General features: G+C 46.0%; 4 protein-coding genes across 6 annotated transcripts in view; 2 read left to right on the top strand and 2 right to left on the bottom strand.

The window, feature by feature from the left end:
* Positions 1-2477: 2477 nt before the first annotated feature.
* LOC108924738 (putative olfactory receptor 52P1) lies at positions 2478-4444 on the top strand. The gene is made up of 3 exons (XM_029250095.1): positions 2478-3434; positions 4006-4219; positions 4422-4444. Exons 1-3 carry the CDS (start codon positions 2478-2480, stop codon positions 4442-4444), a joined length of 1194 nt encoding a protein of 397 aa, XP_029105928.1.
* A 2336-nt stretch (positions 4445-6780) lies between these two features.
* LOC108924737 (olfactory receptor 52E4-like) lies at positions 6781-7749 on the top strand. Its single transcript, XM_018736284.2, has one exon. It carries the CDS (start codon positions 6781-6783, stop codon positions 7747-7749), a length of 969 nt encoding a protein of 322 aa, XP_018591800.2.
* A 4622-nt stretch (positions 7750-12371) lies between these two features.
* Positions 12372-43515, bottom strand: LOC108924736 (beta-arrestin-1). Of its 3 annotated transcripts, none has more exons than XM_029250475.1 (16): positions 43096-43515; positions 24946-24976; positions 23932-23992; positions 23311-23355; positions 21963-22159; positions 21805-21864; positions 21062-21129; positions 19647-19782; positions 18282-18366; positions 18081-18153; positions 17724-17861; positions 17524-17607; positions 16506-16529; positions 16027-16097; positions 15698-15749; positions 12372-15356 (listed from the first exon to the last, which is right to left on the bottom strand). In XM_029250475.1, the coding sequence occupies exons 1-16, from the start codon at positions 43113-43115 to the stop codon at positions 15245-15247; spliced, it is 1257 nt and encodes a 418-aa protein (XP_029106308.1). In that variant the 5' UTR covers positions 43116-43515; the 3' UTR covers positions 12372-15244. The 3 variants fall into 3 exon arrangements, with proteins under 3 accessions (XP_029106308.1, XP_029106309.1, XP_029106310.1); XM_029250477.1 differs by having other exon boundaries at positions 15289-15356; positions 15678-15749; XM_029250476.1 differs by lacking the exon at positions 21805-21864.
* Positions 43516-62646: 19131 nt separating this feature from the next.
* Positions 62647-71355, bottom strand: part of ppp5c (protein phosphatase 5, catalytic subunit) — a 9566-nt gene continuing 857 nt past the window's right edge. Inside the window, exons 2-13 of the mRNA XM_018736231.2 lie at positions 68000-68241; positions 67054-67201; positions 66823-66944; positions 66649-66714; positions 66450-66548; positions 66185-66290; positions 65945-66087; positions 65767-65854; positions 64686-64726; positions 64340-64518; positions 64168-64249; positions 62647-63598 (exon numbers count right to left, since the gene is read on the bottom strand). Coding sequence (XP_018591747.2) covers positions 63536-63598; positions 64168-64249; positions 64340-64518; positions 64686-64726; positions 65767-65854; positions 65945-66087; positions 66185-66290; positions 66450-66548; positions 66649-66714; positions 66823-66944; positions 67054-67201; positions 68000-68241 — 1379 coding nt within the window. The 3' untranslated portion in view covers positions 62647-63535. The remainder of the gene's footprint in view (positions 63599-64167; positions 64250-64339; positions 64519-64685; positions 64727-65766; positions 65855-65944; positions 66088-66184; positions 66291-66449; positions 66549-66648; positions 66715-66822; positions 66945-67053; positions 67202-67999; positions 68242-71355) is intronic.

Here is a 71355-nt window from a genome sequence, read left to right on the forward strand (position 1 = left end):
CATGGTTGACAAATGGCTGAAACACTGAGGACGCATTCATGAGCCCGAATGGTATAACCAAGTACTCATAGTGCCCCAAGGTTGTGCTAAATGTAGTCTTCCACTTGTCCCCTTCCACAATGCAAACCTGGTTATAGGAGCTTCGCAGGTCCAACTTCATGAAAACCTTGGCCCCATAAACCTGTTTCAGTGCTGCAGTATTGAGGGGCAAGGGATGTGTATCTGTGATCTCACTGAGACCGCAGTAATCAATGCATGAATGCAACCCCTTGTCATTTTTCCCTATAAGAAATAACCCTGCCAAAGCCGAAAAGGTGGAAGGCCTGATAATGCCAGGGGCCAATACTTCGGCCACGTATTTCCTATATGGCATTCAGCTCAGGGAGGGACAAGGGATACACTCTGCCCCTTTGGGGAGAGATCCCTGACAAGCGGTTGATTGCACAATCCCAAGGTCAATGTTGGGGCAAGGCAGATGCCCTAGTCCAAAAAAAATCCCAGGCACATCAAGGGGTTAGACTGTGTCTGGGCTTTCGATGAAGGTAGCTCTACATGGGAGCGATAGACAGGTGATGGCGCATTGTGAACCTCACGACATGAACTTCCCGGTGCTCCAGGAGAAGACCAGATTGTGTGCCAGCCAGGTGTACCCCAGATGATGGGGTTGTCAGGGAACCTAAAGAGGAAGAAAGAGAGTCTGGATTCAAAGTTGGTCACTCCATGCAGACGGCGCTCCTGGCAGTATCTGATGTTCTCCAGTCGGCTAGAGTGGCCTCCCTCTCCTCGGTCCTCAACCTCCTCGACCTGTCTAGAGTATTTGAAACTGTCAACCATCAAATTCTACTCTCTTCACTTAGTCAGCTTAGGATCAAAGGAACGGCAATAGATGGTTTGAGTCCTATCTATCTGACAGATCTTATCATGTAGGGTGGCGGGAACTTACCCTAAATTGCTAAAGTATTTACCCTAAATTGCTCCATTAAAATTACCCAGCTGGATAAATGGATAAATATTTGTAACCTTAACACTGTAAGTCGCTTTGGAGAAAAGCATCAGCTAAATGAATAAATGTGAAATGTGAATATCTGCCTACCTCCTTAGCTAAGCATCTGGGAGGGATCGACTCAAGTCTGTCTTTTTCTCAGCACATCGAAGCCACAACCTGGACCTGCAGATTCATCCTGCATAATATCTGCAGGATACTTCCTTTCCTCAAAACAGACTCTGGACAAGTAGTAGGGTATCTGACTCAGGGCCAATATACACCTGGTTGTCCACTGAACTTGGATGTGACTGATTCTGTCATTTAGCCTTGAGTGGATGCCTCTCATGGTCATCTATGGTTTTGCACCCTGAGGTCATGACTCATTATTTGTAATGTGATGATGACAGAGATGGGAGGTGGGAGATAACATTTCATTTTTGATGGATGAGAGGGTCTTGGTCCTGGACTCCAATAATTTGTCATGGGAGCTGCAGCTGGAGACAGAGGGACAGTCTAACCCTAACCCTGTGCTTCCTCACCCCACTGCCCCAGCAGAATAATGGCTTCTTCTATTTTCTTCCTATTCTTGTTATAATAAAAATAATTATTATTTTTGACTGCTACCTTGCTATGATTCTGCAGTTAGTATTTTACACTGGAATAATTTAACATTTTGAACCAAAGAATGCCCTGTTTAAGGTCAAAGTTCAAGTTGACTGATGTAACATAGTTTCAGCATTTCATATTTGGTTGTTTAAAGGGTTACTGAAAAGTGGGTCCTTGTTTACCAATTAAGACGGAAGAACAGATAGAGGCCTCAGCAGAATGAACAGTGTTTAGGGAGAAGGACAGACCACGTAGGAGTGTATATAAGAGCAGGAGAAGAAAACATGTTCTAGAGACTAAAAGATACAGCCTTTAGAGATATGAAATAGTTTATAATGTAATGTGTCTGGTTTCCACTGTCGCTTCAGAGAAATCATCAGCTGATAGTTTCTGTGATTTTTAACAGGCCTTGCTTAGCATTTATTTATAAGAAACAGAAATAAATGAGAACTGAAGTAAATGTTATTTCAGTGAATTTATGTAAACAAAATAAAGGCATTTTTAGTTGCCCAGGCTTTTTAAAATGTGTTAAAAAATATAACTTTGGGTGAGTGCAATTAATTTCAATTAATTTCACAAAGATGATGATGATGATGATGATAATGATTATTATCATTATTATTATTATAACAATAACATTTTCAGTCCGAACATTTAAGTTTAGCTTTTCAATGATGGTACATATTAAAAATATGAACTATACAGTTGTCTGCATATATCGTTTCCTCTTGGTTTAAGGTACATTTTCATTGTTTATGCTATACAAGAAACTACAGCTTATACAACGTCAGATAATTTTTTTATTTTTTTTTAAATCTAACTTTCTTTTCTAACTAACTTTGCTTTCTCACAGAGTTTCCTTGCTCAGTACATCGTTGGAACCCATATGGAGGAGCCACAGTGGAACTTCTCCCACACCGAATTCTTTCTGATTGGGTTCTCTTCTCTTGGAGAGCATCGGCGATACCTCTTCCTCCCTTTTTGTGTGATGTTCATCTTCTCCACAGTTTGCAACACAAGTCTTCTTTACGTGATCATCAGACAGAGGAGTCTACACGCACCCATGTACGTTCTCATCGGCTCCATTGCCTGTGTAGATATAGTTGCCCCACTGCTGGTTGCACCCAGAATGCTCTTTAGTTTTCTTTCTGACCGGAATGAGATTTCTCGAGCAGGATGTCTGCTGCAGATGTTTTTTGTTCATTTTGTATGTAGTTTCCAGTCCACCATCCTCTTGGGCATGGCTGTAGATCGCTACTTTGCTATTATTCTACCGTTGCGTTACAATGATGTTGTTAACAGTGAAAACATACTCAGATTCGCCCTTGTCTATGTGCTCCGAAACACAATCATCATTTCAAGCATGGTCATCCTTGTTGGAAGACTCACCTTCTGTGCTTCAAATGTCCTTTACCACTGTTTCTGTGAGCACCAGTTAGTGGTGAACTTGGCTTGTGGAGACACAACCAAGAACTACATCGCAGGTTTCGTCAACTTCTGCATACCCACGGTGGACTTCCTTGGCCTTGCCTATTCCTACGTTGCAATTTTTGTGGTTATTTTTCGGTCGGCAGCTGGGGAATCTCGGCAAAAAGCCATCCACACTTGTGGCACTCACTTAATTGTTATTTTCATCACTTACTTTTCCTCTATGACTGCGTTTCTTGCATACAGGGTGAAGCATGCGATTCCAGCAGACTATCGAGTTCTTATTAGCTGCATGTATTTTCTTGTCCCCGGCTGCTGCAATCCAGTCATTTATGGCATCAGGACGAAAGAAATAAGGGAACAACTAATAAAACTGTTTCACTGTACAAAAATTGCACCTCAATATGCAAAGACTGTACCTTTATAATATTGTAGCATCGAGGGGGTTTGATTCTTTTCATCATTCCTTGCCATGTGGCATATATGCACCTGCTATTTGAATTATGTTTCAGTAAACTTCTGGTGTATTGTGCAAATTGTTAATTTTGTGTTTATAGTTGTTTTGTTTCTGGGGTGAGTTATTGTACATGTGTCCTGAATATTTGCTTGGTTACCACCAGTATGTTTTATGATGCATTTTTTGGCCTGTCTGGTTCTGTGTGTGCTTTTCACCGAGAAGTAAGGATTTGTGTCTGTGTTCCACTTTGTAGTTCATCAATAAAAGAGCAAAGTGTGCAAATCTTGGTTGTCTGTTGTCACATTGGTGGTAGAAGTGGGATAAAGGCAGATCTGATGGTGGGCAACTTGGAAATATGAAGACGGAAGAGACACTGGAATGCTGAGTAGGACTTTCCAGCTTGGAGGGGCACCAGAGACCTATTACACACTGTTTGTGTGTGACTCCATCGCTCTTGCAGCAATGCAAGCCTGCTGCACCCCAGGTACACTGGTGAGTTACCTTCTGGACAGCCTGTGCTTTTCCACAGCCGAATTTCAAAGATGGTGCCACCAGTCATGACACAGCCACCCACAGTCAGACTCCACTGTGCCGAAACAACCCCCTACAGTGGTCTCGCACCACCCTGCCATGGAAGTCCTGCCTGTGGAGTCCCAGTCTGCACAATTATGGAATGAATGGAGGCGAGGAGATAGAGCGGGAGGATGTGTCTGTCGAGCCGTGCCAGACATCGGATCCAAAGAGTAGAGGAGCCACTAGTTCCTGGTCACCACCCTGCAAAAAAAGGTTGTGGTTCCATGTCTTCTGTGAGGGACATGAAAGAGAATGGCACAGAGGAACTGTGGGCACCAGACTCTGGTCACATACCTAGGGTGTGACGGGTAGCTTGGTTGTCTTCCTCCAGCCTCTGCTCTTCAGGGACCATTGCTTGGTGCTGTCTTACAGGCCTTAACCCTGAGGACCACTGACTGTCGGTCTGCTCAGCAGAACTGGTTTCAGCAGGACAGATGTTGCCTTAGAGTTGGTCAAGGAGGACTGACCCCTTGGCTGAAGGCAGTGGTGTTGTGGTGGGGTAGTAGAACCCTTCCCATCATTGCTTACTGCATAGTGTACCTGTGTTTTGTTTCAATTATGTTTTTAGCTAGCATTTGGTGCATTGTGTTAATTCCCTTTTGTGTTGGTGATTTAGTTATTGGGGTGAGTTCCTATTTTACATGTATACTGAATATTTGGTTTCTCACCATCAGTATGTTTTATATTGCATTCCATGTCATGCATGGTTTTGTGTGTGCATTTGGAGGGAGAACTAAGGGTCTGAGCCTGTGTATGTTCAATATGTACAATGTTTCTGAACTTATGGAAAGGATTAAGGCAAAAATATCTCGATAAGCAGATAGAAAAAAAACAGTTCACGAAGAATATTTCATTTTCCACCCATTGTTTTGTTGTATTAAGATTTATATTATATTAAAAGTTTCATAAATCATGAAACAAATGTGTGTAGAATTCCTGGTAATGTCTTCAACTTAGAATTAATCTAAAGCCCCCTCTGTGAAGACTGCCAGCAGAATAAAAAGAAAAAAAGTTTTTTGAGTTTTATTTAAATACGATGAACATATAAGGCATTTTAACAATATTACATATTTGCATTTCCCCACTCATGTAAAGGTATTGCATTATGTTGTTTAGGTGTGGTTACAACCAGTTGTTAAAAATGTTTAGGGTTAGGGTTAGGGATTAGGTAAAACTTCACATTTGGACACTCATGTCTTACAGTTTCCGTGTTACTGGCGTTAAGGCAGAACCTTAGTAACAGAAAAATAAGCATAATGGAGTTATAAAGTGTTGGAATATATTAAATGATGTAACTCCCATTTTATCGGTAAACTGTGCCTCGGAATCAGGACGTGCAAATAATACGAAAGAGCAAAATGCCTGCAGACGGCGCCAGTGAATTAATTTCCTCCAGGTCTCAAGTTGCACTACCTTCACTGGGGCTCTGGTGTCTCTGGGATTTCAGCATCCTTGATTCCTCAAAGTAATTCAGTGGCTGCAAAGTAAAACCAACACATGTATGTAGTCTGAGTGTGAAAAACTGCAGGATCTGTGAGCCTGGGCACAATAATGTTGCTGCTGCCTATAGGAAATTTTGTTACTTGATGAATATCTAGAAGGAGCTTGATTTGCACAATAAACTTTGAAATAATGACATTTTTTTTTAAGTTAACTTCTTGCTACTTACCCTGCTGGCTTATGATATCTCTCACTTTGAATCCTTTTGTACGTCGTTCAGTGTTACGTATAAATATAGTTTCTTTTAAACTACACTTGAAAAAATCAAAGAGAAATGTAAATGGGATCATATCTAATACTCTACTAGTAACTTCTTATTTTAAGTTAAAAAACTGCACATTCATATAATTATTATTGACCTCCTTGGAATGTTTATGTAGTTTCATTATGTTTTTTTTTACCCTGGAATAATTAACCACTTTTCACCAAAAAATCCCCCACCTAAAGGAGAAAGTTCACGTAAAAAATGACTAAGAAATTTTTCATATTTGGTTGTTTAAAGGGTTACTGAAAAGTGGGTCCTTGTTTACCAATTAAGACGGAAGAACAGATAGAGGCCTCAGCAGAATGAACAGTGTTTAGGGAGAAGGACAGACCACGTAGGAGTGTATATAAGAGCAGGAGAAGAAAACATGTTCTAGAGACTAAAAGATACAGCCTTTAGAGATATGAAATAGTTTATAATGTAATGTGTCTGGTTTCCACTGTCGCTTCAGAGAAATCATCAGCTGATAGTTTCTGTGATTTTTAACAGGCCTTGCTTAGCATTTATTTATAAGAAAGAGAAATAAATGAGAACTGAAGTAAATGTTATTTCAGTGAATTTATGTAAACAAAATAAAGGCATTTTTAGTTGCCCAGGCTTTTTAAAATGTGTTAAAAAATATAACTTTGGGTGAGTGCAATTAATTTCAATTAATTTCACAAAGATGATGATGATGATGATAATGATTATTATCATTATTATTATTATAACAATAACATTTTCAGTCCGAACATTTAAATTTAGCTTTTCAATGATGGTACATATTAAAAATATGAACTATACAGTTGTCTGCATATATCGTTTCCTCTTGGTTTAAGGTACATTTTCATTGTTTATGCTATACAAGAAACTACAGCTTATACAACGTCAGATAATTTTTTTATTTTTTTTTAAATCTAACTTTCTTTTCTAACTAACTTTGCTTTCTCACAGAGTTTCCTTGCTCAGTACATCGTTGGAACCCATATGGAGGAGCCACAGTGGAACTTCTCCCACACCGAATTCTTTCTGATTGGGTTCTCTTCTCTTGGAGAGCATCGGCGATACCTCTTCCTCCCTTTTTGTGTGATGTTCATCTTCTCCACAGTTTGCAACACAAGTCTTCTTTACGTGATCATCAGACAGAGGAGTCTACACGCACCCATGTACGTTCTCATCGGCTCCATTGCCTGTGTAGATATAGTTGCCCCACTGCTGGTTGCACCCAGAATGCTCTTTAGTTTTCTTTCTGACCGGAATGAGATTTCTCGAGCAGGATGTCTGCTGCAGATGTTTCTTGTTCATTTTACAGGTAGTTTCCAGTCCACCATCCTCTTGGGCATGGCGGTAGATCGCTACTTTGCTATTATTCTACCGTTGCGTTACAATGATGTTGTTAACAGTGAAAACATACTCAGATTCACCTTTGTCTATGTGCTCCGAAACACAATCATCGTTTCAAGCATGGTCATCCTTGTTGGAAGACTCACCTTCTGTGCTTCAAATGTCCTTTACCACTGTTTCTGTGAGCACCAGTTAGTGGTGAACTTGGCTTGTGGAGACACAACCAAGAACTACATCGCAGGTTTCGTCAACTTCTGCATACCCACGGTGGACTTCCTTGGCCTTGCCTATTCCTACGTTGCAATTTTTGTGGTTATTTTTCGGTCGGCAGCTGGGGAATCTCGGCAAAAAGCCATCCACACTTGTGGCACTCACTTAATTGTTATTTTCATCACTTACTTTTCCTCTATGACTGCGTTTCTTGCATACAGGGTGAAGCATGCGATTCCAGCAGACTATCGAGTTCTTATTAGCTGCATGTATTTTCTTGTCCCCGGCTGCTGCAATCCAGTCATTTATGGCATCAGGACGAAAGAAATAAGGGAACAACTAATAAAACTGTTTCACTGTACAAAAATTGCACCTCAATATGCAAAGACTGTACCTTTATAATATGATGTGGAATATTGTGTAAAATATGTAGAATGTTTCCTGAAATTATTCAAAAGAAATAATACAGTCACGAACACATATCTAAATAAGCAGACAGAAAACAGTAGAATTAACTCCTTATTTTTAGGTACAATAACTTATAGTCAATAAAAGTTTCATGAGTCAAACAAATTTGTGTGTAATGTTCTTTGTAATGTCTAATTTACAATTCATCTGAATCCATTCTCTGCAAAAACTCTGGTTTCTCTTTAGTGGAATAAAGAGAAAAATCAGTCATTCTCTATTTTGTCTTTCATCCAAGTACATGGAACATACAAGGCTAAGTTTACATTTCAACAACATATCAAATTTGCATTTTCACACTAAAATATAGATATTGATAGATATAGAAATAATGCTTAAGTATTGTTAGAGCCAAATATTAACATTTATCATTCTAAATTTAAGCCTGCAGAAGACTGCATAGTATCTTGATTATATCTAAAAATAGCACTCTTTCATAATTTACTATTTATTTACTGCAGCCTCACTTGTGGATATTGAAATGAATTAACTTCCTCAAAACTATAACCTTGGAGAACCCTACTTCTATTAGTGCATAATTCCAATATCTTGTCTCAATCCATCCGATTTAACTGCAGCTGAAACCAGTGGCCAATAAAAGACATAATCCCTCCTTTTGGTGGAACATGAAATATAATTCAGTTTGATTCCAGCAAGTTCAGATCTTCCTAGATGCTCAGTCAATGATTTTGTACAGTTTGTACAGTAAGTGTTTTGTGCCCCATCTCTCACAGCTTTTAACAGATGCTGTTGTGGGCTATTGAACATCCTTTATATTTATTGATCGCTGGTGTCTTTGCTCATATTAAGATGTGCATTGACTGGCGTAACAAATCTTCGAAACTTTTTTGCATGAGCTTTTAATATAATGGAATATATTAACGATTTCCAAAGTCATTTTGCTAAGTGTGCTGGGAACAAAAGGTGGACAGGAATTCTCTCGTTTTGCTCTTGATGCTGCAGGCCCGGCACATGAAATGACAGATTTGCTCATTGCTGCTTTTACGCGAGTTTCCGCACTTTGTAAAATAGGAACGATGTCACTATAACGCGAAACTTGCGCAGGCTTCTGTGCAATGTCATCGGCAATATTTGTGCGACAATACACACAATGCACGAGTAAGTAAGGTGACAAAACTGTTCCTAAGAAACATGCTGGTGACAAACTTTTAGGTGGAGAGCATAACAAACGTCGTAAGGGAAGCTTCACATTACAACACTCTTTGAACGGAATGCAGGCACATGTGATACTGCGTTTGCGAACCGGTCAAGTTACCCTCACCTTTTTCAAGTTAAAACAGCGTATTTACTGTAGTATTTGGTTATTATGAAATGAACTTTTTAAAACTTTGCTAGCGTTTTTATTACAATTGTTATTAAATCCCTAACGCTTCGGTTAATTTATTTAGGTTTTCAGCGGTTTGTGTTTTCCCCATTAGTCCCATTTGTTTACTGTGCGATTTTCCAAAACATAAGGTTTTCCAGGTTGTTGCAATATAGCAGAAACGACTCTATATATCTAACTGCTCTTTATATTTCAATTTAATTCGATTTGTTTTTATACAACACTCTTCTCACACTGTGACACAGGGCGCTAAACTAAGGATCAAGACTCATAGAAGTTACACAGAGAAAAATGTAGCTATTCATTGTTACTACAAGAATTATACGAGGCAGTAAAGCTATAAAGTGAGGAAACGGGAGACGGAGGAAAGGAAAACAAAAACTCCCAACCCAAAATGCAATGGAGGGAAAGAAAAACCTCTGGGTGACAAGTGCCAGTGGCAGTCCACCCCTCCTAGGCAATCTAGAGAGAAAAAGAGAGGCAGACATACCAGCTACCAAGAGACACAAAACTACGCAGCTGTTCTGGCATTACTACAGTCACTAAAAGCAAAAAAATTCTTGTCCGGGTGCAGGTATGCTGATCTTCTCGACCGCTGGAATGCAGCCATCAGTTCTCGTCACTATGGAGTACAAGTGTCACAGCCAGTCTCATTAGGGAAAGAAACAAAACAGAAATATTTGTGCTAGAGAAATGTGCCATAGAACGTAAACCAACTACCTTGCTCAAGGGTACAAGAAGAGGATCTAGGATTCAAACCTGGAACGTTTGCGTCCCGAGACAGCAGCTCTAAACACTATGCCACCTGCTGCCCGCGCAAGGAACCCCGACTCATGGCATTTTCATGAGATAGGAGGGAGTGGAAGTTATGGACCATCACCTTCTTCCATGCCTGTGTGTGGGGTGCAGACATCCGGGGGACAAGCAAGTTCCACGCACCCTGAGCTGGAGTCGAACCCACCCCCGGTAAGCAGCTCCGGCTTTACCTGCTGTGCCACGGTGGAACCCATCAGGTACACTTCAGAGGACGCTATATGAATTTTGCAAACGTGTGATTTCTCATGCAGAGTATACCATGTTGTATTGAGTGCTGAGGAAAGCAGTTGTGAAAGGTCCTGTAAGGGCAGATGCTGAAAGAGACTGAACACCTAGTGACCCCTGGTTGCATCAATACTGACTCCATTGCTCTTTCCAGCCAGAGAGCAGTGCTCTGTGCATTTATTACTATTTCTCTCCATCTAATACATGGAAACACGTAAAGTAGCGGCCTCTTGTGCTGGCGGTTCAATAAGTCTCAGCTAAGATCCGAGAGAAACATCCGTCTCGGTGACGGCTCCCGCCGATGTCGGCGTTGTGGGGAAACAACAGACGAGCAGCTGATGGCCACACAAACCCTCATTCTAATGGTCTTCAAGTAGCCACGGGAGAGCCAATTACTGTGGTGCAAGGCTATTACCGCGGCGCTTGTGTTTTCGCAAACTGGCGTGGAGTTTCTTTCCGGAGGGGCCGTGTACCAGAGTAATGGGAAAGGAAGAAACCACACGAAACGCTTGCGTCAGATGTTTCCTCTTCCCGATCCACGAGCTTCATCTCGGCTTATTGGAAATGAAGCCCGTGTTCATCGAAAGGTTTCCTCGAGGACACTGCAGTAAGGTAGCTGTGTTCGGTGATGCTACTGTGATAGCTGGGGAAAGAGTGAATCTTACGGTTCAGAACTTTAAGAGAATTAAATTATCCTGGGATACTTCAGTCGTTACTTTACAGCATTACGATTGCTACTGTTACAGACACCCCTCGACTTACGCAAACAGACCGTTCTGCAACCGCTTACGTACGTCGGAATTTACATATGTCGGATTCCCCCTCCTCCCCCACCATTCAACATAATAAATTCTTGTAATTTTTTGTAATAAATCAGAAATGAATAATTTTTCATCTCAGTTATTGCCACTTGACGTTTCTTCGTTATTACTGTAGTTTTCATGCTAGCTGTTCCTTTCACGTGCTCCTTTATACTGCGGCATCCTTCACCATCGTATTTAAAGTCGATACGGCTAAACCTGGTTCCCGTGCTGTAGACCATAATCTCTGTCCACCTTCGTACTTCCTTTTTATTTTCAATTTCATCTCCGAATCGATTGCTGTACCCTTGCGAGACGCTTCTCATTTTTCTTCAGGTGCACGTTTACCACCAGGCATTGCGAATAGTGAAAAGGGGAAAAAATATGGGGAAAAAATAGGACGCTAACGCGAGGAGATATGTTCACGGTTTAAAATACACAAGAACCGGAAGGATGCGGCTTCCTGCCTTGTTTGGCTACGCCGACTTGTGCTTAAAGCATTTCAGATGTTTTGCGTTAGCTCTATCCGTAAACAACACGCATGCCGAGAATTTTTTACGTAAATCCGGATTTACGTAAGTAGAGGGGCGTCTGTATTACATTACAGTATTCTTGTTGCAATTAAGGTGGATTTAATTTAAATAAATTCATAACTGTGATATAACTTGCTTTTTTAAATCAACGAGATATGGCTCGGAAAAACAGAGCACGTATTTCTGAAGTCTTAATAAATGTGAAAGCAGCTTTGGCCTGTGAGGAAAGTGGTGGCACTAACAAGCTCATTAGGCGGCTATGGTTGCATCAGGCGAAAAGTGGCAATAAATGAGCGACGATTACAACTTGTTTCCCACAACATCCCAAAGACCAGAGACACCGCTGGGTTCCTGGGTTCTGACTTCAGGCTAATGGGACCACTGTACCACAGTAAAAGTGGCCAGAGATAATTGGTCACTCAAAGTGGCTCCGATGAGGCAATAAGAGAGAAGCAATTAAAAATGTTCATAAAAACAAGCATTATGTGGACCTACAGAGAACGCATTAATTCGCAAAGGAGAGTTATACACGTGAGGAACTTTACAGTACTGTTCATGAAAGAATTAATGGGATTTATTATGTAACATTACAGCTAAACCAGTTGGTCAGACTAAACAAATGTAACAGATAATCGTGTACTTTTGCTGTTATCACTATTATTATTATTATTATTATTTTGTGTAAATCACGGCACTGTGCAGGTGACATGTTTTGAGCCATCATGACAAAAGACTGTAATTCCATGTACGTGTTTTGTTTGATGAACAGTATTGCAACAAGCTGTTTGGAACCATAAAGAAGCTTCTACAAAAACAGTGACTTTTTTTTATTAAGACTCGACATCATAGATAAACTACAACAAATACAACTGAGGAATAACAGGGAACAGAGCAAGATTTTAGACATACAGCAACTGCTTTAGAAGGAAAGAAGATAAAAATCGCATCTAAATAAGGTCTATAGTATTCTTCCGTTGAGCACATAGGTGTAAACAACACGTCTAACAATGTTATAAATAAAAACAAACCTGACGGTTTATACACTCTAATTCTAAATTTGTCGGGAGTTTACGGCTGACAGTTGTGCCGCGTACTACGAAGAGACATTGTATATTCGGTTTTGGAAATATTTCTAACAAAGTTATGTAAATACTGCAAGGACTCGACTGTTGTATGAAATCCGTGAAAACGGTTGATTCTCCACCAAACAGTTCCGATACATTTTTATTCACGTAATGTTTTATTTTGTTGGAGAAATCCGAATAATGAATTTCGTGTTTCTGAATAAGGCCTTCCGAGAACTTTTCTTCTGGAAAAGAGGACTTTGAAATCCTTCACTGATATTCTGAAGAATTTGGAAGAACACTCTGTGTGTGTGTGTGTGTGTGTGTGGTCAACACAGCTGGTTTTCTTACTACACAAACATGAACACATGCAGTTAACGCAGACTCACACACACTTTGGCAAAATATGAACATATTTCAGAAGCATGGTACTGGGGGCATCCGAGCAGGTGAAGAAGTGGTAAATTTTGTGTAACGAGACACAGTGATGGAATTCATTCAGCTTCATTTTTGAAATTGCAACATACAAGGAAGAAATTTGTAAAATGTACTTGGTGTTTGCAGTCATAGTTCATAGTGATCTAAAATTAAAACAAAGTACATACTCAACATTTTAGTTATTATCAAGAGGTCCACATGTCCAAATAAAACAACATTGTGCTGGGAAACACATTCTTACAGCTTCTGAAACCATCTGATATAATTTGTGAAATTGTAATTAATTAAGTGGAGTTAAAAAAACGGCAAAACAAAAGTGCAAAGTAAAATATACAGAATATCATATGCAAACTGCTCAACATGTAAGTCCTTAAAGATGACTGAGAAGCGCCGGTTGACCTTACAGTCGTGGAAATAGTTATTTATACACCTTATTTATGAAGGGGGCCTGGAGTTTCACCCATTCATTTGTTCTACGTTTTCCAGCAATTTTTCTTTGTTTAAATGAGTGAAAGGAAATTATTTTGTAGCAAACTATTTCTGTACAAAACAACTTTTGAAGTATCACACTAAATATCTACTAATGTCTTACATATTATATTGTAAAAAAATTCATACCGATTATCATGACACTGTCACTAAAAATGCAAAAAAAGAAAAACTACTGATGCTCTGTTATTGGGGAAAAGACAGATACTGATTTATTCACTACCATGGCAATAACCATATTGTTTTGCCTTTGAACATGTTGCAAAGTAACAAGAAAACACTTAATTAAATTTAATCCGTTACCTGAAGCGATATGCTGAGCCCAGGCTGCAAACACTGGAAAAGTGTAATTAGCCGACTGAAAATGACAGACAGGGGCTGTTTTTACACTTTATCATTATCTCTCTTTCAATATTAATAAATACATATGCAGATGCCAGTGATGTGTAAATTAAAAACATGACTTATGCAATTAAAAGTAGACAGCACAACCGATTGGGACATTACAGCGAAATCTGGAAGTATATCGTCTCAATCAGGTATAACAGGTCAGGTCTGCTCATTACTACATGCATATAATGAAAAAATCTAAGTAATTGCATCCAGAGTAAAAAATAACTGTTGCGAAAGATTACGAAAATGTTTTCATCTCATCTATCTTAGTGTACAGGTGTTCCACCTCACAAAAAGGCCACCCATATAAATGATAACTTGTTTCACACGGACTATTAAGAGTCATAATTCTCTGCTTATCAAACATCAGCTCGCGCCAAATATCCGACACGCAGATATGTTTACAAGCGCTCGCACAACTATGCAATAATGGCCATTTCAACTGAAAACAGCACATTGGGTGGCATAAATATTCTGGTGAATGCCTGCCTCCTCTACGGTGAAAGGGAACGTACTTATGTATAAATACTGCGGACTGTGTGTTTGTCTCTGTCAATCGGCACCCAGTCGAAGGCAACACCTTCCAGAGCTGCAAGTCCTTGTATTTTACTGGAATAATAAATAAAAGTCCACAAACGGAGTTTTTTACGTTTGTGTAACTGCAATAATAGGACCCAAAGGTTTATGGCTGAAAGTAATAATAATAATAATAATAATAATAATAATAATGTTTATGGCTGAAAGTGTGTCATACGAACGCTAATTGTAAACATATCTGAGTAAACAGCAACAGAACATCAGAAATGCACGTATGCCCCTTCACCCCCTCCTGTCCGTAACATTCATATGTATTTACAAAAAGACATGAGAGAATCTAATTTGGCAGTATTTTGTATCCCCGGCTACTTTCTTTAAAAAAACCTACAAAAAGATATAATACAGAATTCTCTGTTGTATTGTGCATTAAGTTGAATTCCACAAAGACATGCTATAAAGGAATAAAGGTTTATTTCTCAGCCTGTTTTTGCCCAAATTTAGCATCTACCGTTCTCTACATTTAGTGGACAACGAGCCGGAGCCCTAAAGCCCTAAAGCCCTAAAGCCCTAAAGGCCTACAAACTCCGGCAGCTCACCGAAATCCCAGAATCACCTCCCTACCGTTGACATGTCCATGTGAGAAAGGAAGAGGGAAGAGCAGAGCAGAAGAGAATCAGCGGTGATTTGCGGAGGGTCTCCACCGTGCCGCCGTCTCATCCCTCCGGCCGCACACACACCGCACGCCTGTACGTACCGCAGCCTCCCGGCGCGAGGCTCACGTGCCTCACGTGTCTATCTGTCTTTGAGCTTGGGCGAATTGGCACCTTCCTCGTCCTCGTCCTTGTCATCCTTGGCCCCTTTCAGTCTCTGCCGTGCAAAGTCTTCGAAAATGATGTCGTCGTCGCTAAGAGAGGAGCGGCGGGACGAGACGACATGCGGCTTTCAGTCAGTCAGCATGCGACACAAGACGTGCTATGAGATGTAATGCGTTACTTTGTGCTCTCACAAGCTCGAAGCCACGGGGCCTCAGAGATGCTGGAAAATCCGATCCTCTCAACCAGATGCGGTACGGTAAAATGAAAGGCCTACTTTGTACCGAAAGGAAGGGGGTAAATTATTCATTGCTGCATCAATCATTTTTTATGCTCATGCAAGGAAGGGAGTGGAAGTGACGGGACGGGACGCTAATGGAGGCGCGGGGAGGCCGGCGCAAACTCAAACTCACGCTATAAGCGGACAGCTTACTTTGTGTCAAATTCTATCAGATTTGTGTCCAGAGGCGCTTCGTTTTCTGGGACTGAGACAGAAAAAAGAGCAACACGTGAGCATCCCAAAAAACAACTGCGATACCGACAAAAAAGTTAATTATAACGAAATAATTTGGTCATTCGTATGTGCATAGCCTCATATTCAACGATTATAATATCGTATTTGACCAAACACGCTGGACTTTTATGGTACTCGCCAATAATCCATAAGCAATAAAATTAAACATTTTCTATCCATGATATCGTACTGTGCCTTAGGCTCACGTAAAAAGCATTTAACAAATAAAATGGAAAAATGAAACATACCATCTCTGTATAATGACTCTTCCACTGGTTTAGGGTGCATTAATGTGAAAGGAAGCTCAACAGCGACATCACTAAAAAAGAAAAAGGAGACAATAGGGCCAGCCTGCGAAAGCTGCTTCGCAACATTTGAGAACGTTGCATCGTTGTTCAGTCGCTGTATCGTTGTTCACGTATCGTTGTTAGCGTTGTATTCTTAACATTTTATCGTTGTTAAGTCGCTGTATCGTCGCTATTAATGATACAACCCTAACGATACGTTAACAACGATACAACTCTAACGATACAACGTTAACAGCGATACAACGTTAACAAGGATACAATGTTAACATGTGTTGGTTCGATTCTGCGACACAAAATGAACGTTTGCATGCACGTCTGTAATTAATAGTCACCAAACAGACATGTTTGTAAAAGGATTGTGAATCTTGCTGTTGATGTCAGCAATGACAGAATATCGCAAGAAAGAACACGTAGATCACCTGGAAGCGAGGTCCCCCAGGAGCCTGAAAGAGGTTCACAACGTTAGACTCTAGAGCAACTGAAAGATGTCAAACATAACTATTTTTAACATTCAAAGTGCAGAGTAGAGAATTAAGCATTTTGCATTTCGTTTTTGTTACGTGTTATGTTACCTGCAACTATTTGCCTGTTTATACAGCTGGGTCATATATTGGTCATACAGCAATGTAAACGATGTCGCCATGCAATATTGTTGCATAATATTTATCGCAGTAACAATTTTGCTGCCATAATGGACAAGTAATTGCAATACAATCAATGTACCTGGAGAAACTGAAAGTATGAAAATATCACCTTAGGCTACATTTTTATGTCTTATTGTCTTAAATGATCCGTGCTAAATTAAAATTACAATAATAACACGATAAATATACATTGGTTCCCTGTGTCTTGAACACTTGAGTTACAATTTTTTGAAGATTCAAGCATTTATCAGTTTATATATTTTTACTGTGTTTTCTTTACAACTTTGTGTTACATTTTGAAAAAGTTGTCTGAGTTCTAAATAAAGCTGAAAGTGTCCACACACACAAATGTGAACAGCCAAGAGTGAGGACTGAATAGTAGGTTGTAGAGATGAGAATTTAATTTTTTATTTAAGTTTTAATTTTGATGCGTTTTGAAGCGAGTAAAAAAAGATAAAAAGTGTTACACTGTGATGCGTGGGCCTCCTGACCCACCTGTGTTCCGATTCATTTCCTACACTTCTGGGACAGAGTCTCAACCACCCTGATTTGGACAAGTAGTTGTTGATCATGGATGTGTTCATTTATTACAGCTTTATGTGGAGTTTTTGCAGAACCTAACTGGTGAATAAGTGGAGGGGCGTCTATTGAACAGTGTTAATTGAGCACGACCAGGTGGTAAACTGACGGAGTTACGAACAAACGGAGTTACGAACAAACGGAGTTATGAACAGACGTCCAGGCCCAGCTGTGTACGTAAATGGAGGAGCGAGCGAGGGATAAAATCGCATACCCGCCACGGGACACCACCAGCTTCACTTTCACTTTGTAAGAGACGATGATGCCCAGGATTTCTTTATTGGCGCCTTCTCTCAACCTGCGGAACACGGAAGGTGATGAGCACGTCTTCAACGGCCATTAAGTGTCGCACGTTGGGATTCGCTGAGGTCAAAGGGTCAGGAGCGACGGGTCCCTCTGGGTTTATACACTCACAGTGTACTGGAGGCCAGATTTGTGTCCTCGTGCTTTAACTTCCCATCGAGGGCCAAACCCCTCTTCTCTCGGTTGTTGGCGAGAAACGGCGTAAGCGTGTACACTTTACAAAACGTAGCACTGGGCGCAACGATGTCACTAAAAAATAAAAACCAAGTAAAATCCAAATGTGAACAAAGACTGTGAGAAGAGAAACTGATCCACATTAATATTATGACTTTTAAAGAGAATCTAAAGTCACGTTGGCATTAACTGTGTGACGATACGTGTGTTACTGTGTTACATTCGTGTGTGTTACTGACCGCTGGGAGACGAACATGCGCAAGCGGCTTTGTGGTAAATCCCGGTAGAACTTACTCTGACTCCTCAGTGGCCACGGGGCACTTGTACTGTGCCGTGTTGAAGAGGCAGATGTCTGCATACTGACGCACTGTGGGCGCACACACACACACACACACACACACACACACACACACACACACACAATGGAGTTAAAACCAGTCCTCGAAAGGCATTTCAAAATGTACGCAATGAATGTTGTTTGTTGCAGTTTCTCACCTGATATTTTGATCTTCTTCACTGTTTTATTTGTGTTGTTTGTGACATGAACGTTGACGCTGATCGGTTCTCCATGGTAGTAAATCTAGAAGGGAGCAGCACGTCTTAGAGAGAAACGGAAGCTTTACAGTAATTTTTCAAAAAAAAATTTGCATTGTTACCCTGCTAAATGGGTAAAAAGCATTTTATGACGCCTGCTTCATTATGTGCTTAATGATAATGTATCATTATAATTATTATATTGTAGACATATCTTATACAGTGAATATGAACTGTAATAATCTTAAGAGCAGCACGATGACGCTGCAAGTAGTACTGCCCCCCTTACAGGACCTGGGGGGTGCAAGAGAAAGTGGATTTGATCTCTGCTCAGTCGGTGTGGAGTTTAAATGTCCCCCCGTGTCTGTGTCGGTTTCCTCTGGGTGCTCTGGTTTCCTCACACAGTTAAAAGACATGCAGTTCAGGTGAATCGGTGATTCCAAATTACACTTTCTGTGTGTGTGTGTGTGTGTGTGTGTGTTTGCACCGGATCCGCCCTGTCGGTTCCCTTCTCTGGAAAGCAAAACTGCAGTTTCTTGATGAATTTCGCCGGAATTCATACGCTCTCACTTTGTCCACCCTGTTGACTGGCATCCAGGAACATTTTGTGGAATTTGTGGTTATTTTGCTTGTATTGAAACTGTTGTGCAAGGTCACCGTGACCAGCGTATGTTCCTGTGCGATTATGGAATTGCGTCAAACTAAGTGTGTGTTCATGCTTATGCCTCTGCTTAAAGATTATATGTATGTGCAAGGAAGGAAGAAGACAGGTCAGAGTGATATAGGAAGATTCCCTAAGACTTATAGCTGTATTGTGAAACTGTCCTCACCGGGAGGGCTGCTTCCTGCTCTCCTTGAGAAGAGGGGAGAAGCGGATTTGGTTGTTTTGCCTAAAGGGAGGGGGCCCTGCCTGCCGTGCGTGACACGAGCTGTATAAATATCTGCTTGCTTAGATGCTAATGCGTGACTCTATTAGAGAGGCTCACCCGTGCGCATGCATTCGATAATTAAGCATTACGTTTCTGTCTGAGTGTCTGGAGCGTTTCTTTGTTTCTCCTTCCACAAAGTTCATAAAGTAAACGTTACTACTGAAGTGTGCACTGCGAGGAATACGCTGTATACAATATAGTATACCGGATATGGAATATATACTGTACAATCGGTATAAATATACAGTGACAGCGGTGACAATATCAGTTGTAACTGTCCGTCATCCGGGCCACTTGAGACGTTGCGTTGCGTTCCATGTACGATGCGTTTCCGTTTGAGCCCGAGACGCCGCGGCTCTCGCGGGTCCGGGTGAGCGCGAGCTGGAAGAGCACGGACCTCTTTGTCCAGCGAGGCCTCCAGGTGCAGGGGTTTGTCCGACATGAGGAACTGCCTCGTGGTTTCGGCCATGGGCTGGGGGCCCGGTTTCTCCGGGGCGTACTGGACCTTCCTTATGATGAGACGCACCGAGTTCCTGCACGGCACACCCACAGAGACCAGCGGGACGCGCGTCATTCAAAACTCCGAGCATCATCTTCGCTCGTGTAAGCGGTACAATCGCCGACCCATGATTTATAGAGCTGGGTAATTTGCGGACGTGGGATTCAAACCCGCAGCCTTTGGCTTCAAAGGCCACAGTGCAGACTACTACAGTACCAGCCGCCCGTAAACAATATAAATTTAAATGATCGTTTTTAAAAAGTATTATTTCCATGCGATGCAGTAACACAATGGCATTCCCACACACGTCACGTGATTACCAGAGAACTTACGGCCGACATATTTCCGTCTGGTAGCCTCGACATACTTTCTGTTCAATAGGTCCGGACACATGATAGATTTATAAAATTTAATGGGAAAAAAAATTTAATATAAAGTTATAGGTCTGTGTAACACATTATTATATTTTGTCGCTAGCCATGATGATTATTGGCTGGCTGTAAAACACAGTAAAACAGAATAGCGGTATGCGAGTGCTGTCTGTCTCTCAAATGCGTGTCCGGTGCTTGTGATCAATAACAAGATGAGGGACGCTGCACATTTACCAGGGTAAGTCTGTCAACAGTCGCTTTCGCTAGGAGTTTGAGGAGACAACGTCTTTTTATTTTCATTTACAATTAGATTTCGTTTTGATGCACCTCAAAATTAACACACACACACACACACACACACACACACACACACACACACACACACTTTCAGAACCGCTCATCCCATACAGGGTCACGGGGAACCGGAGCCTACCCGGCAACACAGGGCGTAAAGCCAGAGGGGGAAGGGGACACACCCAGGACGGGACGCCAGTCCACCGCAAGGCACCCCAAGTGGGACTCGAACCCCAGACCCACCGGACAGCAGGACTGCGGTCCAACCCACTGCGCCACCGCGCCCCCCTCAAAATTAATAGAAACATTAAAATAAAAAGTCAAAGTATTTTGTGAGATTATAGCTTTATCTGAGACTTTTACAGAATGTTCCCGGTAAATAAATCAAAGGAGGTCCGTGTTGCTCTGATAATAATGTGATGATGCTGCGACACATGATGATGATGTATTTTACCTCGGTAAAGTCTCTGCGTGTCCTTACCACTCACTGCGGTACACTGGTACCGTACAGATACTGGCTTTGGAGACAGCGGTCAAATTATTATCTGATATGTTACTACCATAATAAGTGATAAAAGCTCCGGCGTCATCATTCCACACACCGACCGAAAGGTCTGCGAAAGAAGGAGTCAAAGAGCATCTGCTGACCTTTTGTGGATTTTCTCTTCGGCATTCTCTGCGCAAAAGGCCTTCACTTCAAAGTCGACGCCACAAGCCTTCCGACAAACGAGAGACAGAGAGAGAGAGAGAGAGAGAGAGAGAGAGAGAGAGAGAGAGAGAGCAGCACGTAAACGTTTAGTCGATACACTCGGTGAACGTCTTCACGAAAAATAAGTAAATCGGTTACAATTACAGCAACGTAAACTACTGACGTTGAGATTCTGCCCTTCGGTCTCGCTCGAATTATTGCGATATCCGTGTAAATTTCATTGTATCCTCTTTATTGTATTTCTTCTTGTGTTCTCTTCAAACTGTATAACGTAGTACCTTTCATTTCAGAACCGCTTGTCCCATACGGGGTCGCACGGAACCGGAGCCAACCCGGTAACACAGGGCGTAAGGCCGGAGGGGGAGGGGACGCACCCAGGACGGGACGCCGGTCCGTCGCAAGGCACCCCAAGCGGGACTCGAACCCCAGACCCACCGGAAAGCAGGACTGTGGTCCAACCCACCGCGGTCCAACCCACCGCACCCCCTGTGTAGTATATGTATAACGCAATATCGTGACGCTGTTCTGAGTCGTACGTGTCTGAAAGAGCGTCAGTCGAGTGCAAACACACCTGGCCAATATTATATTGCGTGAACTTATATTAAAAGTACACATTCGAGGAGCACAGTTACGGTGCAAGGTGTGCCTTTGCAGTGCGTTCGGGACGATGCTCGTCGGTCACCTTCCCCGTGTCCTCGGGCCCTGGCTGCAGAGTGACGGAACAAGGCAGGTTGGGAGGAATCTGGGGGGTGGGGGGGAAAGCGCTGTTGAAAAATACCCGGCAATGTTCGGCGCAACATTAACTTAAGTTACGAACGTGTCTGCGCCTTTTTTTTTTACCTCGAAGGTGAAGGGGTAAGCGTGTTCTCCGAGCTTCTTAATGAGGCGCTCCTGAAGACGGGTCGGCGTTTTCTTCTCCTCGGGCACCGGCGGGAAGGCCTGCACGTTGGCGACGAAGAGGTCCTTTCGAAAAGTCAGCCCCAAAACGTCGAGGTCTTCTCGTCCGTAGCGGAAGGCACACGTCAGGGTCACGAACACTGAGGGAAAAGCCAGAAAGGCACAAGAGTTGAGCAGTTTACCGCAGCATAGGGACAATGAAGGGACAGCTGGTAGCGTAGTGGTTAGAGCTGCTACCTTCGGGCTTGAAGGTTGCAGGTTCGATCCCCACCTTTGGCTGCGGTACCCTTGAACGAGGTACTTTCCCTGAATTGCTCCAGTAAAATTACCCAGCTGTATAAATGAGCAAATAATTTTAAATAGACCCACACTGGAGAAAGGTGTCAGCTAAATAAAACAATTGACTTCATTAAATAGTTGGCTGTACAGTTACTCCCATTAATTTTCTCCAGAGTCACTTACGGCATTAAAGTACTTACCCATTTATAGAGCAGGGTAATTTTTACTGTATCGTTTCAGGGCAGGTACCTTGATCGAGGGCACTAGAGCAGAAGATGGGTCTTTCACTTGCAAGGTGGGAGCTCTGACCACTACGCCACCTGCTGACTCTGCCAACCTGTGAATTTCTTTTCATCAATAAACTTTCGCTGGGCCCTCTGGACTCGTGCCTGTGCTCACACTCTAATATTTTATTTTTTCTCTGAAAATGTCCATTATGAACTGTCGCTGAAACATTACAAAACAAATGTGTCAAATAGGAATATTACATAATAAATAGTCATACTGTATATAAATGTATATATGTAAATAAATGTGTTTAAAACCCATCCGTAACTGTTAAAAAGCATATTTTCAAGGTTCAATAGTCTTTTTAGTACTGTGTTGTGCATCTAAAATGAGTGTCTGCAGTGATGAAAAATGAGCCGCCGACAAATAATATTTTGTGTCTTTTTGTGTAAATGTGACCTTTTGAACGATTGTATCTTCTTACACATGAATAAATTACAGAAAATGAGACACCTTCATTTGACCTTTCATTACTACATAATTATGTCCCTTTAGAAATGTCAGGACCCTCTCCACTGCCCTTCATGTCCATGTGATTTAAATATTTAACTAGTTGGGTCATTCACTTCCTGATCAGGGACACTTTGACAAAGTTGCATCAGAAATGTTGCTCAGAGGTTGAGTTGAGACAAGGTGATCATTTTTAGATACGCTCTTTGCTTACTGTCACTGCTTGGTGAACAGGCTACACGTGTGAGATGTGGACAGTTAGCGCAGTCCTCACCTTTCCTCTCTTTGAGGTATTCTGGATCAATCAGAACCACTCCATCTGGAAAGAAACGCACATCAAATGTTGCAGCCCTCTTCACAGTACAATATAATCTATGTATAAATAAGTATAAAAAAAGTTCCAGGACTGGCCACTATGTGGTGCTGCTGCAACTGAGCTTTAACTACTGATGTCTTGTAGTCTCAGCACTGCTACATGGTGGCAAGTGTTAGAATTTACTGACTACCATATATAACTGAAGGCTACACACCAACAAATGTAAAAAAAAAAAATGTAAAGACTTGTTTTAATGATAATTGTTTGATACATCTATCTATCTATCTGTCTATCTATCTACTGGATGCACCTCTATCTATCTATCTATATCTAGACACACCTCAATTTCTATCTATCTATCTATCTATCTATCTATCTATCTATCTATCTGTCTATCTACATACTAGATGCACCTCAATTTCTATCTATCTATTCTTAATCGTATTTATGGAGGCAAATAAATATTGAAAAATGCAACAAAGAGAATGTACAAGTGTACCGATGAAGACAAACTAAAAGTGAAACCACATGAGAAACGTGACAAGTTCCAGCGCTAAACACTGAACACACTTGTCTTACCAACAGGTTCCACGAGGTCTACATGGTCCACAAAGTCCCTCTTCCCCAGATAAACAGTCAGCTGAAAAAAAAAGGAAAAACTGGTAAGGGGTTTTCTAAAACATAACAACAGCCATGTCACACCCCCCCCCCCCCAACTAATGTCATTCTTGCAGTACATGTTAATAACTTGTGTGGTTTTAACAATGGTTGAGAGCACACATTTACAAGTTTCCACCTGGGCAATAATTCATATACATATTTACACCACAGACGTGACAATGACATAATGGGAATTATGTATATAAATATAGTATATATAGTATATATACAAGAGTGTGCCGGAATGTAATCCCCCCGACGCAGTCGGTCATGTCGAGCTGATGTCACGGCCACAGTTACGCCAGTTAATGGAACACGTTCCCCGCCCCCCCCGCCCATGAGCAGCGTGAACGATGTGCTGCTGCACACATGAGTCACGGACGCCTGTTTCATATTCCTCGCACAGCGGCTGCATCCTCCAGGGCTCCTGCTCTTACTGTGCTTCTTATTGCAATATATTTCATCTCGCAGTCATGGCAACCGCAGCTCTTCTAAAGAGCACCGACCGGGGGCCTGTTTGACCGAACTGAGGCCCAAGCCGTACGTCGTGATGATGAAAATGAATAACAAATGCCTTCCGTTCTGTCTCTGCGGAACGGGGATCATTTGAGGAAATCAATTTTGCATCGGCTTCTCAGAGCGCCTGTGTAAAATCTATCTATCTATCTATCTATCTATGTAGTGATCTAAAGAAATACATAAACTAAATAACTGTCAAGTGTTAACATAAGAGGAATGCCATTTATACAGAGGAAATGAACTTCTCAGTAGTTCAATACAATACTTTAAAAATAGCAAGAAAAAGAACAGCAGCAACAAAAACAAAATATGAACATAATGAAAATTATAATGATTTGATTTGTCAGATTCTTATACTTGATGATCAATACATAAATCCTGATTGATTAATAAAAAGCACGAAATGGGGCTTACTTTCCCATTTGGACTCGCTTTCTTAAAAACTCTAGAAAGAGAAGAGAGAAAAGAGAGGTTATTGCACACGTTGCTCTTCCTACCACACAGTAAGTTCCGAAGGTGTCGATGACAGAGTGACCTCTGCTTGGGAAGGAGAAGCGGTTAAACGCTGTGCAGTCGGTGAGAACCACCGGGCAAACACACACACACACACACACACACACACACACACAGAGTACCCACTGAACGTCAACATTTACACCTTTGCTCACCACTGCAAAAATATCTGGAATTTTCACTGAGGTTAGTAGGGATTCAGAAATCACTTTTAATAGACATCATACATAAATGTAATGTGTAAGTATACAAACATAAATACACAACAACCTACTAAAGAGCACGCAGCCCCTCCTGAGGCTTCCGTCCGCAATGTTTTCACAGTGAGCATGTTCCTTTCAGCACTCTGTCCCCTGCTGCCTCATACCAGGATGCACCAAGCACCGCAGCATCGTTGATACTCAGGAACTTTTCTCCTCGCACCATCACTTTCATACATTTTGAAATGCATCATCACCGGGATCCGACAAAACACCACTTGTGACAGTAAACCTTCATTCGCATTGATTCATTTAGCAGAAGCTTTTCTCCAAAGTGACGTAAGAGCCACTGCTTTCCAAGAGGACTGAAAAGACATTGAGACGTGATGAGGAGAGACGGTGAGATGCAAGTTTATGGATCTGTGAGGAGATCAGACGATAAGTGGCTCTGAAAGAGATGCTTTGAGACCCTTCTTGAATGTTGAAAGGGATTCAGCAGCTCTGAGGCGCACGGGGAGCTCGTTCCACCACATCAGAGCTTTGGATTTTGGACTTTTTCGATTCTTTCTGCGCAAACCGGTACTCGGGATCGTTGCTGGACATCACGCGCCTCATCTTGGGGACGGCACTGCAGCGGCGGTGGCTGATTATTTCCGATGCAATTAGCAGACGTCCTCATCGTTGAAGCCTTAATGATGTCATAAATTAGCTGAAGTCCCATTAGTCTCCAGCAAAGGCCATTTCAACATCATGCTCTGAAGTGCATCTGAAGTCTTTATCATAAGTAATAACTGCAAAGAGGAGCCCAAAAGTCCTGCTCGCAGCAAGGACGTTACAATGAGAGTGTCGTGTTTTCTGAGCCATGATGTAAGAATCGGGATCGTTTCCTCGCTCTCATTGGGGACTGAACAAATTCAGTAAAACCTCCGGCTCTGCTTTCCATCGCGGGCGACGCTCTCAGGAATGCCTCTTGGGATTTAGTCGCCGAAATTGCAGCGCTGATTTTCCATCAGTCGCCTTTTCTTCTGGGACAGCGGAGGAACAAAAGCTTTCTGAGCGAGGGGACTTTTTGTAAACACACACACAAACACACACAAACACCTGCTGTATTAACTGTAACATTTATTTTGCAGATATCAGCACAAATTGCTTTTCTGTGAAGTAACTTACACTGATTTACCCAGTCATATAACAGGGTAACTCTTCCTGTGTCGATCCAGCATAATTGCCTTATGTGGGGGTGGGGGTGGGGGTGGGGGGGGCACTGTACCCACTACAGCAGGTGCAGTACAGTATTTTAACTTTACATGGAATGATGTTCATCTCCAGATTCTCCTCTAACAGGAACTTTTGTTCATGAGAAAAAGTGTGAAAAATACATTTAATATTTCTCAGCGCAATCAATTATTTACCTTATTTTTAATGCATTCTATTTTATTAATTAATTTGTTTATTTCTTTATGAGAAATGTTTCACTTTTTCAGAAAAAAGACATTTGCTACTGAGGGCTGAGACAACTGAACTGTACAGCATTACCATGTTTTACTGTGCTCCATGGATGCTGTTGCATGATTCAATACCAAGCTGTTTGCATTTTCTCACACCGTACTGTCCACTGTGTCGTCCACCGGCCTTTCTGGGGTTCGCCGGACGGTCACTGTACGGTGCGCCCTACCAGGGCAGGTAACAGGGAAATACTACGGTAGGAACAGGGTTATGGTGTAAAGGGTGACAGTGACACACAGGACACAAAGTGCTCGGTGAAGCTCGTCTCGCCGCGAGAAGTCACCGGCACAGCTTCGCCCTCCGTACCGACCCCCCACGGAAGGCCTGGCAGCCAATCTGCAGGATCCCTGATTTTTTTTGCCTTTTTAAATCATATCTCAGAGCAGTTTTTAAGGCTTTTTAGAGCTCAAAGACTTGCTGTCTTTCGTTGCAGTAACATGTCGGGCGAAACGTGCTGCGAGCGCAAAGAGACCAGCTGCCCTGAGCAGCAGTAAAAATGGACCGTGTTTTACCCTTGCATTATTTAAGAAGCCTTTGGGCAAATTTTTCACTAATTAGCCACAGTTTCCTACTAAGTGAAAATGGGGCTGACAGCACTTCCTTCTGCATTATAAGAAAAGGAACCCTGTTTACACGCTTTGTCCCCTCGGCATCATTTTCATGCTCACATTTCCTTCGGTGTTGCAGAAAGACGAAAGAGCAGAGAATGACAGTAATGGAAATTTCCACTTATTCTGCACAAACTGAGCTCTGCTGACCACACCCAATGTTGAGCTGCTTCGAAGTCTGGGACCCTGTAGGGATGGACGTTATTCCCCTGTAAAATATTGAAATTAACTCGTAAGCTGTAAATCTTAAAACAACCCATAAAATGAATAAATCACTGTTTTGCATCCCTGATTCTACTTACCTACCTGGTGTGACCAGTGCAACTTGGGCTTCACTTATTTTTACAGCTGCACTACATCAGACCTGTAATGATATTATCAGAACAGTAATACTGGAATGAAATAATAATAAAGAGTAACCCAAGGCTCTAATGATGTTAATAATGACAGTAATAATGGAATGGAATCATAATAAAATGGAATGATAAGACTATTTTTGCAGTGAAGCTGTTCTGATTTACCTCTCAGACAGTGTATTCAGTTAGAAGTGGTCTGCAGACAATGACAGAAACACACTGAACCATTTATCAAGCAATAATAAGGCACCATAATAACTGACCGCTGCGAGATTTACTGAAAACATCAAATGAAAGGCTTACAAGGGAGAAAACATTTCAGTTAACGTTCCTCTTCACTGAATATTCCATTCCATTATTACTGTTATTATTAATATCATTACAGGATTTATTGAGTTACTCATTGCAATCGTTCGATTCCATTATTATCGTTATTATCAATATCATTACAGGATTTGCTGGGTTATTCATTGTTATCGTATGTGTAGACGCTTTGAAATATGAAGCCCGAGTTATGAGAAAATGAAGATTACGCTGTGATTTGTCACAATGCCTGGTTTGGCCCATCTGTGCTCCTCCGGTGTGCTGGGATAACACTTGTGTTTCGCACCATTACGTTCGGTTGTGTGTTCTAGGCCCCTGGTTCCAAGGGTCTTTCGGGAATCCGAAAAATCGCTTCTGCAGGAATACGTCTTTTCAGCAATACTTCATTTTCACGACAAGAGTCCGTATGATTGAGGCTGTTCAGTGAAAGGGAGCTTCAGGCAATAAAGTGTTATTTGCTAGGTGCTCTAAATAGACACAGATGATGTTCGAGGCTCCAAGCAGAAGCAGGCAGAGCCTCCTGTTAACACGTTAATTTGATGTGTCGCACAGGTCTCCTCTCGCTGCTCGTATCCTTGTGTCGACGGCACCGATTCGGCCTTTGCTCATATGGAAAATACGCGGAGGCTTTGCGTGAGACTCAGCGTCTTCTGGTCCCTTCCCCTCTCTGCTCTGGACTAATGTTGTTTTAATGGCTCCCCGAGAGGCGCGAAGGGCGGCGATCTTCCTCAAAGCTCTCATGGAGACACTATGGTAAGAGGAGTAATTTCCCTTGCAGAGGAGTACGCTGTCTTTTCACCATAGGCAGTGGTTGCTATGGAAACTTCCTTTGAATCCCATGTTTTATTCAGATCAAGACAGGCTTATGGTTTGATGGTGCCGCAACCACCGCCGCTCTTTAACTCACACTGGCGGCACGGAAACACTAACGTGTCACATTATGACATTTTGTAAAGGTCAAAGGAACGAGGTTTTGAACTTTCGGCATGTTTTTGCTGGGAACACATTTCGGCACCAATAGGTCAGCTGTGCGCTGCTCTCCAGGAAACAGAGAGGAATTTTACTGGTATCGGTCGTTACCCCCCGGCGCACCTTCCAGCCATCAGAGCAAAACTGGTTTGGACCAGTTGGGGGGCAGCTGGAAGCGTAGTGGCTACAACGGCTGCCTCTAGACCCCAAGGTCACAGGTTCAATTACCACCTCTGGTTGTAGTACCTGTGAACAAGGTGCTTACCCTGTAATTACTCCAGTAAAATTCACCAGCTGTATAAATGGGTAAATACCTGTAAGTCGCTTTGGCGAGAAGCATCAGATAAATGCAAGCTTTGTACGTACACTGACATTTCAATTTCCTCTATGGAGCTTCAAACGTTAGAGAAGAAGAGGTATGAAAACATGAAACTCGTGTCGAACTGTCCCACATTCCATGTTAATAACTGACTGTTTTGTTTCCAGAAGCATGTTCTGCATGTTCTTCTAGTCTGAAATATCCTGAGTGTCAAGAACACGAACGTAAATACATATCAGACTCTAGTACCCAAAATCGACGTAACTGGCGTACGTTCCTTTAACAGCAGGACTCTCTATTTTTCTCTGGAAAATGCAGAAGGGAGCTGACATGTCAGGTTTTTCCACTGGAATTATTCATTTTATGAATCATTATTGATTTTTGTGCTAATTTCCTATAACAGGGGCATTTATGCCAAATGCGTTATTCACTTACACCCAGCGTGTTCTTGTGTGTTTGTCATCTGTCACTTTCCCAGCAGCCCTGGCAAAGGATGTGTGTGTGTATCCGAGTTAACGCTTGACTGCATAAGTGAATAAAGTTAATACATTTTATTACTGCTGAAACACTATACAGGCAGCCCCGAGTTACGAACGCCCGACTTACATACAACCTGTAGTTACGAACCACCCCCTTACTGACAGAAGCTGATTTTTTTTGTCACCCTTCAGCAACAATCAGATGAAAACTTCATAATTAAGCCTATTGTATTAAAAATTTGAGTTATTGTATATACAACGGTTCGTAATAATATACAAGCACTCCTTTGTAACGCGCATCAAAACATTACGTGTCTACAGCGGTTGGTTGGATAGTGGGAGGGGCGCTTGAGCCCGAAGTAGGACAGACTTCCATCCATCCATCCATCCATCTTCCTCCGCTATCCGGGGCCGGGTCGCGGGGGCAGCAGTCCGAGCAGAGTCCTCTAGACTTCCCTCTCCCCCGCACACCTCCTCCAGTTCCTCTGGAGAAACCCCAAGGCGTTCCCAGGCCAGCCGGGAGACATAGTCTCCCCAACGTGTCCTGGGTCTGCCCCGAGGCCTCCTCCCAGTGGGACAAGCCCGGAACACCTCCCCAGGGAGGTGTCCGGGAGGCATCCGGAACAGATGCCCGAGCCACCTCAACTGGCTCCTCTCGATGCGGAGGAGCAGCGGCTCTACTCCGAGCTCCTCCCGGGTGACTGAGCTCCTCACCCTATCCCTAAGGGTGCGCCCAGCCACTCTGCGGAGGAAACTCATTTCTGCCGCTTGTATCCGCGATCTCATTCTTTCGGTCATGATCCAGAGTTCATGAGCATAGGTGAGGGTAGGAACATAGATCGACCGGTAAATTGAAAGCTTTGCCTTACGACTCAGCTCCCTCTTCACCACAACAGACCGGTACAATGACCGCATTGCTGCGGACGCCGCACCGATCCGTCCGTCAACCTGCCGCTCCATTTTTCCCTCACTCGTGAACAAGACCCTGAGATACTTAAACTCCTCCACTTGAGGGAGCAACTCCCCCCTAACTCGGAGGGGGCAATCCACCTTTTTCCGACTGAGAACCATGGCCTCGGATTTGGAGGTGCTGATTCTCATCCCCGCCGCTTCGCACTCGGCTGCAAACCTCCCCAGTGCACGCTGCAAGTCTTGACTTGATGAAGCCAACAGGACCCTATCGTCCTCAAAAAGCAGAGAAGAGATCTCGCGGCCTCCAAAACAGACACCCTCCATTCCCTGGCTGCGCCTAGAAATTCTGTCCATGAAGATAATGAACAGAATCGGTGACAAAGGGCAGCCCTGGCGGAATCCAACATGCACCGGGAACAGGTCTGACTTACTGCCAGCAATGCGAACCAAGCTCCTGCTCCGGTCATACAGGGAACGAACAGCCCGTAGCAGTAAGCCCCGAACCCCATAATCCCGAAGTACCTCCCATAGGATGCCACGAGGGACACGGTCGAACGCCTTCTCTAGGTCCACAAAACACATATGGACTGGTTGGGCAAACTCCCACGAACCCTCCAGCACCCTAGTGAGGGTATAGAGCTGGTCCAGTGTTCCACGGCCAGGGCGAAAACCGCATTGCTCCTCCTGAATCCGAGGTTCGACTATCGGTCGGATTCTCCTTTCCAGTACCCTGGCATAGACTTTCCCAGGGAGGCTAAGGAGTGTGATCCCCCTGTAGTTGGAACACAATCTCCGGTCCCCCTTCTTAAAAAGAGGGACCACCACCCCGGTCTGCCAGTCCAGAGGCACCGTTCCCGAACTCCACGCGATGCTGCAGGGGCGTGTCAGCCAAGACAGCCCCACAACATCCAGAGACTTGAGAAACTCAGGGCGGATCTCATCCACCCCCGGAGCCTTGCCACTGAGGAGTTTTTTGACTACCTCAGCAACTTCAGCCAGGGTAATGGACGAGTCCCCCTCCGAGTCCCCAGCCTCAGCTTCCTCTACGGAAGGCGTGTCGGAGGGATTGAGGAGATCCTCAAAGTACTCCTTCCACCGCCCGAGGACATCCTCAGCTGAGGTCAGCAGCGCACCACTTCCACTGTAAACAGTGTTTGTGGAACACTGCTTCCCCCCTCTGAGTCGCCGGACGGTTTGCCAGAATCTCTTTGAGGCCGACCGAAAGTCTTCCTCCATGGCCTCACCGAACTCCTCCCAAGCCCGAGTTTTTGCCGCGGCGATTGCCAGAGCCGCGCTCCGTTTGGCCCGTCGGTACCTGTCAGCTGCTTCAGGAGTCCCATGAGCCAGCCAGGCCCGATAGAACTCCTTCTTCAGCTTGACGGCATCCCTTACTTCCGATGTCCACCACCGTGTTCGGGGATTGCCGCCGCGACAGGCGCCGGAGACCTTATGGCCGCAGCTCCGAACCGCCGCCCCGACAATGGAGGCGCGGAACATAGTCCATTCAGACTCGATGTCCCCCACCTCCCTCGGGACCTGGTTGAAGCTCTGTCGGAGGTGGGAGTTGAAGACTTCTCTGACAGGGGCCTCCGCCAAATGTTCCCAACAGACCCTCACTATGCGTTTGGGCCTGCCAGGTCTGTCCAGCTTTTTCCCCCGCCATCGAATCCAACTCACCACCAGGTGGTGATCAGTTGACGGCTCAGCCCCTCTCTTCACCCGAATGTCCAAGACATATGGCCGAAGGTCAGAAGAAACAACTACAAAGTCGATCATCGACCTCCGACCTAGGGTGTCCTGGTGCCAAGTGCACTGATGGACACCCTTATGCATGAACATGGTGTTCGTTATGGATAAACCGTGACTAGCACAGAAATCCAGTAACAACTCACCGCTCGGGTTCAGATCAGGGAGGCTGTTCCTCCCAATCACGCCCCTCCAGGTGTCACTGTCGCTGCCCACGTGGGCGTTAAAGTCCCCCAGTAGAACGACAGAGTCCCCAGTGGGAGCGCTTTCCAGCACGCCCTCCAGGGACTCCAAGAAGGCCAGGTACTCTACACTGCCACTAGGCGCATAAGCACAAACGACAGTGAGAGACCGTTCCCTGACCCGAAGGCACAGGGAGATGACCCTCTCATTCACCGGGGTAGACTCCAACACATGGCGGCTAAACTGGGGGCCTATTAATAAGCACACACCTGCCCGGCGCCTCTCACCCTGGGCAACGCCAGAATAGTGAAGAGTCCACCCTTGGTCGAGAAGAGTGGTTCCAGAACCCAAGCTGTGAGTGGAAGTGAGCCCGACTATATCTAGACGGTATCTCTCAATTTCCTGCACCAGCTCAGGCTCCTTCCACGCCAGTGAGATGACATTCCAAGTCTCAAAAACCAGAGTTGGCGCCCGAGGTTTGGGTCGGCCGGGCACTCGGCCCCGACCGCCGCCCAAATCACAATGCACCGGCCCCTTACGGTCTCTCCGGCAGGTGGTGAGCCCACCGAAGAGCGGCTCCACATCATGGCTTCGGGCTGAGCCCGGCCAGGCCCCGTGGGCATAGACCTGCCACCAGGCGCTCGCATGCGAGCCCCCCCCCCCCCAGGCCTGGCTCCAGGGTGGGGCCCCGGTGACCCCATACCGGGCGGGGTAAACGAAAGCCTTGATTTTTTCTTCATAAGGGGTTTTTGAACCACGCTTTGTCTCGTCTGTCATCCAGGACCTGTTTGTCATGGGAGACCCTACCAGGGGCATATAGCCCCAGGCAACATAGCTCCTGGACTTGGACAGACAGGACAGACTTCCTTCTTTTCCCATTAACAGTGTCTCGTGTGTTACTGTATTTGGCTTTAATTTTTTTGTTTTTACCCTCCTAATCAATGTACCAAAGTGTAAATGTGATGCAAGTGATGGTGATGCATCAAAGAAAAGGAAAACGATCACAACAAACTAAAGTGCAAACAAGAAATTAATCAGAAAAAAGTGAAACACCAACAAACATTGGAAAAGCGAACATTAAAGTTAGTGTTTTGTGCACACACACACACACACACACACACACACACACACACACACTCTCTCTCACTCTCTCAGCTATAAAAGACACGTCTCAACCTCATCCCAGTTGCGGAATCTCACTCGACACAACAATCCCCTCTGCGCTCTCAAACCTCCCTCGCTTTGCTCTTCCAAGTCCTGTCCCTCATTGTCCCCCAGTTCTGTTACACATCTCCGTTATAAAGACTGTCTGCCTTGACCCTTGACCATGATTGCGGCTCTCGCCTCTGTTCAGTTCGCTCATAGACCGACCGACCATTCGCCCATCCTCGACCACGAGAAGACGTCTAGCCCTTTGATTCTGAATAAACGATCCTGCACTTGGGTCCAGCCTCTGTTGTCTCCGTGTCCTCTGTTCATCATGACAGTAGTAATGTTTATTATCTCTTTTCATGTCTCTATTATAAATACTGTAGTTACATTGATTATTGTTACATTGTATTACTGTATTGTTATATTAAAGATGTTTTAGTGTATCTGAAGTGTTTCTTTAGTTTTTTATGCACAGAAACGTACACGATACACGATATAGCAAGACAAACATTTGACAAACTGATGTTAGATACCCACCATACCGAACTGTTACGACTTACATCAAAATCTGACTTAAAGACCAACTGAGGACACGGAACTCGTTCATAATCCGGGGACTGCCTGTATAAATATAAAGAAATTAATACGTATAAACACACACACATTTTCTGAACCGCTTGTCCCATACGGGGTTGCGGAGCCTACCTGGCAACACAGGGCGTAAGGCCGGAGGGGGAGGGGACACACCCACGCCAGTCCGTCGCAAGGTACCCCAAGCAGGACTCGAACCCCAGACCCACCGGACAGCAGGACTGTGCCACCATACCCCCCACGTATAAACACTATATATATATATATATATATATATATATATATATATATATATATATATATATATATATATATATATATATATATATATAGGTAGGGGGCGCGGTGGCGCGGTGGGTTGGACCAGGTCCTACTCTCCAGTGGGTCTGGGGTTCGAGTCCCGCTTGGGGTGCCTTGCGGCGGACTGGCGTCCCGTCCTGGGTGTGTCCCCTCCCCCTCTGGCCCTACGCCCTGTGTTACCGGGTGGGCTCCGGTTCCCCGTGACCCCATATGGGACAAGCGGTTCTGAAAATGTGTGTGTGTGTGTGTGTATATATATATATAAAAAAATTAAAAAAAAAAAAACCTGGACACAGTTAATAAGTATCAGTGGTTGCCATGACCATAAGTCCTACTGAAACTTGTCTGGTAGACACTGCTTTCCATGCTCTTGCCAAAGGCATAAAATAAAATTTTATAGCTATAGCCCAATGAAAAGTAATTTTATTTCAGTTTACAGATCGAGACAATAACTCGGCGCCCCTTCGCCTTGGCACAGCATGTCATTTAACATCGAAGTGAAATAGACACCGTCCATTTATGAGTGTTTATGAATGCAGTCCAGGGCACCAAGCCCATCGACCCCTTTGTGTGTTTACCTGCACTCCTGAGCTGGAAACCCCACTGTGGGCAAAACAGTAAATCATCGCTTACAAACTGCTTCTTTCACCAGGTTCAAATTGCCGCTAATTTTTAATTAAATTGCAGTTAATGTCTAGGCTATTGTAAAATATTGACATCTGATATAAGATAAGATACTTTATGGTCATTGTATGTCATACAATGACATTTTGTATAAATCTCTGCAGTGGAGAAACATACTACAAAGAGCACAAATAACGCACCAAAAGGGCCACACACCAAAATACGATTGGCCTTCTCTGTTCAGGATGTTCACAGTAAGTGACGAAAGTTTTAAACCTCCTTTTTCACGTCAGGCGGCAACACCTTGAAGCAGATGGCAATTTGTGGAAAAGGCGAGGGAGCAGATGGCTCAGGTGGACGCTGTGATGGTGGACCTACCTACGGCAGATGGCCGACGCCTTGGGCCCAACTGCTTGCACGAGCAGCTCGCATCGCTCGATTCCCACAAGTGTCAACTGAGCAGCGAAAGGTTGGGAGAAGCCAGCAGGTGGCGTAGAGATTAGAGCTGCTACTCTACGCTCACAGGACCCCGGTTCGAATCACACCTCCTGCTGAAGGTCCTCGCCCTGAGATGATACAATAAAAATGACCCTGCTCTATCGGTGTCGGTAACTTCGCGTTGTAATTCACTTTAGAGAAAAGAAGCAGCTACACGAACGAAAAGCTCACAACATAATTCAGGATGAACAATTGTGTTTTTCACACACTCTGCTCCCACTAGAAGTTGAAAGTAAAAAATAACGTGGGAGGGACACATAACATATTCTCATTGGCGTATTGCACTATTTACTTGGTTTAACGGTGCCATACCGTCGACCGTTACGCCATTTATCCATTTTCGTATAGCTCATAATCCTCGGGTGGTGAAACGAAATGACGTTACTGGACTGGAGGGGCTCGATTTTGGGAATGTGCTCCCGTCGGTGTGTAACTTCAGCTAGGCGGACCGAGGGGGTTTGCACGGAACAAAGATGAGCAGGATAACTTTCGTCAGTCGTTGTTAATCGTTTTCAAAAACCGTGAAAAGGCTGCCGGTCTTTGACACGTCATCTACAGCATCCGGGTTGCCGCTGCTCCTCTGCGTCCTTCTTGCTATGGAGCGCGGACGGGCGCCGGGTCCCGCCGTCCCGCGGTAACGCTCTGCATCCACGTCTGCGAGAAACTCCACTCGAAGCACATCTGTATTATCTCCGGTAAACGGAAGTGACAGCTTCGGTTTTTTTTTTTTTTTTTTTTTCTCATCTGTAATGACTGCTGACCTTTGTGTTTCTACACATCCATACGTCTTACGCTGTGGACAGGAAGGCCTTGTGGAAAAGCGTATTCAGGGGTTTGCGCAAACTTGTCCCTGTAAGCTGCCTTGGACAAAGGCCTCAGCTAAATAAAATGAAATAAAATGAAAAAAAAAGGGTTTTATCAGACACAGATGACTTTTTGCTTACACTCCCTAGAAAATGCACTGAAATCATGGCCATCATAGACCTGTGTGAGTATGACCTCAGGTGTTGGTGCTATTCAATGCAGAGACCCCCCCCCCCCCCACACACACACACACACACACACACACACACACACACACACACAGTCCTGATGAAGGACATATGCATGTGGTGGAATGCAGCATTACATCGATACATCGAGTGCATAAAAATAAACAATTTTTCGCAGTTTTCTCAGAAAGGTACTCCCAGTGTTGGCAGCTGACCGCTTAATGGTTATTGCTGCTGTCTTTGGCTCTGAAGGTTGCTGGATCAAGTCCCACCTTGAGCAAAGTACTTACCCTAAACAGTTGCAATAAAATTACCCAACTGTGTAAAAGGGTAAATAGTTGCTTTGGAGAAAAGTGTCAGCTAGATGAACACATAATTTATCACTTGCTCAAACCTACATATTGTTTATAATTAACAAGCTTAACCGATTTATTCAATCCAACAATGAAGTATAACTTTCTATTTCACGTATCAGAAAATATCAATAGCTACACGATGGAGTTAATGAGTCATCGTGTTTCATTACTCAGAGAAAGTTTTTGAAAAAAAGCTGACAACTACCGTTTCTTAGCAAATGTAGTCATTTTAAGGGACTTACAACACTTAATATTCCTTTCAAATCGTTTTAGGGAAACCTTTTGCGTGAGGTCATTGACAGCTATTGACAGCTATTGACAGCAGGCAATGAAAAGGTTCCAGCGGAAACAGTGATGCTGCATTTTCTTCTCATTATTACTGCTGGTGGAAAATCACAACTGTGAACATTTTCTGTACTTTAGATCAAAGGTCTCAAATAAATTACCTACAAAATGGTATATAATTTCAGTGTATCTATGCACATAATTAAACACTGCGGAGTTTACGCTTTACAGTGGGAATGTCACGCTGGTACGGCTCATTTTACTTTCGACTTGTTTTAATGACGCCATATGGATATTCGTCGTTCATTCATTCATTCATTTTATTTATTTATTTAATTTATTTAATTTTTCCTAGGACTAACAACCAGTTTGACAAGGTACACTTGAGAGCTAGCTATTAAACTACTATTATAACATAATAGCATTAATAACGATTAACTATTATAAGATGTCCCCTTCCTTCATTTGTTTTTCGCTTTCAAGTTCTCGCAGGACCAGAGCAGGACCCACTTTTGTTTACTCTCACTTATTCATTTTTCTGAATGTAACGGAACTATGTGACGCTTTGCTCCGAAACAACTTACATTGTTGTTACTTTCCCGGGTGATACAGCTGGGTACGTATTACTGTATTCACCCAGGATAAGTACTCTGACCAAGTGTGCTACGGCAGGAGGTGGGATCTCAACGCAGCTCTCATCGCGGGTACCAGGAAACAGCAGTAAATACTGCACCGCCTGCCGCCCCCATAGAACCGAACCCTGATTAATTCTACAGTAACAACAGAGATTGATTTAAAAAGAGATCAGTTTGTAAAAATCAATTCACAGAGAGTAAACACACTTCCGTCACTCGAAGTGCTTTTGCAGGCCATGGCGGTAATGAATTTTCTATGAGCGTGCAGCACGTTACTGACGTGCACAACCTTACCCTGGAATACTTGCTTTTTTTATTTACACCGTTTTTTTACCATCTGAGCACGTGTGGGACCCCAGAGGACAGCAGGGCTGTGAGCCATGAACAAAACACACCGACGACGACAACAACCGTTATGTAACTGCTGCAGCCATCAGCTGCTTGCACAACAGCAAACACAGAGAACGCCAGAGGGACGTGGCATCGAAACCTTCTCGCGTACAGAGGTTCACATCCGACTTTTGCTCAGACTCGAAAAAGACAAAAATACGAGTTAAATTATACATACCGATAAAGAAAGGGGTCTGAAACGGTGAAAGTTTAATTGGAATTATATGAGAAGACACTGGAGCGGGGTGAACACCTTTGACTCGAACCTAAACACTACTGTGGGACCGGAGAGGACGAGCCATTCATTGACGGCAGCTGCTGATGGACTAACTGCGATGATGGATTTTCTCTGGTGATGTCTGCAGCTTCCACCGAGGATCAATACAGCCGTTCAAAGTGCTTCGTATGAAGTAACGGTGGAGCCAGAAGCGCATCGCTGCAAACCTCTGCCTGCCCTGGAGACCGTGGCCCCGGGACCGAGACGAAACATACAGAAACCCACCTGCATCTGTCTGTGTTTTCACGCTAATTCCTAATCGCTTTCTCGCCACTTGCTTAGTGGGCAACTTTCTGCCAACCCAGCAGCACCACAGTACAGCACAGTACAGTACAGTACAGTATAGCATAGTATAGAATAGTACAGCACGATATAATGGATTATAGCACAGTACTGTTCAGTATAGTACGGTACGGTGTAGCCCGGTATAGTACGGTACAGTACAGTACAGCGCGGTATAATATATTATAGCACAGTACAGCACAGTATAGTACAGTATAGAACAGTACTATATGAATATGGCCTTACTTTCGATTCACATGTGATACAAGACACCCAAAACAGTGAAAAAAGAAACACTGCAGTAAAGTACCCATTTATACAGCTGGATAATTTTGCCAGGGCAATTCAGGGTAAATATACTACATTTATTCATTTACGTGACTTTTTTTTCCAAGGCGACTTACAATTACCGAGCCATTTACATAGCCAGGTAATTTTTACGGGAACAAGTAAGGTTCAGGACCTTGCTCAAGGGTACTACTGTGAGAGGTGGGAATGAAACATGCGACTTTTGGGTATAAACGAGTAGCTCTAAGCACTACTTGTTCAAGAGTACTGGGGCTGGAGATGGGATTCGAACCTGTGAGCTAAGAGTCCAAAGGCAGCAGTTCGAACCACGACACCAGCAGCTGCCCCATCGCTGCTTGCTGTTCCTATATGAGTCAGTGAAGGGATTCGATGTGTGACTGTCGGCAGGCGACAGATCACTAGGAAGCAGACAAAGTTTTTCCAAAGGGAACGAATTTTCTTTTGTCTCGTTTCGTTCCTGGTTCATTTGAGTTTTTGTCCTTCATCAGAACGTACACAAGTGAATGAAACCAAAAAAGTTACATTCGCTCATCGATGTAACACTTCCCTCTACGGGAACTTACAGTGATAAGCTACTTTAACGTTAACGGAACTTTTTCGTTCATGTAGCTGCTTCGTTTCTCGAAAGCGAATTACAGCGTTAAGCTACCGACGCCGACGGACCCATATAATACAGCAGGGTAATTTTTACTGTGTCACTTCTAGGGCACTATAGCAGGAGGTATGATCTGAACTCGGGTCCTCTGAGAGCCAAGCAGGAGCGCTAAGGACTGCGCCCCCTGCTGGCCAAACAAAGGTGAGCGCTCCTTGTTTTCGTTAACTCACTCAACCGTTAACAACCGTTGGAACCCTCGGTGCGGCCACACACACGCGATGTGGCTAAAGTAACTGCCTAAATATTTACATGCATTGGCTCACGATTTATGCCCTGGAATCACAGATGTAAAACCTCGGAAATCCAGTCAGACATGAACTGGTCCCTGACGTCAACAGGAAACGAAACGGTGCGCTGGGGGTCAAAGGGCCCGACAGCAGGGCCATCGAGGACATTAATCGATTAGGCAATCGTTCCCGTAACTCTCCCGCACGACGCACGCACTGCGTCCGACGCACACTGCGTCCAAACATTTCAGGCTCCGATTCAGAGAGCGGTTAAGGGCCACGTTCACGCGTGGAACTGCAAGGGGAGGAAAAGGCCGTTTTTCCATTAATTAAATCTGCGCATCGTTCAAACTCGCTGCTTCTCCAGAACACAGCAGTTCGGCGGAGAAACGCGGCCGTAACGGCACAAATGTACGAAAAGAAGGCAGCGGGAAAACACGAGCAGAATGAAACACATCTGGAAGCCCCCGGTTTGATGCACAAATCACACACACTTTGCACTTCTCGGATAAGCGGCCGCACCTGGCGCTCGTTCGCCCTCAGCCGCTCGGCACTCACACACGCGCACGCGGAAGGGACACGCGGCGGACAGCTTCGTGATGCATTATGTAAATGCGCTGTCCAGAAAGCGCACGCGTGTGTGTGTGTGTGTTTGCACTGACATTCTCATGGGACTAAAATGTTTTGATGAGGGGTTACTTTTTGCTCATAAGAGCAGGATGTCTCCTGATGAAGGTCTCGCACAGAAGCGTCGACGTCTTTGTCGTCACACGACTGCTCTTTCCTGAAAGCACCGGGTGTGCGTTTCTGCCAAGAGCGGCCACTTGGTTTTCACCGTTTCGGCCTGAATCCGGTGCTGAAATTCACTAAAATGCTGAGCTTCCGCACAAACGCGTTGGAGGGGGGGATGAAACGCAACGAAGCTCCTGGAAGTCGTGGAACGCCTTGACTCATGAGTCACGCTCTTGTTCACCGTGGTGCAAACAGCAGCGGCATCCGAAGGCGGGATCGTAGCGCGTTGCCCTTGACGTCCCGGCTTTTCTGCAGGATATGAGAATCGTGGAGCATGAAGATGGGGGGCGGGGACAGGAGCGCTCGTGTCTCCTGGATCCACGAGGGAAACTCAGCCGCGTTTTCTGGAATGAACGTGACGGCTGTGCGGCAATAAACGGCGAGCGTGCAGGACGGTCGCATTTAGTGGCTCCAGGTGGAGCAGAGAGCGGAGACGAGGGCGTCGCTCCGCGGGAGGCCTGGACCGCATCCAACACACCAACTGACCGTCTCATCAAAACCATCCGGCACATCAAATGACATCTCGGAGCAACAAAGCAACCGGCTCTCGAAATGTGGACGTTCGTCTTGTCATACACGCATCTCTACATGTTGAATGACAAGCTCCGAAGGAGAACGTCACCCCGCCGTAGGTCCAAAGGAGCTTGTCATTCAACATATAGAGATGCGTGTATGACGCAGAAATGGCATCATAAATCATGAGAAATAACAGAAACCTACTGGACTCGGCGAAATGGGAGGGAAAGCAGATCATGGGACTGCTGATAAATTCTAAGTGACCATTTGAGGTCATGAACCCAGAGCAGGGCACGCGATGTCCCTCCAGCCTCGACGTGACCGAGGAGCTCGTAGAAAAAAAAACGTACATACAGTAAATTGATATATTTCCCCTCTCAGGTGGACATTATCATCCATTTGAGACCTGAGGTGGACATCATGATCGATACCCACACGTGGCGGACAGAACGGGTCCTCTGCGGACGCCCGCCTGCGAAGCAGACTTGGAAGCGCGGACACAGTGTATCTGATCACAAAGCCATATGTTCGTTCAAGTGTCACCGACTGCACGCGCTGTATTTATGGTAAATCCTGCCACGCTTTCCATATGTAACGTAGTACAGTATAACGGCGATGCGCCAACACGTTATTCGGGTGCTCCTCGACTTCCGATTTTTCCACTTTAGGACGGAGCAGGAGATGGACGTTCAGTAGTAACCGTACTTACAATTTAGAACTTTGATTTTTTTTCCCAGACAAACAATACTCTCTCACGATGCTGGGCAGCGACAGCGATCCGCATCTCCCGGTCTGTCACACGGAGGTGTGTATTAGTGCATTAAATGTGTTTTCGACTTACGATGGGTTTCGTGGAACGTCACCCCACCGTAGGTCAGCCAATGTGTGTGTGTGTGTGGGTGTCAGATGTGGCTCGATGAGGATCCATCAGGACAAAGTGCTTCTCCAGGTCAATGTAACTCGGGCCCTCGAGTCGCCACATGTTCGCTCGCCGCTGATCCTCCAGAGGAGAAGCTTCCAGCGAAAGGGCAGCGGCTCCATTTCGGCCACCGCGTATTCGAGGGGGCTCTTCATGGGGGGTCTCCGTGGGGGGGGGTGGGGGTGCAGGAGCCCCTCACCTCCTGAGCTCCCTGGACCAGCTGCGTGGTATGCGGTGCGGCAACCGGCTGGGGGAGGGGAGGGGAGAGGGGGGGGACACACCGGGGCATCGGGGTCCCCGCCGTCGCGAGCACCCCTCCGGAGGCTGGACATGTGACCGCTAACTCACCACAACGTGGCACGAGCGCACGAGGAGCGCACTTCCCTCACGCGCACAGCCAGGCAGGGCTCCGAGGTGCACGACACGGCGTAGAGCCCCACGTGCGCGCGCCTTTATTCCGCCGCCTGGAAACGAGTCTTTCATCCGCGGCGCGGAGCTTCGGCAAAACAGGCGAGGCGCGAGGGAGGCGCGCTCCCGGCGGAGACCCCCTGCCTGCACGAGACGAGAGTCCGCGCGCGCAGCATCCCCGAGCGACGGCCGCCGTCAGCATGGCAACGGGCAGAAACAACAATAATAACCGGTCGCTTACCTCGTGCCTTTGTCCCCCATGGTGCGGGTCGGCGCGCGGCGGCGTGGCTCGGGAGGGACGTCTCGCGCATGCAGCCCGATCGCGGGCTGGCGATCGTGGGGTGGGGTGGGGTGGGGATGAGGGTGGGGGCGGGGGGTGCTCTCGCGCCCCGTGACCCGCTCCCTTCTTAGCGAATCCAATTAAAAAAGCATCTCGGAGGGCGCTCTGGAGAAACGGGGGGCGGACGCGCGCGCACGCGCGCTCACGCGCGCTCTCAGTGGGGCAGGTGAGAGCTCCGTGTTTTCAGCGCGACTCTCGTGTCATCGGCGCAGATGTGGATCCAGAGGAGGTAAAAACCCGCAGGTCGCGCGCGCTCCACGGCGATCGGATGTTTGGCGCGTGATGTTGCACTGCCGCGCGCGCGCGCACTCGCGGCGCGACCCCCCCGCCCCTCCTTTCTCGCGCTCGGTGTGTGTGTGTGTGTGTGTGTGTGTGTGTGTGTGTGTGTGTGTGTATGTCTTGGACACAGCGGCGGAGCATCATCCAAAAGTGATTCTGAAATAATAATTAATATACGGGCGATGTTAGGGCTTATGACACATGGAGGGACAGCCCCCCCACCCCACCGCCCTTTTTGATATATACTACTGTATATACATATTTTCAACCATAGATACACAGTCTGTTTAGAGACAGACACCGACACACACACACACACGATGACGTCATTGGAAACCCACCCGTGTCACGCTGCTGGGGGCCCTGCTTGTTTACAGAGCCGTGAATTCTCTCTTCTTTCACACGAATACTGGGCACCGCCTGAAGATCCACTGCCTGCTTTCTGCACCATTGTTTCCGAGTGATGTGTAGGAGTTCCACACGGTACCCTGTTTTACATCACATTTACTCATTTAGCTGGCACTTTTCCGAAAGTGACTGACAACTATTGACCCTTTTGTACAGCTGGGTAATTTTACCAGGGTACTACAGATGGAGATGGGATTGGAACCTGCAACCTCTGAGTCCAAAGACAGCAGCTCGAACCACTGTGGTACCAGTTGTCCCCAGTCAACTTCCACTGAGTGTAAAGTGTCTAATTCAGCCCCAGCATTCACTCTTCCCCTCGTGCTGTGTTTTTGTGCTTGACACAAAATGCAATGAACAAGTTCAAACACCGGTTACCCTGCTTCACGATATTCTGTGGCACTGCAGCAATGGCCTTGTAACCACTGATCACAAGCGAGTCGCTTCCTAATAACACTGCTGATCACGTGGAATAAGGGAAAGCGTCACACATGAGAGCCGAAGTGCCCAAATAACTGATGCTGTGAAGGGCCATGAGGAGAGGATTTGGAGAAAGATGGGTTTGTCCAAAATTTTAAGCAGTGACACCGTCATTTCTGCAGAAAACACACACACACACACACACACACACACTTAGCAAGTGACTGGCTCTAGAATCTGTTGCCATACTGGACCAACCTTTACTTCTGAACACCAGTCACCACTATGAATAAGGACTGAAGGCTGAAATACTGACTGATTTCCCTTTTCATGGGCATATTCATAAAGATGGTCAAGCAAGCCTGATGTTATAATTTTGCCGCACACATTAGTACAACAGTAAATATCATTTTTGCAACTGTATTTTTTGTAGAAAATCACAGAGGAGTGTCTGGAGAAATCTTTTTTATAAAACACTGCTGAAATTTTTTATTCTGTACACATGCAGTTCCTTATTCATGTCCTGAAAAGAAAAGCAATGGTGCTGTGGCATTAAGATATGAAAAAGTAAAAAGGATGTCTTTTTATGACAAGAAATTTTGAACTGAAAAAAAAAGTGTTTTAATGTTGTTCAGAGTAACTGTCAGATTATCACAGGCAGGTTTTCAGTAACTGTCCTTATCCCACTTCTGCCACCACCGATCCCCAACCCTCAGAACTTCACTCCTACCCTCAGGAACATAAAGTTTGTGCAAAGCTCTGTCATGCTAAAAGAAGACAAACTCAACACAAATATTTTAAAGACTTAAACGGAAAAAAAAAATCTAAATCTTCAGCGCTACTTTCATGTTCTGGAGAAGAGAGCCCGTGACACAACTTGGCTTGAGGCTTTTAGATATGTTAATCGCCCTTTTCATGGCATTAAAAGATGTCAGTATGCAGGGGTGCAGTCGAGCATATCAATAACGTGGCGGTGACAATGCACACAGGAGACACACAGGAGCCCTTTTCCTCCGAGTACACCCAATATCTAAGGCGACATGGACCTCTCTGCACTTTAAAGGAGACATATCCCCCGTGAGCTCCGATCAGGAAGTCCTTCAGTGCTCTTCACGTGGCGGCAGCGGTCGGTCACTCCTGTCCTCTCAGCTACATCTGTGCAGGCCATTGGAAGCTCAGGCCTCCCCTACAGCAACTGTCTCTTTAATTCAAGCAAGATGTCCTTTACTGGCCCTTAACTTTGTTATTTTGCCATTACCTGTAGACATCATGAGCATGACGGACTGGTAACCGAGTTAGGTGCTGACTGTCCTCAGAGCCTGGCAAGTCGGGGGTAGTGCTGCAAGAAGCGAGGTTCTGTTAAAGCAGGATGTGAAACAGAGGAGCAATATTAGCTACCATATTTATAAGCACAAATGTGACAAACGGCAAAAAATCCAGTAGGGAATTTATCATTATTATTATTATTATTATTATTATTATTATTAGACATAAATAAACCCATTTTTAAATGTTCGGTAAATATTTCAAATAGTGTTCTTCACAGGGTGAAATTGTGCTGGAAACAAGGCATTAGGCAGGGACACTGTGGACAGGATACACATCTGACCCAGGACTTTAATTTAATTACCTTTAATTAAAAATAACATGCAACATTTGTCGGTATCTGACCACTTTCAGTTTTCTTAATTTTAAGTACAATTAATAAACGTATAACAATAGAAACATACCTTAATTTGTTCGCCCCGTAGGTTTTGTTCGTCTCAGACACAGTAATAATGAACATTATTGCTACTGATCACCAACACTCACAAACTCCAGACACGAGCTGTAAATACTGGACACAAGCTGAACGAAAAAGGGCCCAGAAGCCCTGTTCACTTTCTGTTTTGTTTGGGTGCGTTTTGCTGCCAACTAATGGTAACGAGAGGAAATGCGGCTCACGTTCACTCCGCAACAAAGGAAGGTACTTAGGAGTGGAGCGGTGTGTGCAGTGTGTGTTCAGCCCTTTGTCTCGTCACCATTCTAACTCAGTTAATGGACAACAATGAACTCAAATCTACGGCCCTTTATATTTTCTTATTATTATTATTACGAAAACACTATGTTTTCACACTTTCAACGCGTGCACGCACACACTCCGGATACAGTCATGTTTTTAATTGCTGTAGTTTGATTCACTTACCACAGTAAAAGCTTACATTTTAAAATCCGATGAACAACAAGTCTATTTGGTGTTCAGCCAAAGGGAAATGTAAGCGGTGGCGCTAAGTGTTATTTGATGGGCGGATGCCAACGCTGCCGGCTTTCTGCATAAGTGTCATGATTGTTCTTTGGAGAAGGAAAACCAGCCAAACCGAAACACCTCTCCTCCCTCAAAGCTGCCCTACCCGCCGAAGCAAAAACGCTTCACCTTAACGATGATCCATTACATGTCGGATATGGAGGCATTCCAAGTTCTCAGAAGATAATTTACTGAAATCACATAGTTTGTTATGCTTTATTCCTTACATACCAACTGCATTTAAAGCAAACTTCATGCTGGCTAAATATGATGTGTGCCTTTCACTGAAATAATTTAGTGAAATATCAAACAAAAAGAAAATAAATTCAGAGGTAAAGCCTTGTGCACATCTATCTGACACTTGTCATCTTCAACTAGACTTAAAATTACTTACCCCCTCATAGAGCCAGGTAATTTTACTAGAAAAAGTCAGGGTAAGTACCTTGCTCAAGAGTATTACAGCTAGAGGTGGGATTTGAACTTGCAACTGTGGGGTCCACAGGACAGCTGTGCTAACCACTCCACTAACACCCACCACAGCCTGAAGGAGCAAAGTTCTGGCACTGAATTTAACACGCAATTAGTTCTCCACAATATCCCACGCCCTTCGGCGCCACGTGCTGCAGAAAGTTCCAGAAGAAGCAGATTTCATTGCGGCGAGATTATTGGGTTACTGGGTCCACGCTCTTTGGGCCGCACAGATTGATTGCTTCCCCCAGATGTGATTTTTATGGAGTGCAGGAGGAATTTAATACCGAAACACAGCCGAGTGCAAGAGCAAGGATACGTTGTTCCGCTGTTTTTCCAATATCACCGAGGTCCAGAAAGGCACCGCAGCTACAAAACGAAGACTGAGCGTTGTCTTCCTGGAATGGGAGGTGAGGGGGTGTCACTGAAAACTAGAAACATCAATTAATTCGGATTTGGGGGTCAAAAAGGAACCACTGTAGAGAAGGGCTTGTTTTGCATACTTCGTTGTTTCTGAAAGGACTCGGTTCTGTTCTTATTGCGATCGGACATTAAAGTGCTTCCTGCAAAGAGTCGCTCGCATGAACCGAACCCGTTACCTTGTGTCAAATCCCCTTGCTGCAAACGCAAATTTGCTCCAGGAAGTGGAGTAAAAGTTGATATTAACAGCGTCAAGGAGACATGTCCAAATGTGTACTGTTATTCTGCGTCCCGATTAATTTCACATCACAAATGTGACCCAGGGAAATACCGTGGTAACAGCACTGCGCTCCCAGGAGTCGCGCTCACTAAATGCTCCTCAATTTTTAAAAATGAATTTCTCAGCCCAGGCCACGCTCGTTGACATGCTGTGCTCAGGCTACTGGAATAGCCGCCCACAATGATGAGACAGAAGAGGAGCAACGCAGTGTGTGTATCAGTGTGTGTCCAGCAGCACAGGCAGAAGAGGTAATACTGCCATCATCATGCGAGTCACACTCTGCACAGCAATGTGTGTTAGCGGGTCATAATTGAGCTGCAGGTGCTCGTCTCCCCCATCAGCATCCCCCCCCGACACACACCCACAATCCCACACAGCAGCAACCACTGTGCTGTGGCTTCAATTTACACACATGGTGCTGCTATTTCCAGGGTTAGGGTTTGGAGGCAAACGTCCAATTTGGGACAGAGTCTCGTGTCCATATTCCAGTGTTCTCATCCAATTCCAATATTCTCCTCATATATTGCAGAGTTCGCACTGCATATTCTAATGTTCTCATTGCATATTCTAATTTTCTCATTGCATATTCATAGGCAACAGTGTATAACTGCTGTAGGAGTTTGTTTCCTTGTAACAGTGTTATATGGAAAGGCATGAGACACTATGGAGATATACTGTACTTCGACTTTTGCCAATAGTTACAGGTGTGTGTTGGCACTATTTTTAATGGATACATTCAGTACTTCATACATTTATTGAGCAAAGATAAAATGTGCTTTGGAAGTGTCGGAGCAGGAACCCAACCTGTGCGTCGGCAGTTTTGGTTTCGCACGATACAGCGAGGAATACCTGAGCCTTTTCTCCGCTATTCCTGGGAAAGTGAGAGCAAAAATTGTGCAGCATATTAGAGTGCAGTCCAAGTGATGGGAGGTCCTTAGGTTACGCTCCTGCTGCAAGTCATGAACACTGAAACAGGTAGAGCAGCTGCGCAAAGTTCAAATGGAGAAGTAAAATTCAAATTCCCTCGGAGGAAGCCGACCGACCCTTAGTGGACGAGCGCCGCTCTTCTCCTTTACAGAACGGTAAAAACTGGAGGCAACTGTAAAGAAGTTTTTCCAACAGTTAAGATCTGAGAATTATAGTGCATGAACATTTACACCTTACATGAACTTAAGAGATGATGGGAGAAGTGAGTCTGGAAGAGGTGAGTTTTAAGACCCTTTTTAAACACACAGCCCTGTGATCAGTAGGTGATGTATTATTAAAAATCAATCTGTACACTTAATTTTTACACTTTGGAAACTGTACACTTAGTTTTACACACACACACACACACACACACACGGATTTCATGGACAGCTAGTTAAATGAACACCTGCGACACATTCCGTCCTCCGTACCATCGTTGAAGACAATAGTTTGTCGATGCAGGAGCGGCAGGTAATCAACATCATCCTTCTTGTTCACATTCTTCGCTTGCTGCCTTTACCCATCCACCTGATAAGGGCTGCAGTGTCACGTCAGGATCACGGAAACGGTGTAAGGCACTTCTCCTGGGATTGCGAGCTCAGGAGCAAGTGTAGGAAAGGCCCCGCGTTTCCCTTTCAGCCATCAACGAAGACACGCAAACCCACGTTTCAACGCACCAGCATTTTCTCCCAGGCTTAGTGACAGTATATTCCTTCCTTTGAGACACACATTGCAGTAAAACAGAATAAAGGACTTTACTGTGATGGACAGGCGCCTCGCCCCTGTGACCATGTGGCTACCGCGGTAACCCATGGGTTTCGGGCACCTATTGGCCCTTCATGCAGGATGGCGGTGGTCGCGCTCTCCTCCTGTCCACACACTCGTTTGCTGATTCAATTAATGACACTTTTCTACTGCTAATTAACTCTCAGCTGACTCACATTTACATGTGTTTTTCACAGCAAATTACAGTGTTTTACCCATTTATACTGCAGGGTCATTTTCACTATTAATTCAGGGTAAATACTTGGAGTGAAGGTACTCAAACCTGTGTCCTTTAAATGCAAGGTGACGACTAACCACTGAGCCCCCTACTGCCCCGTGTAGGAGGCTCGTGGAGTGAAACGACATCATTGTTGTTCCCTCGGACTTTGGACGAGCCGAAAGGCACTTGGCCTCGTCTCCACCAAGCAGGCCCGTCGCACTCACGAGTATGCGGAGCTGGGACAGGTCCTCTCGTACTGCTAACACCGAGGGACATGGTACCTTCACGCTCCAGCCAAGCAACGTGTCCGAACTCACCTCCCAGGCATGGACGGTCCATCTGTCGAGCCGGTGGCCAGAGACTGTCCATCTGGGCTGGAGCAGCACCAAGAGAAGAGCCACGTGTGACTATGTGTTGCTTAGCAACTGCACCTTGTGCTTCCCCGGGTATTATATCTATCAGTCATGTGCATAAAGCGGTCGAACCCGAGCCGTGGGTTCTCACCGGTCTCAAAGGAACAGTCACATGGGACATGACGCATCAGGGCAGGGGAAGCCAGAAGTACAGTGGTTAGCACTGCTGCCTTTGGACCCAAAAGTCACAGATTTGAATCCCATCTGCAGCTGCAGTACCCTTGAGCTAAGCACTTACCCTAAACTGCTCCAGTAACATTACCCAGATGTATAAATGGGGGACTAATTGTAAGTTGCTTTGGAGAAAAGCATCTGCTAAATGAAACTCTAGAGATTCCATTTCCTCAGACTAACGACATCAAGGCTGCTCCGCTGCACAAACTCAGAGCATGATGGGAGCCGATGAGTAAATTTTTACACCTTCTTGTTGCCACACTGAGTTGTGTTCCTTCACTTCCAAACCGGGGACACCACGAAAGCCACCTCCCCTCCCCATGGCTGGAGTTACGGCACTAGCTGGGTTGGGATGGCACTGACTCAGACTCCCAAAGCTGGAATGCTCACCCCGTTGCCATGGAAACACCCCAGCCCATGCTTTTGTTGAAGGGATTAGCAATAGGGGGCGACGACGGCCGTTTTCGGTATCGCGCTCATCCTCGGGGAGCAGGAGGAAAGACGGAAAGAAACTGAATCAGATCGGAAGAAATAAGCGTCACTGACTTCAGAGGTATTATCGGCTGCGGTAAAAACCAGGGGCTTCTGGGAAGAACTAGGAATGCTGGGGCTGCCCGAAGGGTCTCCCGCAGTTGGTCACCAGACATCATACCTGGGGGGGCTTATCTCGAGGATGAGCGCTCCGGGGTGTGAGACGGGAGTAAAGAGTGTTCAGCACACACACGTCCAAAACCCGGAGAGTGTGCAACGTTGGGTGCGGCGACGTGCCTCTTTGCCAAACAGACCTGTCCAATCGTGGCTCTGCAGGAGCAATAAAATGCCGGGACCACATGGGCTTCATGTTTAAATCACATTTCAGTACTATGGTACGGGTACCGGTACGGGAGGGGCTATATCGTGGCCCGGACGCACTGTACGGCAGTGAGAAATGCCATTTCACACACACAAGGGCCGCAGTAGTTACATGAGCCACTGTTGCTAGGCAACAGCACATATTGTGCTCGACCTTGTGGGATTATTTCTTAAGAATGACAGAGGGATAAAGTCCAAAAAAGTCAAAGGATGCAAGCAGAGGGTGAATAAAACACACACACACACACACACACACACACACACACACACACACACACACACACACACACACACCTGTGCACTCGAGCTGTATCACTATTAAAGGCTTGTCCTGAGATCACGTGTTTGGCGTTATTACGTCACACAGGGCAAGAGACACATGGAATTCCAGCGCTGGAAAGCCAGTGGTTGTACAGTCTCGCACCTGGGGCCCGTGGGCACGACCGCCACCCGCTGTGATGACTCGTCGCCCCCCCCCAAGAAATGACGACCACGATGATGAGGATGCGCGATAAATAGAAGGTTCAGAACCATAAGCGCTGCTGCCGAAAGCAGTCTGAGTTCGGCCTGTTCTCGTCTTGTGGCCTTTACGAGGGGGAACGTGGCAGATAAACTGTCCTGTCCTAGTGGTCATTCCCACAGAGGAAAGAATGAACACATGTGGTCCAAATATGGTTCGGTTCGCATCCCTCGGAGCGCAAATAAAACGTTTCACATTCCGACTGAAAACTGTTCCGTTTTTCATACATCTCGGCCAAGTGCTGCTTTTCCGTGCTCCATAAAAGCATTAAAATTAAATTAACGATCCTGCAGCCCCAACAGGAGCAACCCAACCCCTACACCCACCCCCAGACGCACACTCGTCTGCCCCTTATCGATGTGATATGCAAATGAGGTGCATCAGACACTGCAGGGGGTCCAGAGGAGCAGACCCGCACTTTAGTGTGGCATGTGCAGTTTACCACGGTAAAGACCGGGTCAGGCACGGCCCAAGAGCTCGCGCCGCACGCACAAGACCCCTTATTAATATTCCGTCCACGTTCTCAGAAATTGTGTCCTCGCGCCGCTGACTCATCGTCCTCCGAGTCACATATCGACTGTATTTCTCGCCCTCAGACACCGTGTTCTGGAGTTAAACTCCTCACTTGTTCCCCAGTTGTTCCTCTCACTCTTCTCCAGCTACACATTTATGCTAATTACAGTCATTTCTCTGTGGAACTTATTTACAGAAATTTACTGGGCTTTTATCCAAAGCAGCTTCCTTTGAATTTACCATTTAATACATTTTTTACCACATCAGTTCAGGGTAAGTACTTTGATGAAGGGTAGGAGGAGCAGGTGGTGGGATTGAAACCCAGGTCTTTGGAGGTGGAGCTCGAACCAGCGCGCCCCCTGTCTGATCGCTCCTGTCAAATATGAAGGAAATCAAAGAGAGAAATAAAGGGAAGGAGAACAACGGCGCTCAGCTAACGGTGGGACTGCAACTTCGCTCGTAACCGGATTCGTTCAGAAATTCAGCCACTAAGTCGCAGGTCGACACACCTGATGGATGGAGCTCCTAATAGTCAATGTGCAGCAGAGGTTAAGCGAGCTGTGTCAAACACACACACACACACACACACACACACACACACGTGTCAATCGGGGCTGTTTCCATTCCCAGGCACAGTATCAATAACTGTCTCAATGTGACTGCAGTCTGATAAAAATCATTTCACGTTAATTGAAATAAGGCAAAGACAGTGTGACAGTTTTACGTTAAGGAAATGATCATTTATACAAGTCCAATAATTTCACGGAGCCACCGAGTGCAGGTACGAGCAGGATTATACTCACCTCTGCTGGTGAAACATGGTTAAATACCACAAAGTGACAGTGTGAAGCGCTCATAGAACCTGCCTGTGTAAATTAAGCTGAAAATGTTCATGGGCTCCCTCTTCACCATCTGTTATATTCAAAGCAACATTTCATAAAACCTGCTACCCGAGCGTGGTAAATTATTTAGTTTTACACACAACAGTCAGCAGCTACAGAATGGATTTATATTTAAAAAGAAAAAAAAGGCCGTAAAGGTCACAAATATTCATAAAAGAATGCAAAACATCTCCTCCGTGAACCGCCACCTTATCGTGGTGGAGGGGTTTGAGTGCCTGAATGAGTCCAGGAGCTATGTTGTCTGGGGCTACATGCCCCTGGTAGGGTCTCCCATGGCAGACAGGTCCTGGATGACAGACGAGACAAAGCGCGGTTCAAAAACCCCTTATGAAGGAAAAAGCAAGGCGTCCGTTTACCCCGCCCGGTATGGGGTCACCGGGGCCCCACCCTGGAGCCAGGCCTGGGGGGGGGGCTCGCATGCGAGCGCCTGGTGGCCAGGTCTATGCCCACGGGGCCTGGCCGGGCTCAGCCCGAAGCCATAACGTGGAGCCGCTCTTCGGTGGGCTCACCACCTGCCGGAGAAACCGTAAGGGGCCGGTGCATTGTGAGTTGGGCGGTGGTCGGGGCCGAGTGCCCGGCCGACCCAAACCTCGGGCGCCAACTCTGGTTTTTGGGACTTGGAATGTCACCTCACTGGCGGGGAAGGAGCCTGAGCTGGTGCGGGAAGTTGAGAGATACCGTCTAGATATAGTCGGGCTCACTTCCACTCACAGCTTGGGTTCTGGAACCACTCTACTCGATCGAGGGTGGACTCTCCACTATTCTGGCGTTGCCCAAGGTGAGAGGCGGCGGGCTGGTGTGGGCTTATTAATAGCCCCCCAGTTCAGCCGCCATGTGTTGGAGTCTACCCCGGTGAATGAGAGGGTCATCTCCCTACGCCTTCGGGTCAGGGAACGGTCTCTCACTGTCGTTTGTGCTTATGCGCCTAGCGGCAGTGTAGAGTACCCGGCCTTTTTAGAGTCCTTGGGGGGCGTGCTGGAAAGCGCTCCCACTGGGGACTCTGTCGTTCTACTGGGGGACTTTAACGCCCACGTGGGCAGCGACAGTGATACCTGGAGGGGCGTGATTGGGAGGAACGGCCTCCCTGATCTGAACCCGAGTGGTGAGTTGTTATTGGATTTCTGTGCTAGTCGCGGTTTATCCATAACGAACACCATGTTCATGCATAAGGGTGTCCACCAGTGCACTTGGCACCAGGACACCCTAGGTCGGAGGTCGATGATCGACTTTGTAGTCGTTTCTTCTGACCTTCGGCCATATGTTTTGGACACTCGGGTGAAGAGAGGGGCTGAGCTGTCAACTGATCACCACCTGGTGGTGAGTTGGATTCGATGGCGGGGGAAAAAGCTGGATAGACCTGGCAGGCCCAAACGCATAGTGAGGGTCTGTTGGGAACGTTTGGCGGAGGCCCCTGTCAGAGAGGTCTTCAACTCCCACCTCCGACAGAGCTTCAACCAGGTCCCGAGGGAGGTGGGGGACATTGAGTCCGAATGGACTATGTTCCGCTCCTCCATTGTCGGTGCGGCGGTTCGGAGCTGCGGCCATAAGGTCTCCGGTGCCTGTCGCGGCGGCAATCCCCGAACACGGTGGTGGACACCGGAAGTAAGGGATGCCGTCAAGCTGAAGAAGGAGTTCTATCGGGCCTGGCTGGCTCATGGGACTCCTGAAGCAGCTGACAGGTACCGACGGGCCAAACGGAGCGCGGCTCTGGCAGTCGCCGCGGCAAAAACTCGGGCTTGGGAGGAGTTCGGTGAGGCCATGGAGGAAGACTTTCGGTCGGCCTCAAAGAGATTCTGGCAAACCGTCCGGCGACTCAGAGGGGGGAAGCGGTGTTCCACGAACACTGTTTACAGTGCAAGTGGTGCGCTGCTGACCTCAGCTGAGGATGTTCTCGGGCGGTGGAAGGAGTACTTTGAGGATCTCCTCAATCCCTCCGACACGCCTTCCGTAGAGGAAGCTGAGGCTGGGGACTTGGAGGGGGACTCGTCCATTACCCTGGCTGAAGTTGCTGAGGTAGTCAAAAAACTCCTCGGTGGCAAGGCTCCGGGGGTGGATGAGATCCGCCCCGAGTTTCTCAAGTCTCTGGATGTTGTGGGGCTGTCTTGGCTGACACGCCTCTGCAGCATCGCGTGGAGTTCGGGAACGGTGCCTCTGGACTGGCAGACCGGGGTGGTGGTCCCTCTTTTTAAGAAGGGGGACCGGAGATTGTGTTCCAACTACAGGGGGATCACACTCCTTAGCCTCCCTGGGAAAGTCTATGCCAGGGTACTGGAAAGGAGAATCCGACCGATAGTCGAACCTCGGATCCAGGAGGAGCAATGCGGTTTTCGCCCTGGCCGTGGAACACTGGACCAGCTCTATACCCTCACTAGGGTGTTGGAGGGTTCGTGGGAGTTTGCCCAACCAGTCCATATGTGTTTTGTGGACCTGGAGAAGGCATTCGACCGTGTCCCTCGTGGCATCCTGTGGGGGGTACTTCGGGATTATGGGGTTCGGGGCTCGTTGCTACAGGCTGTTCGTTCCCTGTATGACCGGAGCAGGAGCTTGGTTCGCATTGCCGGCAGTAAGTCAGACCTGTTCCCGGTGCATGTTGGACTCCGCCAGGGCTGCCCTTTGTCACCGATTCTGTTCATTATCTTTATGGACAGAATTTCTAGGCGCAGTCAGGGAACGGAGGGTGTCTGCTTTGGTGGCCGCGAGATCTCGTCTCTGCTTTTTGCGGACGATGTGGTCCTGTTGGCTTCATCAAGTCAAGACTTGCAGCGTGCACTGGGGAGGTTTGCAGCCGAGTGCGAAGCGGCGGGGATGAGAATCAGCACCTCCAAATCCGAGGCCATGGTTCTCAGTCGGAAAAAGGTGGATTGCCCCCTCCGGGTTAGGGGGGAGTTGCTCCCTCAAGTGGAGGAGTTTAAGTATCTCAGGGTCTTGTTCACGAGTGAGGGAAAAATGGAGCGGCAGGTTGACGGACGGATCGGTGCGGCGTCCGCAGCAATGCGGTCATTGTACCGGTCTGTTGTGGTGAAGAGGGAGCTGAGTCGTAAGGCGAAGCTCTCAATTTACCGGTCGATCTACGTTCCTACCCTCACCTATGGTCTCGAACTCTGGATCATGACCGAAAAAATGAGATCGCGGATACAAGCGGCAGAAATGAGTTTCCTCCGCAGAGTGGCTGGGCGCACCCTTAGGGATAGGGTGAGGAGCTCAGTCACCCGGGAGGAGCTCGGAGTAGAGCCGCTGCTCCTCCGCATCGAGAGGAGCCAGTTGAGGTGGCTCGGGCATCTGTTCCGGATGCCTCCTGGACGCCTTCCTGGAGAGGTGTTCCGGGCTTGTCCCACTGGGAGGAGGCCTCGGGGCAGACCCAGGACACGTTGGAGAGACTATGTCTCCCGGCTGGCCTGGGAACGCCTTGGGGTTCCCCCAGAGGAACTGGAGGAGGTGTGCGGGGAGAGGGAAGTCTGGAGTACTCTGCTCGGACTGCTGCCCCCGCGACCCGGCCCCGGATAAGCGGAGGAAGATGGATGGATGGATGGATGCAAAACATTTGCACTGAAAGTAATTCATGTTTCAAGTAATAACACAAAGAAATATTTCATAAAACAAGTAAAAGCCATTCAATATTCATGACTTTCCAAGCAAAAAGTGAAAATAATAAAAGTTCTTCCGTTTCTATATTATTTATGTTGCACACACACACTTTTAAATTTGTACTTTAAAAACTATTACTCTCAGTTCCACATTAAGACCACTGAGCAAGTTATAATTTTTCAGTCACCCGGTTATTAAAGAATTCGTTCATATGAACACATATATTTAAGAAATTACATAACATTTCAGGAGCAATATTCTGGACATCTTATTGGGAACCTGGAGTGGTCCGACCACACAAAACACCCAGTAATCATGGAAGGGCAAAGCTGTTCCAACAAGTCCAGCTCAATTAGGTCAGGCTTCTTTTACCGCAGTAACAGCGTGCCCTCGTACTCCGCCTCGCACGATAATAGGAGCACGGAGCAGAAGCGTTACGGACGCAGACGGTAAACTAAGGAGTACCTAACGGAATTAATTAAATATCTAACTAAATAAACTAGTTGCATACATGGGATATTGTTTTAAACCATGTGTGTTGTATTTCACCAATAAACCCACTTGTTTTTTTTTTTTTGGGAAAGTCCTGGAAAATATATTAAAATCTAATATTGTGACACACTGGACTATCAGATCGTTCCAGTACCACAGATGTTGAGCCAGGTTTCGACGAACTGCAGCTTTAAGACATTGAAGACAAACTGGTTGAGAGCAGAGAAGCTTCTCGCTCGCTCACCAGAGTGGGCTGAGGAAAACTCCCAACACGTCACTTCATCATCATGGGCCTTTTTTTTCAGCAGCTCATACAAGAACAGCAGACAGAAGATGCTAGAAGCAGGACCGAAACGCTCGCCATCCTCCATTTCACAGCGTCCGTGCCGATGACCTCGGGTACGCGTCAACACTCGCACGCTCATTTACTGCAAGTTGCACTTACAAACGATAAAATCTGTGAATCTGGTAAGAAAAAGACTTTAAAAGGCACATTTAAACGTCCGTGCATCAGAGGCAGTCGGTGCTTCATGTCAAGTTCACGACATTGTTCATAACTTGAGTTATGAACAAATCAAGTTACAAACGGACCGATTCCCAGTCCTTACTGTGTGTATTCCAGAATATTCTGACGCTTACCATTGGACAATCAAGATTACTCCCCGGGACTTCCTCAGTCCCTGCTGTAGACGCTCACCGCAGGTGGCCGCTGCTGTCTCCTGCCGCCAGGTGTTCACCGCCCGGATTCCCGCTTTCACATCCGAACCCTCTGCTTGTCCATCCTCGTCCCCCGAATCCTCGGCATCTCTCCCCGTGTCCGCAGTCTTCGCTGGGTCCTAGAGCGGGGCTATGCGAGCGCTCTTCATCTTCACCTTGTGAAAACATTGCTATCAAGAGCAGAAAACTGAACCCGGAACCAGGAACCTGTAACCCGTAACCCGAACCCTGCTACATGGCTCGCCATAGTAATAGTTCTCGGGGTCCCCACACCACAGCCGGACGGTGTTGTCATCGGAGCAGGAGAGGAAGGATCCCCCATGGAGGTAGTTCTGGAGGACAGAGCCGCGTTCGGAGCAGGAAAGCAGGAAACACTCGTCACAGGAAGTCGCTCCTTCCACCACATTGCAAGTAAAATACTCATATTGTCGTGACTGATTTAAACACTTTGAAAAGCACAGGACAGCAGGATGTCAGCGTTACTGTCGTTTAACTGCACATTGACTCCACTGGAGTATTTCTAGGAGAAAACGCACAAGGGCTCAGAAACAAAGGAGGACCTGAACACTCCAGACGGAGGCGCTGTGACAGTGGGCTGAGGATACTTTTACCACGATCCTCATGTCACGGGCACTGAAACACACTGCGGTCACTGTACGCACGTCACGTATCTTGCCAGAGGGTCAAAGGTCAGAACAAGTACATCGGGTATTTCTGATGAACAAACACCTGCCTGGGAGGGAAAAACAGGGAATAAAAAGAAGAAAAAAAATCTCAACCCTACACTCAGCTCATCAAGCTGCACGTTTCTCCCTTTTCCCCCCTTTTGTTTTTACATTTCCTTACACATAGGAGGACACTGAAAGCCATCCCCACACCCTGGCAGAATTTAGACCTGATGTACACTATTATCATGCCATTTTGCAAAACACAGAGCATCAAAAGCACATCCTGGAACCTCAGAACTGCTGTTACCTTCAATTAGAAAAGAAAAAAAAAAAAAAAGAAAAAAATTGCATGTGTTGGGAGGAAGGAAAGCTGAACAAGACTCACCTCACCACTGACCGAGTACTTTCCATCCTGGGAAAACGCCAAGGCACTGAAAGGTTTTCTGGGAAGTAACATGAAGGAAAACTGAGCTGATATAACTGACAATTATTGCTGATATAACACATTTAAAGTAAGTGAACCTGTCAGGAGTGAAACTGTTTATGTGTTGAAAGGATCAGAATAACAAAAAGAAACCATGAAGCATCTGCTTTCAGAACAATTTCAACAGTCTGACAAGTCATGAACTATAAGGCAAAGCAAATATAAACATGTAAGTCATCCTGGAAAAGGGCATCGGCTAAATAATAATAATAATAATAATAATAATAATAGTAGGTGGCCCCTGGAACACTCCAAGAGGGCTCAGTGATGGTCTGACCTGGCATTGATGACACACCTCCTGATGTGTATATGTTGGAAACACTGCTTTACACCGTTTGCACCCTCTGCTGCAAAACACCGATTACACTGCTCCAAAATTATCAATTATTAACACTAAAAAAAGATGTTCTCTCGCAGTTCGAGCATTTTGAGGATCCCATCTGCTGTCGAAGCTGGTGCTTGCGGGCCCCCGGTTGACGGACCTTTGTCTACATGACCCTAATGATGCCTAGGAAGCGCAAATGATGAAACTGACGCGTTCGGTTCGGACACAGAGTGACGAGCTTCCTCTTTTGGGAAACTCAGGGGAAAGAAGAGGAGGACCAGCAGCAAGGAGATGGATGGATTCCGTGACCTTGACAACGAACACGCCCCTTTCAACCAACGCTACAAACGCAAGGGGAGGACAGAACTTTCTGGAAGCTCTATCTACAGTCAACGGGAGCGGACAGCGCTCCGCAACAATGCAAGAAAAAGGACGACATCACCTGGCGGAGCCGAAAATGCGACTCTGGGTGTTTCCTTCGGGATTCAGGATCAGCACAAGACACCTGGAGCAGAGGCGTTGCGCACGACGTGCGTTCGTGTTGCATGTCGCACGGTGCTGAGGAATGCACGTTACCTGGTTCGAGTGAGCGCACTGCGGCGTATCAGTGCTGCTGGACCGCCGAAGGACTGGCCAAGGTGCGACCAAATGAAAGTTGCGCTCGAACGAGTAGAGAGCGGTACCCTGCGGGACAGGCCACCGCTCCGGAGCTGGGGTCACACGCCAAGCCACTGCTCTTAGAAGCAGTGATGCCAAGGACCTTCTGTAGGACCACCTGCAACGTGGCGAGAGCTCATGAATACGAGGGCGAACAACAAATCCTTTAGGGGTCTTGAGCGCTACCATGGGTTTGGAGAACATACTTGAACCTGGAGCGAAACAAGGACTTTGCACATGGGGAGGGTATTCCTCCAGAACAGTACTGCCACATTTCACATGTTTCTCGCTTATACTCTCAGCCCTATACAGGTGAACCATGAGAAAAAGTGAGGGGGGGGGGGGGGACACGTACCCTGGGCGAATACAAGTGTACTGCTGCCATTATGGAACTACATATGTGTTGGTAAGAAGTCACAGTGAGGACTCATACGCAACGTTTACATGGCGAACTAGTTACACGTGTGATTTTTGTCTGTATGCGCTGTGTCAAGGCGCTGCTCCTCTCAAATTTGGCCCTTTTGCTGCTTTTCTCCATCATAACTATCGTTTCCTTCACCCAATTTCCATATTTCTCAATAGGAAGCCCAACCCCAGCAGACTGGACACATGAAATTAATCATCAGTTTAATACACTTTATTCACATTATGTACATCATTCTGATGTGTGCACTCACATGTTGGGATCCTACTTGCACCTCACTTTATGAACGGTACCTAAAGTGAGTTCGTAACTCAGTATTGTTAAGTCCACCCAATATGCCTCAATCCAACCCTCAAAACACCTTAATACTATGATTCAAAACAAGAAATACAGCTAAAATTAACTTTAAATTTGTGAGGCTTTATTATATTTGAACAGCTCATATTGTGCAGAGCCTCAGTGTTACTCTATATTGAAATGCGTTGTACGACAGGGTACCACATGGACATGGGATGATTTTTATTTCATATGAACATGAAGCAAAATTGTATTCTTTAAAATGACCGAAAAAGAAATAACTCATCGGCACAACCTCCTACCGGTGTGCCGTGTCCCCCGATACACACGAGACACGTAAGAGAAGAACGGAACAGTGCAGGGAGAGCTGCAGAGGGATGGAGGGTCTCGAGGGGAGAAAGTATCAAAAAGTGCTTCATCTTAAATACCGACTGCGTGTCCCATGGCAAATTGAAAACTTGTCGCGTTTGTCAGCATCTAATCGGTGACAAGTGACAAAAGTTGCTCTCTTTGTCATGGCCAGTTTTAAATTTACCTGCAATTTCATCATTATTCTAATCATTTACACCTGCAGTTAAAAGAGCGTGAAAACAGAAAGGCACCTCGGTTATTCGCTGGTTAGAATGCGGGTACAGAAATAATCACTTCAAAAAACAGCTGAGAAACGCATCGATAAAAATGCGGGGATGCTGCTAGTGGTGTTAAAAGTAGTAAGTAAATAAATGTAACATTCAGCAGCTCGACCGCAGGCACAGGCGGTTCCCCCAGAAGGAGCAGCTCCGCGCCATCGCTGCGTGGGAATTGAGCTGCACGTGACAGCGAGCGGACGGGAAGAACGAGTGGAGCGTCTGGAACCTTCCTCTGTTCCTACAAGCCCGTTAATAATAATGTTGTTGTTGTTAGTACGCGTTCATTACGAAGATATGGGGCGGCCTTCGATGTGTAAAGAGCGCAAATGGCCAAATGGAATAAAAATACAAAAGCTGATTTTTTCGAGGAACTTAGCAGCAAGAATATTTCCTGCTATTGACTCAACAGTTTCCAGGCCTCTTTCCTTCTTTGTGCCCCTGAAAAGTGGCTCCACCACTATTACAGAAAGCCCTTCATACCTGTGCAGGTGTTCGCTCTTTCTGAGCACAAGCGCAACGTGCCCACGTCGAACTGAAATATTCAGCCGGAGCAGCGACACATGGAGTGGTTCACACACATCAACTTCATACATTTAATAATATTCAAAATGCACTTCGTAACCCCCGACTTTCACCGGACCAATTCCAGGTAAGCACCGTTCAAACCCGTCACCTTCACCCCCCAAGGCAGATAGAAACAGCTGTAGCAGGTGAGCCGCTAGTAACTTTCATTTCTTTGTGGCACCTGTCATGTCCGTCGTTCATTTACTCTCCATTTCCTTCGTTCTCCCTCTTGGTCCGTCCTAAATGTCGGAGCGATCGTGTCCGCGTGGTTCTGCCAACGTGCGTACAGCTTTCTTTCCTGCTCCCTCTCCTCGCTGGATGTAGACCGTTGTTCAGGATCGAGGAACACGCGTGTTGCTGGGGGTCCCTTTCACTCGGCCAGCGCGCTCCCTACCCCCGCCCTCACACGACCACAGCAGGCCCGAGAGAGCGTGTCCTTTCTTTCCCCAACACTATCAACTGTGTCCTACTGCAGCTTTGGGGACAAAAGGGAGATGAGCCCTGCCAGGTTTGCGCTGCACGCAATTCGTGGAGGTATGACGGCAGCACCCGGCCAGCGTTACCACGGTACGCGTCAAGAGGTACAAGCGGGTCGGCTGCTTCGCCCCAGTGTTTCAACACAACCCGGCGATGTAGATGTGAGTTTTACAAGGGAAGAAGAAGGGAGTTCGAGGTGCATTTCACAACACTGAGGAGACACAGTGACTCATTCAAACACGTCAGTCGTCGCTTAAAATCACTGGAGACCATTTTATTTACTTCTCTTGGCTGTTTGTCTTGCACCTTCAAACATGTACACTGGAATCTTAATGATATACAGTATATATACACACACATACAGTTTGTATGACATCTTCTAAAAAGCCTGGGATGGTGCTGCTGCTGCACGCTTCAGAAACAGGAAGATGGATCTACATGTCTGTGATATGTCTTGTAATCACCTGTGAGCGGGCAGTGTCACGCACGCACACACACACTGAGGCTGATGATATTGTCTGTGCGTTTCAGCAAAGTGACTTGAGCGTTCCGCATCTCCCTGTTGCCAACAGCGGCTGAGTGGGGGCGAGGGACATCGTGTTGTCTGAGCTCTTCGAAACACCTCGTGGGTATCAGAGAGTGTACCGTATGGAGGTATGAAAATGCAATCTGCGAAAATTGTGTGTTATTTCCAAATGAGGAAACCACCCCCCCCCCCCAAACTCAAACACACACCCACTTGATGTGTGACCGGGCGAGTGTGTCCCTTGCTGCGTTCAGACAAGTTATTTCTCCTGCGCCGCAAGGGGAAAAGCTGACGGGTTCATCTTCGACTGCACGCGCACACACACACGCAAACACAAAAGATGAGCTCTTCACTGCCCCATGTAAACACTCCATGCTGACCCCCCTTGTTAATTTAAACCGTTAACACCAAAGCAGGTAATTTTCCAAAGGGAGCAGTGAAGAAGAACCCGTCGGCTGTGAGCGAGTGTGTTTGTGCGGGACAGGACACGGGGGCAGTGGAACAAGCAGGGTTAGCTGCGATCAGAGCCGCCCGTGTACAACAAGGGGCGAAGGTGGACATCTAAAGACACCACAGCTGCAGACAGACACTCTCACACGCTCACACAAGCATCTACATCATTCCCAGCTGCAGCAGGGTGTTGGCGTACGCCATGGGCTTCACGTTCGGATGAGGCTGCAGAGGAAAAAGATGAGTGAGACAGTGTTTCGCTCCAACCCGTATTACTGGAACACATACGACTGCGTTTCGCACACACGGTAAAAGTGTGGAATTAAGCAAACAGGTAACACCACGAAAGTACCCAAAAGAAACACTAATATACCAATACAATGCAACAGCGTGAACACTTCTGCAAGTGAAATAAAAAGTAGAATACTGAAACAAGCACTGCAGCAAAGATTGAACTAAACTGTCATCATTAACATAATCAGCTAAATAAGGATTAAGTCAATGCCAAACTACTTAGAATTATAACCCATCCATTGACCTTTAGGTGCAATGATGTATTTCGTTTAGTTTTTGTGGACGATCCACATGTCCAACTGATCTTGCGCACGCACACACGCACGCACACACGCACGCACACACGCACGCACACACATTCTGCGCCGAATTTAAGGCTGGCAATTACTGTGTGATGTGTCAAGAGAAAGGGGAACAGACTGGAATAAAAGGGATGGAGACATCAGAGCAAGACACAGATGGACCAACATGAGTAAATGTACAGGGAGAACAGTACTGACCACAGCAGAAAACTGGTGGAACTCTGGTTTGAGGTCAGATCCCCTGAGGTGGATGTAGGCTCCTTTGTTACCCATCTGATCACTGGGGACAACAGAGGCGGTACAGTAGAGGATTTTATGGATGTAAACATGGAGAATACAGGAAGCTCTGGAGTTCCGGCGTGTGACGTACCAGTAGTTGGGTGCTGAGAAGACGGTGATGCACTTCCCCGAGTGGGTGACCTCATAGCCCTCGCTCTTCACCTCGTGGCTGCGCACTATGTACTGTAGCTTGTTCTCGCTAAGGAAGCGCTCCGTCACGTCCGGGCCAAACTGACAGCTCACGCCCCTCTTGCTGATCGACCGTCCATTCTGGAAAGATCCAGGGAGAGCCAGGTTCATTTAGATAGGCGGGGCAGGGGACAGGATAAGACCAGTTTGCGGAATACAAGCCAACACTTGTCAAATAGGAAAATACATTTTAATCCGAAGGTAACATCAGTACTTCTTGCTCACAAAAATCTTGTGTTCGAACTTACTTGGGGCTGAGGGTCTGACCACAGAAGATCACACATTGGGCCTAAAAGGGAACATAATGAGCCACTAAATTAGTTACAAGGCTGGGATTTACTGGTGACCTGCATGCAGGAGATGAACCATTATTCACACTGCATTATTTAGTCGACACCACAGAGAGCAGGACCCATAACACAGCAAAGCTGCTCTCCCTCCCACTCATTAAAATAATGGTACTGTAATAATTCTCAATATATTTGATACAACTACTTAAAACTGATGATAGTACACTGCTCAGCAGTAAAAAGAAAAAACAAAAAAAAAAAGTGAAGACAATTACAACCTTTTGTACTCATCTTGCCACAAGAGTTCCTGTCCTACTGAAACAGTTTCTCTCACCAGAGCAAAGGGTGCAGTAACTAGAGCCACTTGTCAAAGTGCTACACATACAGTCATTCCTCACATAGCCTGATCAATTTCGTAACCCTGTTAGGCAAAACTCCCAAGTGTGTGAGCAGGTTGATTTATTAATGTGTCTTGGGGGGATAAATAATCAGTTCCTCCACAAAAAAATTCCACTCAAAAATAAGAAAAATTTTTAAAAAAAAATCAAAACAGAGGCCATGCATGAAAAAGGCATTATTTCTAGCTTGTCTAATATTACATTTTCATTCATTGTTATCAAGGACCGATTGTCCAGTGCAGGGTTACGGAGGTGCGGAGTCCATCTAGGGATCATGGAGCATGAGACACTGTACGCCCTGGACAGGGACAGTTTGTTAGTTTGGCCCCCAGAGATTTAAGATATAAAGATAGGAAGCCTGTGAGTGATATTCGTACACCTGTGTCGTATCGTTTGAAGGCCTCCAAGCAACACGTCTGCCTCACTGTGCTCCAGTTAATAGCGTAACTTTGCTCTGACTAACATTGTCTTCAAGGGTTTGATGTTAAAATGACAGCCCATCATATGAACGTTGAGTACAACACAACAGGTGGCTATGACAGGTTAAGCAATAACGACAATGACAATAGCCACCACCCCTGTCGAAAGAGTATCGGTGAGGACCTGAAAACGGGCTTCATCTCTCAGGCAGCTGCACGTACCTGAGTCAGGAGGCTGTCGGTTCCTGTCAATTTTGCGGATGTCATCGAGCGTCACTCCGTCCTCGCTGAAAAGACCTCCGTGCATTACCTGAGGGTACACGAGAGCGGCAAACCATCAGCAAACGTCAGCCTCGACGAGCAGGGTATGAAAGATGTGCGGGGCCCTTGCTTCCCTCACCAGCACTTTGCTGTTGATGCACTGCGCCAAGGGCAGCCACTGGAAGACCTCACTGAAGAGCTGGAACATCTGGGCCGTGTATTTCGCCTTCACCTCGCCTTCAAAGCCGTACATTTGGTTCATGTTGTCCGTCTCGTGGTTCCCTGCAGGGAGCACAACGTATGGCAATCGTCCGACTCGGCCATCGCAGGGGAAACCTACTTCCTGCTCTGGGAGACGGCGGGGACGGCCGGCACTCACCCCTCAGCAGATGGAAGGAGTCTGGGTAGAGCAGCTTGAACCCGAAGAGCGTGAAAATGACTTCCACGGAAAAGGAGCCGCGATCCACAAAGTCGCCGTTGAAAAGCTGCCGTCGTCAGTCAAGAAGCATCTCCACAAAGGCAACTCATGAAGTGCGACGCTGCAAAAACTCATCAGTTAATCACTGCCAATTACCTCAAAGTGCCCGTTTCCATCGTCCGGGGGCAGAGCAGTGCGGAGGAAACGCGTTTTCGGCAAAGGATACGTAGGGGTTGGTTGGGGACGGCAAGCCGTTGAGCTCAAATATGTTGAGGAGGTCGTAGTACTGGCCGTGCGTGTCACCGCATATAGTGATCTTCTCTGCCTGTCGGCAGGCAGGTAAACCAGGTAAATCAACAAGCTGCTATGAGCAATTTCAGCTTCCACACCAGGCACAAGCACTCAAAATGCCAAGAGCATCTTACCTCTTTTAATGTTATTTCTACAAGACTTGGGAGTTTCGACAAAACCTCTTTGACTTGAACCAAAATCTGAAAAGAGAAATGAGTATTTTTGAGAATTACAGCACACGCAGCGAACAGTCGACCCTCTGAAAAGAAGTCGTCCCTACAAACGTGTCGATGTGCCTTTCACTCTACCTGATAAGCACACTTTCTGTGCAGTTTCTTCTGGTCCTTAAACCAAGCCATCAACTCTTTCATGAACTTCAGCGTCACCTTCCCATCTTCGAGCTTCGGTCCCGTGTAGTCATCTTCGATCACTGTGTGGCAAAGGCACACTGGCGATTCCAAAATCCTACAGCACATGCGCTACACGTACACCTCTGAAAACGCACTTTGCCAAGCATCACGAAACAGCAAAATACTCACTCATATTCTCGATGTCCAAGGAGTCCACCACCGATTTCTTGAGCTCGTCGCTGGCGATCGCTCTCTCGAAGGCCTTCTGCTTTACTATTTTGTTACACTCCTGGTACTTCATCTTGGCATCTTTGTCATTGGGCCGCACCCTAACCACCTGCCTCGAATGCACAGGGAACACAGAAAACCGGAGATGGATTCAGGACAGCACTGAGTGCGCTGCAGACCTCCTGCATGAGCGGCCTCAACACTTCTGGAAAGTACCGGACATTCTCAGTGAAACATTACCCTGTCCAGCACAAAACCTCTCCGAGGAACAGGAGAAAGTGCACACCTACACGCAGCACTTCTGCCACAAATCGGGCCCTAATTTGTGTGGGTACAGAAACCAGGAAAAAAAAAATACAGCAGCCATCAATAAGCAGTAATAATAATAATAATAATAATAATAAACCTTGTGTTTTTTCTTCCCCAGCAGAGTGTCTGTCCCATCTAGGACCTTCACAACATTTATGGCCCCGTCAAGCCAAACGCTGTGGGTAACCTGAGCCCCTACTGTGGTAACATCAAGGCTCATTCTTTAACGGCTGTGTTTTACCAATGTGTTTATATTCTTTGCATCGAGAAAGATTCAGTAAGGAAAGCCGCTCCGCTGACTGCGATGTGTACGGCGGAAGCTGTGCCGCACGCCCTCGGAGCGGATCTAATTGGCATCATCCCAGGATTAAAGGATTATCTGCGTTCTGGTTCTTTTATAGAAAGTGGAGCACAACTAGTTATTGTCACTCGCCGGAAATGTCACCATTCAAACAGCTCCCTTCAGACAGATGCAGGCGCACACACGCAGCGAGAGACAGGCATTTTACTCTGCATTCGCTTTAGCAAAATCACATCAGAAGAGGTTTGCAGTGTGCGTGTGCTTCACCCCGACCTCTGAGCGAGAACCTCCACCCACCGTTTCATAGTCTTTGAGTGCAGCCTTGAACTTGCCCAGGGCCATGTTGGAGGTGGCGCGTCGGTAGTAGCCCTTCACGTAGTTTTTGTCGATCTCCAGGGCTCGTGTGGCGTCGGCCAAAGCGTAGCCGTAGCACTCCGTGCGCAGGTACGCCAGGCTGCGGTTGCTGTAGTAGATGGCATTGTCTGGATTCAGCTCCAGAGCCTCTGAGTAATACTTGATGGCATTGTCGTAGTCCTTCTCTGCAAGAGACATGACGACGATGGACAGAAGTCAGACAACCATTCTGTGCTGAAAACTGGAGCAGAAAGAGTTAAAGAAAGGTGGCCTCCTGTAATCGGAGCAGGAAAATACAGCAATAAAGACATCAATTCAGGAAAAAAACTTTCAATATACTGTTTGTATTTAAAAGGTTTGTAGCTTCATCGGTCACGTGAAATTAGAAATAAAATAAATTGTTGTATGGAACAATGTTCCGTGCACTCAACTCACACCAGCGTCATCCTCGTAACATTACTGCCGTATCATAGCGAGTGTGGTGGGACAGCGTGTTGGGTTTAGTAAGTGCCCTGCTCACTATGAAACCTGTGTGGTAAGCAAACACGGTACACACTAAACAGCACTGCGTTGTTACGTGACCCCACTTTTATGGAGATGAAGGCAGAATTGCTCAGAGAGTAACAGAAGCCCTGCTGGATAGCAGAGTTAACGCCCAAATACTCCACCTCGTGAACCTGCCATATCTAAACTGTTACTCTGGACCCAAAATAGGAAGGGACGCTGCTCTTTACTGGCATGGACTCTCTGGATCCAAGGATAAACGAACTCTCAGCACATGCGTGATGGCCGGAACAATCCAGGTGAAAATGCAGTAAAAGCAGAATAGGCTGTTTTGTCAAGTGTCCCCTTGTCATCCTGCATGTGACGCAAACAGCGCATCCATCCAGCGAACCAGTTCTGCTGTGTACAAATCATGTTGAGGACACAAGATTACACTGTTTGGAGATTATTCCTCCATACTTAACCGTCATAGAAACATCTTTTTGTGGGAGCAGTTTCAGTACACCAGTTTATCTGCAGTATTATGACTGGGCAGCAGGGGGCGTAGTGATTAATGCCACCACCTTCCCCACGAAGGACCCGCCTTGGAATCCCTCCTCCTGCTGCTGTAGTACCCTTGATTAAGCTAGTTGGCCTGAACTGATACAGCACCAGAGTCATTTTTACCATAAGTAGCTCAAGATCCGGTGAAGGAATAACTGTAAATAAAGGTATGCCCGTCAACGTACCTCCATCCAAAATACCCCAGTAAAACAGCAGGGTGCATAAAGGGGAAAAATTATCACAACCTGCACAGCTTGCGTTTCAAAAAGCGAGTCCAACAACGTCGTTTGTAAGTTGTTATCAAAATGTACGATTCATGACGATTTTTAATGACTGGCTGCACAAGAAAGATGTGAGAAGTGAGTGGGGTAAAAGATGTGTTTCTTAAGAGAAGCCACTTGTGCAACGAGGGCCGGATGGCACTCGTAGGGCTCTCTGTTCAGTGATGGAGCTATAGATGAGGGACAGATTGGTGTGAAACGAGCACAGATGTCACAATAAGCTGACTAGCGTGCTGTGACGTCAGCGGTGCTCTCCAGTTTCCACAGGCATGGGTTCGAGTAGCACGCTCAGAGTGCACACGGGTGCCCAGTGCTTTCCTAACAGCCAATCTGTCCTATTCTTCACACTCGTTCCAGTATTTCCCTTTCACAGCACATGTGCAGGTATGAAAAATTTTTAAATGTACTTTCTTCTAAATTGTTGCAAGATGGTACATTTTGCACTGTTCCACTACCTCTTGCAACAGATTTATTTCCTGGTTGCTATGGTTATGGTATTAAATTACTTGCACCTGTGGAGCAACGTGAACAATACTTGTGCCTGAACGCAAACACTCATCTGTGAAAAAACATTTGTATTCAAGTAGCAAACGATACCACACATACTGTACATTTATTCATTTATGTGACACTGCTCTTTGAAGTGATGTTGATTGTAAGTTACTTACCATTTATACAGCTGTCTAATTTGTACTGGAGAAACTTAGGGTGAGCACCTTGCTCGAGGGCACCACAACTGGAGGTGGAATTCGAACCTGCAACCTTTTGTGTTCGAAAGTAGCAGCCGGAACCACTATGCTGCCCCACTGTGAAAACACGCACTCATACATATTATTAGGCTGTGATGCCAGAAAGAGTGAGACAGACCGCATTAACACCTATGATGACATCTCTTCAGCTCTGAGCGTTCCAAGTCCAGGTTTAGTGAGCAATCTGTGCGGTGTGTCAGTCTGACACTGCTCCACCAGCTCACTATGGTAAATGTGGGCCAAAGCACTTCCTTTCACAGCTACCTGACAGCTCATGCATAATTGCCTACAAACTGGATAAAAGTGATCGATTATATCACTACCAGTGTGACACGGATTCACTGGAGGACAACGGGTACTGGCGCATGCCTTTTGGGGGTCTAAAGTAGAGGACACAGCGGCAAGTAACAGTGTACACATTGAATCAAAACTTTCAGAGTTGTCTCCATAATAATAATATTATTACTACTACTACTGCACTTGCTGCTCTCTACAATCCAAACCATTTAAAAAGCATTACATTAATAAGTACATCGTTCACCACTATTTTCTGCCCTACTAATCCTCTTGCCTTTTGATTCATTCACCACTTAATACTCCACTTTATCACTTCTGCTCTCCAACTGTATTACACTATTAATTCCTTTTTATCCATTCGTCCACACGTCATTCGGAAACCTTTCCCTCGCAGATGCTTTGTCTATTCTGGAATATGACTTTGCGTGTGTGTGCGCACAACATCCTGAATGAAATGAAATGAACTGAGCAGCTCCAGCAGGAACATAACCCTGTGTAACTATTGCTTAATAAGTTTCTCCATCATCAAAACATATTTAGAGTTATGCGTCAATAAAGCTCAAAATTCCAGAGGTTTACTGGTCACTTCTTTTAGGTACTGAGTCTTCAAACAGGACAGACTGAAGACATTACACCAGTAAAGGCCCTGGTACATGCATGGTGGGGGGGGCACAGTAAGGGACGCGGTAAGGGACGGTAGGATGCAGTAAGGGACATGGTGATGGTAAAGAACGGTAGGATGCAGTAAGGGACGTGGTAAAGAATGGCAGGACGCAGTAAGGGATGTGGTAAAGAACGCTAGGATGCAGTAAAGGACATGGTGATGGTAAAGAACGGTAGGATACAGTAGGGGACAGGGGACAAGAACAGGAAAGAAAGGACAGGACAGCAGGGACCGGCAGTCCGGCTCCACCGCGGCGCAGGG

The sequence above is a fragment of the Scleropages formosus genome, chromosome 3 (genome assembly GCF_900964775.1).
Source record: "Scleropages formosus chromosome 3, fSclFor1.1, whole genome shotgun sequence".
In the NCBI taxonomy this organism is placed as follows: Eukaryota; Metazoa; Chordata; class Actinopteri; order Osteoglossiformes; family Osteoglossidae; genus Scleropages; species Scleropages formosus.

Bases quoted from the DNA above. Each gene is read 5' to 3' on its own strand.
- LOC108924738 (XM_029250095.1), top strand. From the start codon at position 2,478: ATGGAGGAGCCACAGTGGAACTTCTCCCACACCGAATTCTTTCTGATT. The intron at 3,435-4,005 runs GTACCTTTATAA...GCTTTTCCACAG, and splicing joins CACCTCAATATGCAAAGACT to CCGAATTTCAAAGATGGTGC. The intron at 4,220-4,421 runs GTAGAGGAGCCA...GCTGTCTTACAG, and splicing joins CCAGACATCGGATCCAAAGA to GCCTTAACCCTGAGGACCAC.
- LOC108924737 (XM_018736284.2), top strand. From the start codon at position 6,781: ATGGAGGAGCCACAGTGGAACTTCTCCCACACCGAATTCTTTCTGATT.
- LOC108924736 (XM_029250475.1), bottom strand. From the start codon at position 43,115: ATGGGGGACAAAGGCACGAG. The intron at 24,977-43,095 runs GTAAGCGACCGG...TTCTCTTTCTAG, and splicing joins ATGGGGGACAAAGGCACGAG to AGTTTTTAAGAAAGCGAGTC. The intron at 16,098-16,505 runs GTGATCTACGTG...TTTCTTTTTTAG, and splicing joins CTGGGGGACCTCGCTTCCAG to TGATGTCGCTGTTGAGCTTC.